The 71,053-nt window shown below is 43.6% G+C and overlaps 3 protein-coding genes and 2 pseudogenes across 3 annotated transcripts; 3 read left to right on the top strand and 2 right to left on the bottom strand.

The window, feature by feature from the left end:
• Nucleotides 1-3,992: 3,992 nt before the first annotated feature.
• Nucleotides 3,993-5,777, top strand: LOC129006962 (coiled-coil-helix-coiled-coil-helix domain-containing protein 2-like). The gene has a single exon (XM_054437333.2). It carries the CDS (start codon nt 4,891-4,893, stop codon nt 5,311-5,313), a length of 423 nt encoding a protein of 140 aa, XP_054293308.1. The 5' UTR covers nt 3,993-4,890; the 3' UTR covers nt 5,314-5,777.
• A 2,265-nt stretch (nt 5,778-8,042) lies between these two features.
• Nucleotides 8,043-8,086, bottom strand: LOC129023546 (U7 small nuclear RNA; annotated as a pseudogene).
• A 268-nt stretch (nt 8,087-8,354) lies between these two features.
• On the bottom strand, nt 8,355-8,422 carry LOC129023552 (U7 small nuclear RNA; annotated as a pseudogene).
• Nucleotides 8,423-18,720: 10,298 nt separating this feature from the next.
• Nucleotides 18,721-69,486, top strand: DDI2 (DNA damage inducible 1 homolog 2). The gene is made up of 10 exons (XM_054437292.2): nt 18,721-19,118; nt 28,045-28,174; nt 31,687-31,923; nt 33,780-33,906; nt 38,734-38,861; nt 43,961-44,089; nt 50,148-50,251; nt 52,131-52,320; nt 57,008-57,070; nt 60,270-69,486. Exons 1-9 carry the CDS (start codon nt 18,981-18,983, stop codon nt 57,022-57,024), a joined length of 1,200 nt encoding a protein of 399 aa, XP_054293267.1. The 5' UTR covers nt 18,721-18,980; the 3' UTR covers nt 57,025-57,070; nt 60,270-69,486.
• Nucleotides 60,302-69,486, top strand: RSC1A1 (regulator of solute carriers 1). The gene has a single exon (XM_063659355.1). The coding sequence runs from the start codon at nt 60,302-60,304 to the stop codon at nt 62,156-62,158; it is 1,857 nt and encodes a 618-aa protein (XP_063515425.1). The 3' UTR covers nt 62,159-69,486.
• Nucleotides 69,487-71,053: the final 1,567 nt, after the last annotated feature.

Genomic DNA, 71,053 nt, shown 5'->3' with positions numbered 1-71,053 from the left:
CTGATCTGACTGGAGACAGAACTCAGGCAGTAATGCTCGCTCGCCTGCCACTCACCTCCTGCTGTGCGGCCCGGCTCCTAACAGACCACCAACTGGTACTAGTCCGCGGCCTGGAGACTGGGACCCCTGGTTTAGAAGGAATAGTGCCTACTCCTATGATCCAGATTGGAAAAACTCATAATGTGTGGGGCATTGGAAAGAGTACTTATGAAGGTCTTGCCTCAGGGGAATAATTAGCCCTAGAGTTGACATTGCTCTGGTCCTGCCTAACAAATCTCTTTTTTTTTGAGACGCAGTCTCACTCTGTTGTCCAGGCTGGAGTGCAGTGGCATGATGTCCGCTCACTGCAACCTCCACCTCTGGGGTTCAAACGATTCTCCTGCCTCAGCCTCCCGAGTAGCTGGGATTACAAGCATGTGCCTCCACGCCCAGCTCATTTTGTATTTTTAGTAGAGATGGGGTTTCTCCAGGTTGGTCAGGCTGGTCTTGAACTCCCAACCTCAGGTGATTCGCCTGCCTTGGCCTCCCAAAGTGCTGGGATTACCGGCGTAAGCCACAACGCCCAGCAGTTAAAGACTTTCTAACAACAAAAAGCTTAATACTTTTTTTTTTTTTTTTTTTGAGATAGAGTCTCTCTGTCGCTCAGGCTGGAGTTCGGTGGCGCAATCTCGGCTCACTGCAACATCTGCCGCCCAGGTTCATGTGATTCTCCTGCCTCAGCCTCCCGAGTAGCTAGGATTACAGGTGCCTGCCACTGCGCCCAGCTAATTTTTGTCGTTTTTATTAGAGATGGGGTTTCACCATCTTGGCCAGGCTGTTCTTGAACTCCTGACCTCGTGATCCACCTGCCTTGACCACCCAAAGTGCTGGGATTACAGGCGTGAGCTACTGCGCCGCCGGATACTTTTTTTTTTTTTTGAGATGGAGTTTTGCTCTTGTCGCCCAGGCTGGAGTGCAGTGGTGCCATCTTGGCTCACTGCAAACTCCACCTCATGGGTTCAAGCAATTCTCCTGCCTCACCCTCCCGAACAGTTGGGATTACAGGCGCCCGCCACCATGCCCGGCTAGTTTTTGTATTTTTAGTAGAGATGGGGGTTTCACCATGTTGGCCAGGCTGGTCTCAAACTCCTGACTTCAGGTGATCCACCCGCCTCGGCCTCCCAAGTGCTGGGATTACAGGCACGAGCTATCACACGCGGCCAGCTTGATACTTTTAAGCCCATTATTTCCAATATTGTGAATTATCAGATTGTCAAGTAATAAAATAAGCAAAATGAATCCTTAATAAAAATTCTATCTTGGCAACGCTATTTGTCATTTCCATCCTATGACTTTCTCTTCATATGTAACTGAAATTTCATAAATATTAAGAAATTGTTGTTTGGGCATAAGAATCAGATATGGAAAGGAGGCAATTGTGCTATTAACCGTGTCACTTAGGGCCACTGCTATTTGAGGCGTGCATCACACCAGCAGAATCATCTACACCTGGCAGCTTGTCAGAACTGCAGAAATTCTCAGGATCTGCTCCAGACCTAATGAATCAGAATATACAGTTTAACAAGATTCCTGGCCGGGCGCGGTGGCTCACGCCTGTAATCCCAGCACTCTGGGAGGCCGGGGGAATGGATCACGAGGTCAGGAGTTCAAGACCAGCCTGGCCAAGATGGTGAAACCCCGTCTCTACTAAAAATACAAAAATCAGCCAGGCGTGGTGGTGTGCACCTGAAATCCCAGCTACTCAGGAGGCTGAGGCAGGAGAATTGCTTGAACCCAGGGGGCAGAGGTTGCAGTGAGCCAAGATCGCACCACTGCACTCCAGCGTGGGTGACAGAGTGAGACTCCATCTTAAAAAAAAAAAAAAAAAAAAAAAAAGATTCCTAAGTGGTTACTACACACATTTGAGAAGCACTGGCCCTCTCCATGCAATACATTGAGGAAATACAGTCACATGTCACACAATCTTTAGTCAACAACAGACTGCATATAAGAGTGGTCCCATCAGATTACAATATTGTATTTTTATTGTACCTTTTCTATGTTTAGATACAAAAATATCAACCATTGTGTTACAATTGCCTCCAGTATACAGTACAATAACATGCTGTAGAGATTTGTAGCCTAGGAGCAGTAGGCTGTATCATACAGCCTAGGTGTGTAGTAGGCTATACTATCTAGGTTTGCGTAAGTACACTCTATGGGCAGGGCTCAGTGGCTTATGCCTGTAATTCCAACACTTTAGAAGGCCAAGGCAGGAAGACTGCTTGAGCCCAGGAGTTGGAGACCAGACTGGGCAACAGAGGGAGAAACCCTGTCTATACAAAAAAATTTAAAATTAGCCAGCTGTGGGTCTAGACATGGTAGCTCACGCCTGTAATCCCAGCACTTTGAGGGGCTGAGGCAGATGGATTGCTTGAGACCAGGAGTTCGAGACTAGCCTGAGAAACATAGCAAGACCCTTTCTTTATAAAAAGAAAATTAAAATATACAAAAATATATAATTTAATTTTAAAAAATTAGCCTGGCATGGTCATGCAGGCCTGCAGTCCCAGCTACTCAGGAGGCTGAGGCAGAAGGATCACAGCAGATCGAGGTTGCAGCGAGCTGTGATGGCACCACTGCACTGCAGCCTGAGCGACACAGCAAGACCCTGTCTCAGAAACAAAACAAAACAAACAAAAAAACTCTATGATATTCCAATGATAGAGTCACCTAAGATGCATTTCTCATATCTCTGTTAAACAATGCATGACTGTAATTTCTCCAGTCATGTTTCCTTATGTCTGAAAAAAAAGGGCACTGAAACCTGTTTGTTCACTTTAGTTCACAGGCTGATTAGAAAAGTAAGTAAAAGCCAATCCAAATATAAATTAAATACACGTGAAATACCAAACCCTCTAATAAACAGCGAGCTACATACAAGTCCCAGACACTCCACGACCATTTCTAGATTGAAAATCCTAGGCCAGGCGCAGTGGCTCACACCTATAATTCCAGCACTTTGGGAGGCCGAGGCGGGTGGATCACGAGGTCAGGAGTTCAAGACCAGCCTGGCCAAGATGGTGAAACCCCCGTCTCTACTAAAAAAAAAAAAAAAAAAAAAAAATTAGCTAGGCGTGGTGGTGGGCGCCTGTAATCCCAGCTACTGGGAGACTGAGGCAGGAGAATTGCTTGAACCCAGGAGGCGGAGGTTGCAGTGAGCCGAGACCGCGCCACTACACTCCAACCTGGGCGACAGAGCGAGACTCCATTTAAAAAAAAAAAAAAGAATATTTAAGTCTTTTCACTTCTGGGAATACACACATATATACACACACACACACACACATATATATCTAATCGAAACACGTCACCTTTCACTCAACAGCTATTAAAGACACAAACCATTTCGGGTAAGCAGACTCCTACAGTGTCCCTACTGCACATTTCTCCTCGGTGGCCAAAGCAACAAAACCTGAACTAAGCCACAAGGTAGCTGTAGGAAGCTCTATGCCTGGGACCACTACAGGCAGGCACTAGTTTCCCTGTCCAACACTGCCCGAAATGGAGCCGGGCCCGGTTCTCCTGAGCCGAGCAGGCCAAAGCAGGGAGCCCGTGAGTGGACCGGGCATAGCCAGAGCGACGCCGCAGCACCCCAGCCGCAGGGTCAGCCCCAAAAGCAGCAGGGCCCGCTTGATCGCGGATGCCGGGACGCCCTCGTGCAAGCCTCGAAGGGGTACTGCCACCCCGAACATTCGCCAGAACGAAAGCGGCAGCCAGTAGCCCTCGCAGGTGCTGGAGGGATCCAAGCGCTTGAGCCGAGTCCGAAACTCGCACAGCAACCTCACGAGGATAAACTCCAGCAACCAGAATCGGGTTGGCGTCGCCTAGCAACCAGGAGCCAAACGCGCGGACGCCAGGCATTGGTCTGCACTTGTCACGTGAGCCAGCGCCGCTGCCCAGTGGGAGATTACGCCGCAGGCACGTGATGCGCGCAACCGCCCTTTGGCAGAGCTTTTCGCGAAGGCAGTTGTGGCGCTGGGCGCGGAGGCGAGGTATTCCCGGGGTTTCCGCCCTATCCTTTTACAAAGTCCTGGCTTTGGCTGGTGCGACCAAAGAGAGGAAACCGGCGCTTGAGACTTGTATGGGCTGGCTATGGTGAAGCAGTGAAACGGTGCAGAATTGTGTCAATGAGGCTAGTTCAGTTGTGCAAGAGCATTTCCTCAAAGTAAGACAGAAGCTTTTAGTTACGTCAACACCTGCAAATGTTAGGCTGGCCAGAAATTTCCTGACAAATAATGGGTGAAGGTCGGGCGCGTGGTCGCTCATGCCTGTAATCTCAGCGCTTTGGGATCACTCGAGGTCAGGAGTTCGAAACCAGCTTGGTCAACATGGCGAAACCCCATCTCTACTGAAAGTACAAAAATTAGCCGGGTGTGGTGGCGCACGTCTGTAATCCCAGCTACTCTGGAGGCTGAGGCAGGACAATCGCTTGAACCCAGGAGGCGGAGGTTGCAGTGAGCCGAGATCACGCCACTCAAAAGAAAAGAAACGAAACTTTGCTGGTGATGACCATGTGGTGATGAAAGTGAGCGTTTTGGAGCACAGCAAGGTGACTCCCCATGTAATTAGTATAGGCAGAGAGTTTGTGCTTTAAAGGTTAGAAATAAATGTTTTCGGAGTGGTGGCGCATGCCTGTAATCCCAGGACTTTGAAAGGCTGAGCCAGGCGGATCACCTGAGGTCAGGAGTTCGAGACCAGCTTGGCCAACATGGTGAAACCCGTCTCTATTAAAGATACAAAAATTAGCCAGGCAGAAGAAGTCGCTTAGCTCTTCGTTGGTTGTCACACGTCCGGAGGCCGAGCCGTCGCCTACCTAGGATACCTGGAAGCCGAAGCCACACCTCCCGCATGGCCCCTCCGGCCAGCCGGGCCCCTCAGATGAGAGCTGCACTCAGGCCAGCACCAGTCGCTCAGCCACCAGCAGCGGCACCCCCATCTGCAGTTGGCTCTTCTGCTGCTGTGCCCCGGCAGCCAGGTCTGATGGCCCAGATGGCAACCACTGCAGCTGACGTGGCTGTGGGCTCTGCTGTGGGGCACACACTGGGTCATGCCATTACTGGGGGCTTCAGTGGAGGAAGTAATGCTGAGCCTGCGAGGCCTCTCATCACTTACCAGGATCCTCAGGGAACCCAGCCGGCACAGCAGCAGCAGCCTTGCTTCTATGAGATCAAACAGTTTCTGGAGTGTGCCCAGAAGCAGGGTGACATCAAGCTCTGTGAGGGTTTCAGTGAGATGCTGAAACAGTGCCGACTTGCAAACGGATTGGCCTAATCAAGAAGTTCAACCTGGAGAGATGGAAAATCAGCTCTGATAACTAAGTTAATTTAGTATAAAAATAGAATTGATAGTGAGGGTATAAAGTGTAACCATCAGTTAAACTTCTGTCATTCCTAGCTTCCTTGCTTCAGAATTGAAATGGAAGAGGGGGTGTTCCTACTCTGTAGAATCTGGGACTGAGCAAATGTTTGTGTGGCCTCCTTAAACTAGCTGTTATGATTTTATTCTTTGTGAGTTAATTAGAATAAAGTCATTTTCTTCCAAAAAAAAAAATTAGCCAGGCATGGTGGAGCATGCCTGTAATCCCAGCTACTAGGGAGTCCGAGGCAGGAGAATCGCTTGAACCTGGGAGGCAGAGGTTTCAATGAGCCGAGATCGTGCCACTGCACTCCAGCCTGGGCAACAGAATGAGACTCCGTCTCAAAAAAATCAACAAATAATAAATATTTTCACTCCACAACTGTCTTCCAATTTGGAGAGTCTGCCATTTACTAGCTATGTGAACTCGTGTACATTAATTAAAATCCCCATGCCTCAGTTTCTTTATCCATGAAATGGGAATGATGACTAACAGTTCCTATCTCTGAGGACTTCTAGAAGGATGAAGTGAAGTCTTACGTGTAGCAATATAAACTGGTGGTGAGGACTGAGCTTGAGTCAGATTACCTGCTTTGAATCGTTGTGCTGTCATGTACTGCTTGTGTATCCTTAGGCAAGAGACTGTCCCTCCTCTATCCTTCAGTTTCATCTGTAAAATGGAGATAATACCTCCTAGGATTTCTGTGAGAATTAAGTGACTCAATACACATAAAGTGCTTAGAAGAGTGTCCGGCACCAAGTCAACATTCAGGAAATGTTAGCAATCATTTGGAAAGTGCTTGACACAGAGCGTTGATCAATAAATGGGACCTATTCTTCTTGGTAGCACTGCTGGTCTAGAGCAGGATTCTGGGTTCTGAGCTCTCCCTGCTCTCAACCTCCACTCCACCCCATCCTGACTTAAAATTAAGGACTGGAAATATCTCTAGCCATTTATGGTCACAGGTAATGGAGGTTCAAAGTGTGTCTCATAGAGTGATGAGAAAAGTAGGAGTCTACACTCTGAGCCAGATCCCAAGAGGCTATTGAGCAGAGTCCAAAAGGGGTGAGGCCCAAGAGGAAAGCAGCTGAGGGGCAAAGAGCTGTGGGAACTGCTACAGAAGTGATTCTCTTAAGAGAGGCAGGGGGTGGTGGGGAGAGTTCAGTGAGCAGAACTATGAGCAGGCGGGTCTGCCACATAAGCTTGTTGGATCTAGGTGGGAGGGTGTTGTAAAATATCCTAAATCCAACCCTAACCCATTCCAAGGAGTTGAATCTTGGATCTGAATCCTAGTACAACACAGAGTACATCTTGGATACGGGGATTTATTGATCATGTATCATTTCTTGGGTTTACTTTCCCTCAACTCAGAAGTCATTCCTCCCTCTCCCTCATTCTCCAGGTCCAACCCATTGGCAAGTCCTGTTGACTTTTCAAAGTATCTCTCTAATCCACCTGCTTCTCTGTCTTTTGTCGCCACCTTTCTAGCCCCATAAACATTTTTGTGTTTCTCCTTTTGCCCAGTACAACCCATTCTCCACTCAGCAGCCAGTGTGAACTTTTCAAAACTAATTTTTAACAACTTTATTGAGATTAAATCACGTATCACAAAATCACCCATTTAAAATGTACAATTCAGCCGGCACGGTGGCTCATACCTGTAAACCCAGCACTTTGGGAGGCCAAGGCGGATGGATCACCTGGGGTCGGGAGTTCAAGACCAGCCGAACCAACATGGAGAAACCCTCTCTCTACTAAAAAATAGAAAAGTAGCCGGGCATGGTGGCACATGCCTGTAATCCCAGCTACTAGGGAGCCTGAGGCAGGAGAATCGCTTGAACCCAGGAGGCGGAGGTTGCAGTGAGCCGAGATCGGGCCACTGCACTCTAGCCTGGGCAACAGAGCGAGACTCTGTCTCAAAAAATAAATAAAATGTACAATTCCATGGTTTTTGGTATATTCACAGGTGTGTGTAACAAACACCACAAATCAATTTTAGAACATTTTCATCACTCCAAAAAGATATTCTATACCCATTAGCAGTCACTTCCCATATACTGCCATCCCCCGATTCTCCACAAGCCCTAGGCAACCACTAATAAACTTTGTCTGCCAGGTGCGGTGGCTCACACCTGTAATCCCAGCACTTTGGGAGGCCGAAGCAGGTGGATCACCTGAGGTCAGGAGTTCGAGACCAACCTGGCCAACATGGTGAAACCCCTTCTCTACTAAAAATACAAAAAATTAGTCAGGTGCGGTGGCGGGCGCCAGTAGTCCCAGCTACTCAGGAGGCTGAGGCAGGAGAATGGCGTGAACCCGGGAGGTGGAGCTTGCAGTGAGCCGAGATCGCGCCACTGCACTCCAGCCTGGGCAAAAAAAGCAACACCCCATCGCAAAAAAAAAAAAAAAAAAAAAATTACCTGGGCGTGGTGGCAGGTTTTATTTTTTTTTCCTCAAAAATAAATAAATAAAAAATAAATAAATAAATAAAATAAACTTTGTCTCTTATGGATTGCCTTTTCTGGATATTTCATATAAATGAACTCATACAGTATATATCTCTTGTTACTGGTTCCTTTAAATTAGCATAACATTTTCATGGTTAATCTACATTGTAGTATATATCAATACTTCTTATTTTAAAAGGGGCTTTCCAGTGAAGACCAGAAAACCTGCTAGACAAATTCTTTTTTTTTTTTTTTTTTTTGAGATGGGGGTCTCACTCTGTCACCCAGGCTTAAGTGCAGTAGCACGATCTTGGCTCACTGCAACCTCTGCCCACCGAGTTCAAGCGATTCTCCTGCCTCAGCCTCCCGAGTAGTTGGGATTACGTGCACCTGACACTGCACCCGGCTAATTTTTTTGTATTTTTAATGGAGATGGGGTTTCACCGTCTTGGCCAGGCTGGTCTTGAACTCCTGACCTTGTGATCAACCCACCTCGGCCTCCCAAAGTGCTGGGATTACAGGCGTGAGCCACCGTGCCCGGCCCTGCTAGACAAATTCTAAAAGAACTGTAGCACTAATACTTCTTTTTCGGTTGCCAAATAATATTCTTTTATATGGATATACCACATTTTATGTATCCATTCATCAGTTGATGGATACTTGTTTCTACTTTTTGGCTATTATGACTAATGCTGCTATGAACATTTGTGTACAAGTTTTTGTGTGGATGTATATTTTTATTTTTCTTGGGTATATTTTTTGGGGTAGAATTTCTGGATCATTTGGTAACTCTTTGTCTAAGTTTGTTTGCTTGTTTATCTGTTTTTTAAGACAGGGTCTTGCTCTGTTGCCCAGGCTGGAGTGCAGTGGTGCAAGCTCGGCTCCCTGCAAACTCCACCTCCCAGGTTCAAGCAATTCTCCTGCCTCAGCCTCCCAAGTAGCTGGGACTACAGGCGTGTGCCACAACACCCAGCTAATTTTTGTACTTTTAGTAGAAACAGGGTTTCACCATGTTTGCCAGGGTGGTCTTGAACTCCTGACCTCAAGTGATCCACCTGCTTCGGCCTCCCAAAGTGCTGATATTACAGGCGTGAGCCACTGCGCCTGGCCCCCACACCTTTTTTTTTTTTTAAGAAATGGGGTCCCACAATGTTAACCAGGCTGGTTCCAACTCCTGGGCTCAAGTGATCCTCCCACCTCAGTCTCACAGTGCTGGGATTATAGGCATGTGCCACTGTGCCTATCCTGTATGTCTAACTTTTTGAGGAACTGCCAAACTTTTTTCCAAAGTGGCTGCACCATTTTACATTCCGCCAGCAGTCTATTAGGGGTTCCTATTTCTCCACATCCTCATCACCACTTGTTATCATCTGCCCTTTTTTTTTTTTTTTTTGAGTATCTTTTTGGACAGAGTCTCCCTCTGTCCCCCAGGCTGGAGTGCAATGGCACATTCTTGGCACACTGCAACCTCCACCTCCAGGGTTCAAGCGATTATCCTGCCTCAGCCTCCAGAATAGCTGGAGTTATAGGCACATGTCACTACAGCCGGCTAATTTTTATTTTTTTATTTTCATTTTTTTTGAGATGGAGTCTCACTCTGTCGCCCAGGCTGGAGTGCAATGGCGCAATCTCGGCTCACTGCAACATCCACCTCTTGGGTTCAAGCGGTTCTCCTGCCTCAGCCTCCCAAGTAGCTGGGATTACAGGCACACACCACCATGCCCAGCTAATTTTTATATTTTTAGTAGAGATGGGATTTCACCATGTTAGTCAGGCTGGTCTCGAACTCCTGACCTCGGGATCCACCCGCCTCGGCCTCCCAAAGTACTGGGATTACAGATGTGAGCCACTGCACCCGGCCTAATTTTTATATTTTTAGTAGAGATGGGGTTTCACCGTGTTGGCCAGACTGCCCTTGAACTCCTGGCTTCAAGTGATTTGCCTGCCTTGGCCTCCCAAAGTGCTGGGATTATAGGTATGAGCCACCACGCCCAACTCTGTCTTTTTTATTATAGCCATCCTAGTGAGCATAAAGTGGTATCTCATTTTGGTTTTACTTTGTATTTTTGTTTTATTATGCTTATAGTTTCTGTAGGTCAGAAATTCAAAGGGAATACGGTGGAGACAGCTCCATGATGTCTGAAGCCTCATCTGGAAAGACTCATAAGTTGGAGATGATTCAACATCTAGGGGTTGAAGTCTTCTGAAAGTGTCTTCACTTCTGTGCTTGGTGGGTTTTCCCACTAATCAGCTTTCCTCTCAGCTGAGCAGCTTTCTGGAACAACCACGCGTATTTTCTCCATGCGGTCTCACCGTGTGGTGTAGTTTGGGCTTCCTCACAGCATGGCTGCTGGGTTCCAAGAGCAAGCGTTCCAAGAGAAAAATGGAGAAGCTGTATTGACTTTTTTTTCAGCCATTGATTTATTTTTATTTGCAGTTTGTATTCAATACAAATCAATTTCATAACAAGTTACTATGAATCAAAGCATAAACACACAAATATACAATCCAAAATAGATATACAGCATTTCGGCATGGAGCAAAAGGGAGTGTTCATTCACACACACAGTGGAGTGGATTCAGATCTGTTCCATCTGCTGTTCCCGTGTAGGTTTCTAAAGATGGGGAAAAAAAGACTACTGTGGCCATACTAGATGCTGGAACACCTAAGCATCAGTGTGTGACCTTGTGAACAAAGGACTTCAGGGAGTGTCTATTTTTAAAAAGGTTTTTATGTGTCAAGATAGTTGTAAACATTTTTATTACAGAATCAAGCCTACTTTACGGTTTAGGACCAGGTTCTAACTATCTAAAAATATTGACACAACAAAATGTGTTTCAAACAGGGCATGATGGCTCATGTCTGTAATCCCAGCACATTAGGAGATGAGGTAAGAGGATTGCTTGAGCCTAGGAGTTCAAGAACAGCTTGGGAACATAGAAAGACCCCTATTTCTACAAAAAGATAAAAATTCGCTGGGAATGGTGGCACACACATGTAGTGCCAGCTACTTGGGAGGCTGAGGCAGGAGGATTGCTTTAGTCCAGGAGGTTGAGGCTGCAGTGAACTCTAGCCTGGGTAACAGGGTGAGACCATGTCTCTTGGAAAAAAAAGGCCCCAGCCGGGTGCGGTGGCTCATGCCTGTAATCCCAGCACTTTGGGAGGCTGAGGTGGGCAGATCATGAGGTCAGGAGTTCAAGACCATCCTGGCCAATGTGGTGAAATGCCATCTCTACAAAAAATACAAAAATTAGCCAGGTGTGGTGTTGTGCACCTGTAATCCCAGCTACTCGGGAGGCTGAGGCAGGAGAATCACTTGAACCTGGGAGGCGGAGGTTGCAGTGAGCCAAGATCACACCATTGGCACTCCAGCCTGGGCGTCAGAGTAAGACTCTGTCTCAAAAAAAAAAAAAAAAAAGTCCCAAAATGTGTTTTAAATGCAGCTATTCTGATCCACAGTTGTTGTTTGCAAAAAGCATTTACAGAAAAAGAGTATATAGCCTGTGCACGGTGGCTCAGGCCTGTAATCCCAGCACTTTGGGAGGCTGAGGCAGGCGGATCACCTGAGGTTGGGAGTTTAAGACCAGCCTGACCAACATGGAGAAACTCCATCTTTACTAAAAATACAAAATTAGCCAAGCGTGGTGGCACATGCCTGTAATCCCAGCTACTCAGGAGGCTGAGGCAGGAGAATCACTTGAACCTGGGAGGCGGAGGTTGTGGTGAGCCAAGATCGCGCCATTGCACTCCAGCCTGGGCAGCAAGAGTGGAAATCCATCTCAAAAAAAGAAAAAGAAAAAGAAAAGAGTATAAAAGTTTTTGTGACTTTAATGCAAGTTAACTTTCAGTCTTTACTTTCCAAATACTTGATATACAGTTTTTGGCTCCTTTAAATTTTTGCCCTTTTAATTTCAAGGTTTACAATTTTACCTTCAAAACAGATCTTTTTTTGTTTTTTGAGATGGAGTCTCACTGTGTCTCCCAGGCTGGACAGCAATAGCATGATCTCGGCTCACTGCAACCTCTGGCTCTAAGGTTCAAGCAATTCTCGTATCTCAGCCCCCAAGTAGCTGGGATTACAGGCGCACCACCATGCCCAGCTAATTTTTGTATTTTTAGTACACACAGGGTTTCATCTTGTTGGTCAGGCTGGTCTCAAACTCCTGACCTCAAGTGATCCGCCCGCCTCAGCCTCCCAAAGTGCTGGGATTACAGGGGTGAGCCACCGCACCCAGCCCCTTAATGAATCTGGTGTCCTTGTTGAACGGAAATAGGTGAAATGAAATGCCTACCATTTGACTCTCTAAGGATAAACAAGAGTTATTGATGATGCTTGGACTTGGGGGTAGATTGCAGTCTATCATTGCCCTGGCACATATCAATTACTACATAAAAGTTAAAATGCAATGTCAAATCCAAATCCTCAGAGGAAAAAGAATTCAGTTATCAAAAGAACAGTGATAGCCTAACAATGTAAAACTTAATATATTGGCATTAAATTAGTACTGCTGAAACAATACATTGAGGATTTATAGAATGATGGAAGCTTTTTTTTTTTTTTTTTTTTGAGACAGAGTCTCACTCCGTCTTCCAGGCTGGAGTGCAGTGGTGCGATCTCAGCTCACTGCAACCTCCACCCTCCAAGTTCACACGATTCTCCTGCCTCAGCCTCCCGAGTAGGTGGAATTACAGACGCTTGCCACCGTGCCCGGCTAATTTTTTGTATTTTTAGTAGAGATGGGGTTTCACGATCTTGGCCAGGCTGGTCTTGAACTCCTGACCTTGTGATCCACCCGCCTTGGCCTCCCGAAGTGCTGGGATTACAGGTATGAGCCACTGCACCCAGCCAATGGAAGCTTTTTTAAACTTTAAGACAGGATCTTGCTCTGTCACCTAGGCTGGAGTGCCATGATAATGGCTTACTGCAGCCTTGACCTCCAGGGCTCAAGCGATCATCCCACTTCAGCCTCTGGAGTAGCTGGGACCACAGGTGTGTGACACCATGCCCATCTCTTTTTTTAAATTTTTGCGCCAGGCACGGTGGCTTACACCTGTAATCCCAGTACTTTGGGAGGACGAGACAGATGGATCACCTGAGGTCAGGAGTTTGAAACCAGCCTGGCCAACATGGTAAAACCCCATCTCTACTAAAAATACAAAAATTAGCTAGGCATGGTGGCATGCTCCTGTAGTCCCAGCTACTCAGGAGGCTGAAGCAAGAGAATGGCTTGAACTTGGGAGGCGGAGATTGCAGTGAGCTGAGATCGTGCCACTGCACTCCAGTCTGGGGGCAAGAGTGAAACTCTGTCTCAAAAAAACAAAAAAAGAGATTGTATCCAGGTGCAGTGGCTCATGCCCGTAATCCCAGCACTTTGGGAGGCCCAGTGGGTAGATCACCTGAGGTCAGGAGTTTACGACCCACCTGGCCTACATGGTGAAACCCCGTCTCCACTAAAAATACAAAAATTAGCCAGGTGTGGTGGTGGGTGCCTGTAATCCCAGCTACTCGGGAGGCTGAGGCACAAGAATCACTTGAACCTGGGAGGCAGAGGTTGCAGTGAGCTGAGATCGCGCCACTGCACTGCAGCCTGGATGGCAGAGCGAGACTGCATCTTAGAAAAGAAAAACAAAAAATAAAAATTAGCGGGGCATGGTGGTGCAGGCCTGTAATCCCAGCAACTTGGGAGGCTGAGGCAGGAGAATCACTTGAGCCAGGGAAGTGGAGGTTGCAGCAAGCTGAGCTTGCGCCACTGCACTCCAGCCTGGGCAACAGAACAAGACTCCATCTCAATAAATAAATAAATAAATAAAATTAAAATAAAATTTTTTTGTAGAGATGGGGTCTCACCCTGTTGCCCAGGGTGGTCTTGAACTCCTAGGCTCAATCGATCCTCCTGCTGTGGCCTCCCAAAGTGCTGGGATTACAGGTATGAGCCACCCCCACTCCTGCCAATGGAAACCTTTTATTTTACTGGTTTTACTGCCGTATAGACTTAATGAACCAAATGAAAACTGAATCTCCACTCCACATTACATCTTTATTTCCAGACAAGATAAAATCTATTCTTTATTATTATTATTATTATTTATTACCCAAGTTTTGTCTCAGGATCTACTATTCTTATTTTCAAGGTAGTTTTAAGTGTCCACATTTCTTAAGCCACATTCAAGAAATAATGTCTTCAATTTCGGATGTTGCCTCTCTTCATCTTGTACATGACTGAAGGGGGTGGGTCGCCCCTTCACAGCTGTGGGTGTTTCTCGTTGGGTGGAACGAGAGACTTGGAAAAGGAAAAGACACAAAGTGAAGAGAAAGAAATAAGGGGACCCAGGGGACCAGCGTTCAGCAGATGGAGGATCCCACTGGCTTCTGAGTTCCCTTAGTATTTATTGATTACTTATCGGTGTTTTTTAGAGAGGGGGATGTGTCATGGTCACAAGACAATAGTGGGGAGAGGGTCAGCAGACAAACACGTGAACAAAGGCCTTTGCATCATAGACAAGGTAAAGAATCAAGTGCTGTGCTTTAGAAATGCATAGACATAAACATTTCAATGCTTTGTTAAGCAGTACTGCCGCCCACATGTCTCACCTCCAGCCCTAAGGCAGTTTTTCCCTATCTCAGTAGATGGTACGTACAATCGGGTTTTATACCGAGACATTCCATTGCCCAGGGAGAGGCAGGAGACAGATGCCTTTGTCTTGTCTCAACTGCAAGAGGTATGCCTTCCTCTTATACTAATCCTCCTCAGCACAGACCCTTTATGGGTGTCAGGCTGGGGGACGGTCAGGTCTTTCCCTTCCCACGAGGCCATATTTCAGACTATCACATGGGGAGAAACCTTGGACAATACCTGGCTTTCCTAGGCAGAGGTCCCTGCGGCCTTCCGCAGTTTTTGTGTCCCTGGGTACTTGAGATTAGGGAGTGGTGATGACTCTTAAGGAGCATGCTGCCTTCAAGCATTTGTTTAACAAAGCACATCTTGCACAACCCTTAATCCATTTAACCTTGAGTTTGACACAGCACATGTTTTAGAGAGCACGGGGTTGGGGGTAAGGTCACAGATTAACAGCATCTCAAGGCGGAAGAATTTTTCTTAATACAGAGCAAAATGGAGTCTCTTATGTCTACTTCTTTCTATACAGACATATTAACAATCTGATCTCTCTTGCTTTTCCCCACACATGACATTTAAGCAGATTTAATATTGGCATCCATCATCTAGTCAAACCCTTCACATGTTCTTCAAAGCAATTAAACCTTTTCTTTCTTTTTTTTTCTTTCTTTCTTTTTTCTCAACCTTTTCTTTCTTTCTTTCTTTTTTTTTTTTGAGATAGAGTCTCACTCTGTCGCCCAGGCTGGAGTGCAATGGTGCGATCTCAGCTCACTGCACCCTCTGCCTCCCGGGTTCAAGCGACTCTCCTGTCTCAGCCTCCTGAGTATCTGGGATTACAGGCAGACACCACCACGTCTGGCTAATTTTTGTATTTTTAGTAGAGACGGAGTTTCACCATGTTCATCAGGCTTGTCTTAAACTCCTGACCTTGTGATCCGCCTGCCTCAGCCTCCCAAAGTGCTGGGATTACAGATGTGAGCCACTGCGCCTGTTCTTTTTTTTTTTTTTTTTGAGACAGAGTTTTGCTCTTGTTGCCCAGGCTGGAGTGCAATGGGGCAATCTCGGCTCACTGCAACCTCTGCCTCCCAGGTTCAACCAATTCTCCTGCCTCAGCCTCCCAAGTAGCTGGGATTACAGGCATCCGCCATCACATCTGGGTAAGTTTTCTGTATTTTTAGTAGAGACGGGGTTTCACCATGTTGGCCAGGCTGGTCTGGAACTCCTGACCTCAGGTGATCCACCTGCCTCGACCTCTCAATGTGTTGGGATTACAGGCATGAGCCACCGCACCTGGCCAGGTTCTCAACCTTTTCTGTATCAGTAAAAGAAGGTGTGAAATTAATAGATTTGATGAAGACCCGCTTTTTTTCTTGCCACACTGGACTCCTAGATGCCATTTGGAATGGGTTTAGAAGACACGAAGTATACATGTTTCTTAACAGTAGAAATATAGAAGAGAAAGCAAGACCATGAGGAGACTGGCAGTTGACTGCAGGGCACAGCCAACTGCCTTGGTGGTGGCATTAGCTGGGTTTGGGGCAGACAAGGTACCCTGGGAGGAGTTACTTGAAAACATTACAATAGTTTGATTTGAATAAATCTGCATGAGTAGGAGCAGTGCCAGAAGCAGCAGCCCCAGCCTGAGCCTGTCCACCATTGCTCTGTCCCCTCCATTGGTGTCTGGCATATATTGCTGGATGCTGGGTGAGAACTGCTGGCTCCAGGTGGACACAGGCAAGACCTAGCCTTAAAAATCACACAAAGTGGCTGGGTGCGATGGCTCACATCTGTAATCCCAGCACTTTGGGAGGCCAAGGTGGGAGGATCACTTGAGGCCAGGATTTGGAGATTAGCCTGGTCAACATAGCAAGGACTCATCCCTATTTTTTTAATTAAAAATAATGTAAAATTATAATAAAAATGAAATCAAGCCTGGGCAACATAGCAAGATCTCATCTCTACCAAAAAGAAATTAGCTGCACGTGGTGGTGCACACCTGTAGTTCCAGCTGCTGGGGAGGTTGAGCTGGAGGGATCACTTGAGCCCTGGACATTGAGGCTGCAGTGAGCCATGATCATGCCACTGCACTCCAGCCTGGGTGACAGAGCCAGACCCTGTCTTGAAAAAAAAAAAAAAAGGAAATTACATAATGTCACTTATGCCAGAGTTAGTCTGCCGAGCCATGATTCAAAGGGAGGGACATTCACCCCACTTCTTAATGGGAGGGTTGTCACAGTCACGTTGTAGGAAGAGCATATAGGATGGGAGGCACTGTCATGGTCATCTTTGGAGAACAAAATCTGCCAGACCTGGGAACCTGAGCACCACTAAACCAAATATAACAATTAATCAATGATTCCAGCCTCAACTGATTCCTTGATACCACCACTGGGCAATCCTAGAACATTTCTCAGCTAAACTTGCTTCAATTTGCAATGGTTATTTCAAACATTCACTGTAGAAGGCACTGTGTATGTCTTTCCTAATACCCATTCCCAGCCCCCCTTTTCCCTATTTATGTCCTTTAGGCAAAGCTAAATACTTGCGTTCCTAGCCTCTCTCGCATCTATGTGACACAATTCTGTCCAGTGAGATGTAAGCAAAAATGTGCACAGGGACTTCTGGGCAAGCTTTTTCCTTGAATAGGAAAATGATGCATGGAGTGGAGGCAGCCAGCCATATATTGCAACCCTCAGGAAAAGGTCAAAATAATTACAGAAGTATTGGCCCTGATTTCAGTGAGCCACTCAACCAATGCTGTTGCTACCTCCAGGCCTTCTCTCCTGTGAGAAAATAAACCCTTGTTTGTTTAAGCCACTGATAGTCAAGCTTTCTGTTGCTGGTAGGGGATATAAGCATTCTCACTCCCCTGTGCCTCTACTTTCTCTTTTTTTTTTTTTTTTTTTGAGACAGAGTCTTGCTCTGTCTCCCAGGCTAGAGTGCAGTGGCCTGATCTCGGCTCACTACGACCTCCGCCTCCCGGGTTCAAGCGATCCTCCTGCCTCAGCCTCCCGAGTAGCTGGGACTATAGGTGTCCGCCACCATGCCCGGCTAATTTTTGTATTTTTAGTAGAGACAGGGTTTGCCCGGATAATTTTTGTATTTTTAGTAGAGACAGGGTTTGCCCGGCTAATTTTTGTATTTTTAGTAGAGACGGGGTTTCACCATATTGGCCAGGCTGGTCTCGAACTCCTGACCTTGTGATCCGCCCGCCTCGGCCTCCCAAAGTGCTGGGATTACAGGCGTGAGCCACTGCGCCCGGCTCCTCTAATTTCTCTTTGTAAAAGCCTTCAGCTGCTAATTCTCCCTTTCCTGCCAACAGCCTACTTACTACCTACTTACCTGCACCCACAGCCATCTTATTTGCTCCTTCTCTCCTGTTAAAATGGAAAAGGGCTCCCTACCATGGAGCGGGGAGTGGGAGTAAATGAAAAGATGCTAATCTGGCATCCATTACAAGTTCATCTTTTAGTTTTGGTTTTCTTACTCATCCGCACGTTAGTTCTGGGCCTCTACCACTCATCAGCTATGTGCCTTAAAAACAGGCCATTAAAATAGCAAATATTTATTGAGTAGATTCTAAGCTGTGCCCAAAAAGGCACTGCGCTAGGTGGTAGGAGTTGCTAGGGCTAGGAAACAGACATAGTCCAAGTAGAGAGAAAATTATTTACAAGACAAGGGCATGGAGCCTTGGAGGAACTGAGCTATGTGGCTGGGAGGGCAGAGAATGTGGGAAGAGCTAGGGAGAAGGGGCTGGGGAGGTAGGCGTGGGCCACAGCCAACTGGCTTCTATAGACTAGGGAGGGTAATGATTTTGGTTTCAATCCTAAATCACTAAGACAGGAAGTGAATTACTCTCTCGGAGCCTCAATTTCTACCTCGAAAAATGTTTTATTACTAACTCCTGTACTAGATTGAGAATTACGGAGAAGGATTTATCTTTTTATTCATTTCCGCATCGCCAGCGCCCGACACATGGTAGGCGCTTAATCAATGCCTGTTCGGTGAATAAATAAGACTGGGGACTCCTCCACAGACCTCTGTCATTAGAGTCAGCAGAGATTTCCTTCTCCGCGTTCCTTTCCTCCCCTCCCCTTTTCTCGCCCTTCCTCCCTCTCCTCTTCCACGCCCCCTTCCCACTCCTCCCCCTCCTATCCTCTCCTGGCTTCTTCCTCCCCTTCCCGGCCCTGCCCCCCGCTGCGCTGCGAAGGCGGGGAAGGCGAGGCGGGCTTTACGGCAGCCGCGTTGCGGCGGGGCGGGGCGCCGGGCGGCCGGCGCGCTTGGCGGCAGCCGTGGGAGGCAGGCCGGCAGGCAGACGGACTCGCAGGCGGGTGGCGGCGGCCGTGCTTGCTAGTGAGGGCGGGAGGGAGTGACTCACTGAGCGTGTGTGAGGGAGGGAGCGAGCGAGCGAGCAGCCCGCGCCGTCCTCCCGCAGCACCAGCCAGGCCACGCCGCCGCCTCTTCCCCTGCGCCCCGCGCCCAGGCCGGGCCGAGCCGAGCCGGGTCGGGCCCGGGCCATGCTGCTCACCGTGTACTGTGTGCGGAGGGACCTCTCCGAGGTGACCTTTTCCCTCCAGGTCGACGCCGACTTCGAGCTGCACAACTTCCGCGCGCTGTGCGAGCTCGAGTCTGGCATCCCCGCAGCCGAGAGCCAGGTACGCCGGGCAGCGAGCCGGGCCTGCCCCGGAGCTAAGCCCTCCCCGCCTCGGGGCCCCACTCCCTCCCTTTGCTACTGGTGAAGAATTGGGGGCTGGGGGGAGCAGGGATAGCCATTCTCAGGTCACCCCCGCATCCGGAAAGGAGCTGGAGAGCTGGCATCGGTAGCTGCCCTCACACACCCCGAGCGTGGGGTGGGGTACGAGGAGAGGGAGCGGAGAACCTGACCGCAGACGCACCCACTGCAGCGTGAGGGGCGCGTGGACTGTTGAGCAGCGCTAACCCTCCCCACCTTTGGCTCTTTGGCTCTTTCCTCTTTCTAATCCCGAGTGTAGGATATCGTCGTGGACCTCAGAAGCAGCCCTGGGTTTGCTAGGATTCATACATCCTGCAAACCAGAAATATCAGTTTGGATCACTGTGGTAGATAGATGTTTCTCTGCTTTTTTTTTTTTTTTTTTTTTAGAGAGGGTTTCTGCTTAAATATACGCAGTTTACCTTTAAATGCACAGATTTGCACTTCCGGTGAAAGAAAAAGTTTAAGACTTGCACTGCCTCATTTTGGGGTCTTTGGAAATGCTCTTTACCCACCACATGCGTTTCTGGTTAAATTCTTTTGAAAAACAGTACCTATTGGTTCAACTCAAGCTGTTTGTTTCTTTCGGTTCTACCCTGGTAGTAAGCTAGAAGGCCCTTTTTCTTTCAGGTCACAGTTCAGAGTTTGGGTCAGTTCAAAGCTCAATCCTTTAAAAGGATATTTGCTTGGAAACGGCCTAGTATCAGTGTTGTTTGGTGGTTTCATTTCCCTACTCAGCTTGCTGGAAAGAAGTTCAGCCTCTCATATTTTAACTAAGCAAAGTAATTCTCAAAATGCTTTGGGGCTGCCCCTAGTCTTTATCAAGCAGAATTGGTGACAATAACGCTGTAAACTTTACACTAAAACACTTAGATCGTGACTTAATAAATTTAGCCTGGAGGAAATAGTCTAAACATTAAGAAAATTATAGAGGTCTCCCAAGGCTCCATCAAGTAAATCTTGATTTTCTACTGCAGTTATGAAATAGTTTACAAAACGATTGCCCAACTACAGCTTGTTCTGCTGTCTTATGGTAAACACGTGTCAATACTTTGTTCAGAAGTATGATTCCTTTACACAATGTGAACTTTAGAACCTTGGCATAAAGCTGTTCAGAAAGAATTTAAAAAGTTAATCCACAAAAGCTCAGGAACCAGTTCTGTCAGTGAATGCCTCATGTGGAGAACTAGGAAAAGACTGTTTAAATAGAGAAAATCAACTCTTCAATTTTTTTTTTTTTCTTTTTTTGTTTTTGTTTTTGAGACGGAGTCTTGCTCTGTTGCCCATGCTGGAGTGCAGTGGTGCGATCTCGGCTCACTGCAACCCCAGCCTCCCGGGTTCAAGCGATTCTCCTGCCTCAGCCTCCTGAGTTGCTGGGACTACGGGCACGCGCCACCACGCCCGGCTAATTTTTGTATTTTTTTTTTTTAGTAGAGACGGGGTTTCACCATGTTGGCCAGGCTGATTTCAAACTCCTGACCTCAAGTGATCTGCCCGCCTCGGCCTCCCAAAATACTGGGATTACAGGTGTGAGCCACCGTGCCCGGACAACTCTTCAATTTTTGATAGTGGCTTTTTCTTTTCTTTTTTTCTTTTTTTTTTTTTTTTTTTTTTTTTTTTGAGACGGAGCCTCTCTCTGTCGCTCAGGCTGGAGTGCAGTGGCGCGATCTCGGCTCACTGCAAGCTCCGCCTCCCGGGTTCACGCCATTCTCCTGCCTCAGCCTCCCGAGTAGCTGGGACTAAAGGCGCCCGCCACCGCGCCCGACTAATTTTTTGTATTTTTAGTAGAGAAGGGGTTTCACCGTGTTAGCCAGGATGGTCTCGATCTGACCTCGTGATCTGCCCGCCTCGGCCTCCCAAAGTGCTGGGATTACAGGTGTGAGCCACCGTGCCCAGCCCGATAGTGGCTTTTTCAGTTGTTTTTTCCTCTAGCTGTTATATTACCCTGGTTATGATCACCGGCTGGTAGGGAAAATAAATTAAAATGTAAATTGGTTTTGTTGTTAGGGCTTGGGAAAAGACAGGTTGAGGTTGTTTCCATTCCTACGCTTTTTGTGATGGCTGAAACAAGAAATTTAAGTCAAAGGTATACCTGACACCCCCTTTAATTGACTTAAATTTCTTGTTACAGCCATCACAAAAGACGATTTATTGTGTGGTCAGCCAGACATTGCCCTCTGCCAGTTGGGAAAGTTAGGAATACCTTAGTAATTGAACGTAGGCTAACTCCAAATTATTTCTTGTTCATTACGTCAATGTTTCGGCATTTACTTCCTTCCCAAGCCAAATTAGCATATAGAAACTTGGGCTCCAACTGGTGTTAAGCCTGTATTAGATAGCCATAAACAGCTCTTGTTTTTCCAGTCTGTTCTGTTGGCTCCATTGTAACCTGACAACACAGTATCTATTTTAAGGTGTCTGGTGGTCGGTTGTCTTTCACTTGTTTGCCCATCAGGCAGGAACAAGATCCACCCTAGACACTTGAGTCATTTCCTGTCATCAAATCATAATAGTAAACATCATTATAGTTTTTACCCATAAATATATCATGTTTACTTACTTGAGTGTCCCCCCCCATTACCTCCCAGGGTTCTCTTATATTACTCATCTTCCCTTCCTTTCCTAGACTGTTTAACTCCTCCTCTTGTTTACCTTCTCCATTCCCATTCCTTCACCTCTCATTTCTGACTCCATTTCTTCAAGGAAATATATATATTTTTATGTTCCTGGCTATTTTTTCCTGCCACTATGTGTCCACACCACTGGTGTCCAAACTTTCATTCATGTATCCCTATCAGTAAAATGTTTCAGATTATGCTCCTGTTATGTATATAATACATTATATACATGAACTGATACGTTGTATGCATTATATATGGCCACATGTGCATATAATACACATAACGTGCATTATATGCATATATAATACATTATCTATAAAGTAACATTGTACATACACAAAATGGAACTTAAGGAAGGACGAACTAAAATAAATGGAAATGAAAATTCTAATATTTTCAGTTTCTTCCTCCACCCTTAAGGAATTGTCTTGCATGGCTGCCCTACATTGGTGATCACTGGTTTAGAATTCAGTCTTTCACCTGAGTGTCAATTGCGCATAAGCATATAGTTGGAAAAGGTGTTAATTTTTAACAGTCTGATTATAGTAGTTATAATGCAGTTATAGTAGTTATAATGCAGTGATAACAAATTTAGAACAAGCCATCTCTACTTGTACATGTGATTAAAGCTGGGCGTGTTTGGTCTCTTAATAGAAGTGTGGGCTTGGAAGCCAGTCATGGCTCTGTTTGATGCTTTGATGCAGACTTGCCTGGGTGAACTTCAAACAGTTATCAGAACTTAGCTTCACTTTAAATTAATGTCTTCATATTTTTGAAACATCATGATAATTTACCTCTGTAGATGGCATATGGAAAAAGTAGGCACAACATATAAGGACCCTCAAATGAAAGGCAAATAATAGCAGTAATTGTATGATCTTGGAAATGCACACAGCATGATTTGTGGTTTGTAAACCACTATTTTATCGTCTATGTGTTTGTTTTTTTGAGACAGGGTCTTGCTCTGTCACCTAGGCAGTAGTGCACTCAGGGGTCACACTGTATGTAGCCTCAATCTCCTGGGCTCAAGTGATCCTCTCACCTCAGCCTCGTAAGTAGCTGGGACTACAGGTGTATGCTACCACATCTAATTTTTTTATTTGCTTTAGAGATGGGGGTTTCACTATGTTGGCCAGGCTGGTCTCAAACTCCTGACCTCAGATGATCCGCCTGCCTTGGCCTCCCAAAGTGCTGGGATTACAGGCATGAGCCACCACACCTGGCCCCAAATTGATAATTTTAAAGGCTACATAATATACCATCATATAGATGTGTTGTAATTTATTTAGCAGTCTCCCTTTTGTTGAGCATAATACTGGGGAAAATTGGAAGCAGTTATAAGTAACATGCCATGAACATCCACATACTTAAGACTGTAGCCTCCATTTCTGTTTTCTCAGGATGAATTCTTAGATATGCAGTTGCCAGATCAAAGGCATAAAGTCTTTGAAAGGTTTTTAGTAAATTTAGATTATACAAGTCAAATTGGCTATTACATGGGGTAGTATATGTAGATAACTTGGTAGATATTGGGTATTTGATTAATGGTAATACTATTATGAAGCCAGTCAGATGTAATTCCAAGTGTTTTGTGGCCGGTTTATGGTCCTTATTTTATCTTTATTCTTTATGTTTTAGAGATGGGATCTTGCTCTCGCCCAGGCTGGAATGCAGTGTTGCAATCACAGCTCACTGTATCCTCAACATCTTGGGGTCAAGGGATCCTCCCAGGTAGCAGCGACTTTTTTTTTTTTTTGAGACTAGGTCTTGCCAGTGCTAGGCTTGAACTCCTAACCTCAAGCAGTTCTCCCGCCTCTGCCTCCCAGAGTGTTGGGATTACAGGTGTGAGCCACTGCACCTGGCCTACCAGTTTATGTTCTGTAATGCTAGAAATTTATTGTTAAGCTTTTTGTTAATAGAAGGCTCTCATTCAGAGACCAGAAAACACCTGACCTCATGCTTAAAAGTTCTGGAGTTTTATTAATTAGTCTATTGTTAAATGTTGATTAAGATTATAATTCAGTCTCTGGGGTGCCTCCTCTGGAGTAAGTACCAGCAGTTGTGCCAGTTTTGCTGATTAAGACTCATAGCTGTATACATTTTCTTGTTGTATGTTCTTATAACTGGCAAAACTTGAATTTTGGGCTTTGTAGCTGTTGAGTTGGGTAACATGAATGGTGGAAAGATCGAGAATGCCGGCAGCAGATCGCCTTTTGTTTTGATTGGTAGAGATTTGAAGCCATGTCTAATAGATACTGAATGTTCGGTTGGAAGATCACATGGATTTATTTTGGGACTTTTGCTGCAAAATAATTGTCTTTCTTGGACTCTTAAGCCTATTTAAACAAAAAGAAATCAGTTCTTTGTGGCAATTACAATTTTAGCTAAGCTTTAGTTGATCTCATTTATGTCCTTAGACTAAAATGGAGCACAGCTGCTGCTTCGTCAGTGTGAGGAACGTGTGCTCCTCACCCAGGTTCTTCAGTCTAGTGTTTCCAGGAAATTGGCACTGAAGCAACATTTCATATTTCATAGACATGCTCAATGTGGTGGTTATCTAGATTTTACATTTTTATTGTTAGATCATGCTGCGTTCCTTTAAAAAATGATATTGTCTGCTGAGGAAATATTGTGGCAACCAAGCAGTGATGGAGTGAAGTATGGCATCTGTGAAGTGGGAGTCAGAGCGGGCATTTGGTGGTGTTTCTTCATGTCCAGGACATGGGGATGCTTTGAGCAGTGGACAGTATTTTGATCCTCCTGGTGGATAGAGTCTCTTAGTGGCAATGGATGGCTTAGTAGTACTTGTTAAAATCACCCAGCTAATTCACCAGGCCACTTTGGGGTTATGTTTAGGAAAGCTGTATATGATACTACCCGAATAATGGGCTTTGAAATCAGACAGTTGCAATTGCAGTTTTCTTCTTCTTTTTTTTTTTTTTTTTTTTTTTTTTAAGAGACAAGATCTTATTCTGTTGCCGAGGCTGGAGTGCAGTGGTACAATCATAACTCACTGCAACCTCGAACTCCTGGGCTCAGGTGATCCTCCTGCTTCAGTCTCCCAAATAGTTGAGACTACAGGCATATGCTACCATGTCTGGCTAATTATTATTATTAGTAGTAGTAGTAGTAGTATTTTAGAGGTGGGTTCTTGCTGTATTGCCCAGGCTGGCTTTGCATTCCTGGCCTCAAATGATCTTCCTACTTAATCCTCCCAAAGTTTTGGAATTAAGGCATGAGCCACGGCACCCGGCCTGCATAGGATCATTTTGATTCTCCTGAGTTTGATTCCTCCTTGTAAATAAATAAATTTTCTCTTATAAATACAGTTAGTGGCTGGGTGCAGTGACTCACGTCTGTAATCCCAGCACTTTGGGAGGCCAAGGCGGGCGGATCACAAGGTTAGGAGATCGAGACCATACTGGCTAACGTGGTGAAACCCCGTCTCTACAAAAAATACAAAAAAAAAAAATTAGCTGGTCGTGGTGGCAGTGCCTGTAGTCCCAGCTACTCAGGAGGCTGAGGCAGGAGAACCCGGGAGGCGGAGCTTGCAGTGAGCTGAGATCCCACCACTGCACCCCAGCCTGGGCGACAGAGCGAGACTCCATCTCAAAAAAAAATAAATAAATAAATACCGTTAAAATGTGCCTCTGCTCCCAGGAGACTGTTCATGTATCTCTAAATATACTGATAGTTGAATCTCTGAAACTGGAAAATTAAAGAGTAGATTGTTGACAGTGGCTTCGCAGTGTTGATGCTATGCTGTAAGAGCCTGCCTACCTGCCATTTCTCTTGGCATGCCTCTTTTTTCTTGTTGCACACCTCAACCTGTGACGCTCATCACTTCTGGGTTATGTGTTTTTTCCAGGCAGTCTCACAAGTTATAATATGACTCTCAGTTGTTTTGCCGAAAATCTGTGTTGATGCTGATGTGCTTTTACTGTGAAATTTGTGTTTAAATAAGGGTGTGTGAATGGGATGATGGGAGTGACAGTTGCAGTCTATTGAAATGTGGTTCTTTTTTTGTTTTTGTTTTTTAAGAGACAGGGTCTTACTCTGTTGCCCCAGGCTGGAGTGCAGTGGTGCAACCGCAGCTCACTACAGCCTGGACCTCCTGGGCTCAAGCAATCCTCCTGCCTCAGACTCCTAAGTAGCTGAGACTACAGTCACATGCTACCATGGCTGGCTATTAAAAATTTTTTTTTTTTTTTTAGATATGCAGTCTCACTATGTTGCCCAGGCTGGTCTCAAACTCCAGGGCTTAACCCATTTGTGCTTAGCGTTCCAATGGAGCGCTAAGCTTCTGGGAGTTATATCCTGCCGCTCAAGGTCATTGCTAAGGTATGATTTTTTCACAAAAAAAAATTTGCAACCTCTGGCCTAAATGGGTTAAGCGACGCTCCCACCTCAGCCTCCCCAAGTGCTAGGATTACAGGCATGAGCCATCATACCAGATCTGAAATGTGTTTTAACTCGGCGAGTTGAGCCTTAAGAACTTAATAGTATTTTTTTCAAGTTATGCATAAAACTTATATAATTAGGCCTACAAATTTGCTCATATTCAGAAGAATTTGATTTTGGTAGGAACTCATTTTCCTGTTCTGTTCCTCATGTCTATAAATTCTGAGAGCAGATATGGCATAATGACTTTTTTTCCAGTTTAAATGCTGTGTTTTCAGTTTTTATTTCAGGTAACCTTACTATGAAAGCTGTAAGAAAACATAGAATGATAATGTTAGCGGAGAGAACTGGAAGGGACAGCTGTAATGATGATCTAGCCCACCTGCTTGCTTGACACATGGGAAGGGTGAGGCCTGGACTTGCTGAGTGTCATGCCCCTCTCAGGGAGTTACTGGCAAGGATAGAACTCATGTTCCTCAGTTCGCATGTGGCCTGGTGAAAAATCATTAGGAGGAAAACCTTTCAAAGCCTGAGTTTATTCTGAATGCCTTTCTGGAGTATGTAATAATGCAGGGCAGATTTTATGTTTTTTCATGATAAAATTATAGTGTACCTTTGTTCTTTCTACCTGCAACACATTATTTCATCTATTTGTGCTCTCAGGTTTTCTTCAGTTTGATTACACATCATAAAATATTATTTTTTATTAGTAGTACATTCCTAATTCTTTTTTCCACTTGTGTTTAGTTGTTATTTTCTTAGTTTCACTTTATTTTCCAGTCTCCCCCCTCCCCCCACCCCACCAAGATGGAATCTTGCTTGCCCAGGCTAGAGTGCAGTGGTGCGATCTCAGCCCTGCAACCTTCGCCTCCCAGGTTTAAGCAATTCTCCTGCCACAGCCTCTGGAGTAGCTGGGATTACAGGCACGTGCCACCACACTGGGCTAATTTTTGTCTTTTTAGTAGAGACGGAGTTTCACCATGTTGGCCAGGCTGTTCTTGAACCCCTGACCTCATGATCCACCCGCCTTGGCCTCCCAAAGTGCTGGGATTACAGGCGTGAGCCAGCGTGCCCGGCCCAGAGTGATAAAACTTTGGGGATGGTAGAAGAGAAGGAAGAATGCAGTGCAGGAAGGATGGTATTTGGGACCCTTTTGCCAGTGTACAAGATTATTTCAAAGTGCACACTTTATTTAATAGTACTGTAGTTAGTTAGCATACCCAGAATAAATCATTCCCTTTTCCTCCCTGCTAAAAATTAAATCTAAAATTATATCCATTTCCATAAATTCATTCATTCTTTAGTTCAACAAATATTTGAGCATCAGTTATATAACGGGCCCTGTTCTAAGCATTTATGATCTCGTGAATGAAACAAAGTCTTTGTCCTCAAATAGTTTACATTTAATGGAGCAGAAAGGACAATAAGTAAATATATATTGTGTTAGTTGACAGTACCTTTTAAATAACATTAGGGAAGAACTCTAAAGAGTAATGTTTGATCAGAGACGTAAAAGGAAAAAAATGAGTGGAAAAAGAACATTCCTCAGGTAGAGAAAACAAGAGAAACAGCCCTGAAGGGGAAGTTGATCCCTGTTGTTTGAGGAACAGCAGTCATAGTGAAAGGCAAGTCAGGAGAGCCAGGGGCCACATTGTTTGGTCCTGGTAGGTGACGGGAAGGACTGTGGGTTTTGTTCTGGATGTGGTGGGAGTCCACTGGAGGGTTTGAAAGAAGTGTGACATCTGATTCAGGGGAAAACTGGTCCTTCTGCTTTGCGCTTTGTTACTTCTCAGTGCTTTATACTGTTGTATATCTTTTCTTGTTGTAGATCGTCTATGCTGAAAGACCTCTCACAGACAACCACAGATCATTGGCTTCTTATGGCTTGAAAGATGGGGACGTTGTGATTTTACGACAGAAGGAGAATGCAGACCCTCGACCTCCAGTGCAGTTCCCAAGTAAGACATCTGGTGGTTGAGCATCCCCCAGCACAACCATCAGCAGGTAGCAGAGCATAGCGCCTCAGAGTTTTGGATTTGCTTTGGATTCAGACTACAGAATACAGATCCTGACTCTGCCTTTTCCCTGCCATGTAACCTTGAACAAGTATTTTAACGTCTCTAAATTGGTTTCCTCTTCTATAAGATAGGTGCCATAATTAACCCCAACTCCTAAAGCTGACGTGAGGCTAATGCATGTAAAATCTTAGCACATAGCAAGCCCTCAATAAATGTTAGCTTCTGTTATCAGTGATAATTATACAGTAATCTTTATCCTTGGGAAGGACTTGAAAGAATACATAAGCCTATGATTTTGCTACTTTGTGTCTGTCCTTCAGTGGCCAGCCTTTCTGGAGCATTTTATAGCCAGCCAGGCACTTGGAGCTGCATTTCACATGATCTCATAACTTGGTTGTGGGGGGATTTCATACTAATTTGCATAATAATTTATAATTATGAAGCTCAGATTTTAAATGCTGTCTTTAAAGTTACATAGCTATTATGTGAGGGCACAGGAATTAAAATTTGATGCTTTTTCCATTATGCTGAACTTGATAAACATTAAGCAGCTTGACCACCAAGTTGTGGTTCTTTCCCACCAGCTGTGTGAATCACATACAAAGAAACGTTTATCTATCTTTGATGCTCCTTTTATAATAGATGTTTATAGTCTGAAATCTGTGCATTGGGATTTAGTAGGTTCTATGTCACTGAAATAATATGCAGAATTGTGTGGATGTGAACGTGTGTGTGCACTGGATAGAGAGAAGGTCATAGCTTTGTTCAGATACTTGAAGTGGCTCATGATCCACAAAATGTTTATAAGGTCTTAATGTGAAACAGCTTGGTGAAATGTGTGGTTTTTTTCCATTCACTGCCATATTCAGATAGATTTTCTTAAATAGTGTTTAGCCTGTAGGTCACGAGTTTTAAAGTTTATGGTGACAGATGCTGGCAGAGTCTGGGTGATGACAGACTGACTGCAGTTTTAACCACAGTGTTTCCATTCAGCCTGAAACTGGAGCTTACTGAGACCATCAAGGACCAGCTCCACCAGATCTGGAAGACATTAGTCCCTTGGGGCCACAGTTAAACTTTAGAAAGAAGTTAAAACTTCTTTCTGAAGAAGTTAAACGTATTTAAACAACTGTGACAATCAGTAAAAACCACATCTTCCTTTGGTTAATTTGATGAGATTGTTAATTCCGGAATTCTTTTTTTTTTTCTCCTCTGTATTGTTGCTTATGGACAAGAGAGCCAACAGGTTGGGGCGGGAGTGATCTGGTCTATTAAGTAAACATGTTTTTGAGAATTATTCTGAAGTGAATGGACTCTCAAGATAATGTATAACAGGAGTGGAGATAAAATTTCTTGACCTGCAAAGAGGGCCCACCCATATATGTTTTTCTGGCTGGTATAGATTTACTACTTCACAGAGATCATCCTCTTCACTTCACCATTTCCTTGGTTGGGAGTTGAAGAAAGTGGCTAGTTGAACCCCTGCTAAAGGGTAGAAATGTTACATCATGAGTTTAAGCATTCTCTTTTTCTATCTGAGGTCCAAAAAGGCTTCAGGATAGTCCCAGACTTGAGACAAGTTTGTTTGTTTTTTGATTTTTTAGTTTATATAAAATCCTTAATAGTGCAAGGATTGTGCTGTAATTCCGATCACTGTGGAATTGCTTAGTGTACTGTCATTTATAACATTAAGCACAATTATCTTTAAGAAAAGTATTCAGTTGTTCAGACAAGTTTGACCATCAGATATATTTTTTGGAGCTGAAGGAATGTCAGTTGACTCAGGCCTAGCCCCTCATTCTGGCTGTCCTTGTTTACTTTTCTCTTCTTCAATTTTCTTTTTTAAATAACAGTTTTATTGAGATGCAATTCATGCATTTAAATGATTTTTTTTACTATATTCATGAGTTGTGTAACCATCACCACAGTCCATTTTAGCATATTTTCATTACCTTAAAAAGAAATCCTGTACCCATTTATAGTCATTTCTCATTTCCCCCTAGGCTCCGCAACCTAGACAACTACAAGTCTACTTTCTGTCTCTATGTATTTACCTGTTTGGAACATTTCATATAAATGGGGTCATACAATATGTGAGTCCGTTGTGTAAGGATTAAAATTCCGTTTTATCTTCCTTTCATTTTAGTAAGGTCAGTTCCGCTTGGCATATAGAACCTGGGAGTTGTAGCTTCTAAACTGTGGTAGCTTTTGGTGTACTCAGCACTGAGAACCTATGCAAGTCCCTTTTCTTCTTTCTTTTCTATAAAATGATGACACTTTTTAGCTCCCCAAGGGCATGAGAAGAGTTAGCAGAGATGCACAGATTAAAGTATAAATTCGGAGAACTATTAAGAACTTCCCTGAGCCAATACGTTTAGCACTGACTTGCAGAATTTAGCATCTAATATTTATGCTGCTCACTTGACATATATAATATCCTTTGATCCGGCCGGGCGCAGTGGCTCACATTTATAATCCCAGCACTCTGGGAGGCCAAGGTGGGTGGATCACCTGAGGTCAGGATTTCGAGACCAGCCTGGCCAATATGGTGAAATCCCATCTCTACTAAAAATACAAAAATTAGCTGGGCGTAGTGGCACACGCCTGTAATCCCAGCTACTCGGGAGGCTGAGGCAGGTGAATCACTTGAACCCAGGAGGCAGAGGTTGCAGTGAGGCAAGATCGTGCCATTGCACTCCAGTCTGGGCAACAAGGCAAGACTCCGTCTCAAAAAAAAAAAAAAATTCTTTAATCCAAGCGCCAAGGCTGTTTGAACCATATGTCAGACCAGAGTAGGATTTTTCTCAAGAACAACATCCAGACTTATGCAATTATATTTATTGAAACTAGCTTTAATTTTTTTTTTTTTTTTTTTTGAGACAAAGTTTCGCCCTTGTTGCCTGGGCTGGAGTGCAATGGCACCATCTCGGCTCACTGCAACCTCCACCTCCTGGGTTCAGGTGATTCTCCTGCCTCAGCCTCCTGAGTAGGTGGGATTACAGGCAACCGTGACCACGCCCGGCTAATTTTTGTATATTTAGTAGAGACGGAGTTTCACCATGTTGACCAGGCTGGTCTTGAACTTCTGACCTCAGGTGATCCAGCCACCTTGACCTCCCAAAGTGCTGGGATTACAGGTGTGAGCCACCATGCCTGGCCACTTTAATTATTTAAAAACATAAATTAAAAACCTGATGTCTATTGTGAGATATTTTATAAGCTAAAAATTTGGGCTTACTACCATCACCTTCCCCCTATTTTTCTTCTTCTATCAATTCACTATCAGCCTGCAGGCTTTATATTCAGAGTCAGCATGAGAAAGAACAAGGTTAAAGTCTACAGTTACCTTTGCTGCTGTCACGTACCATGTATGAGCAAGTGTTCTGCTGTTTCCTTCAAGTGCTTGTTTTTGTAGAGTAATTTGAGTAAACTGAATTGATTTTCCCCAACAGACTTACCCCGAATAGATTTCAGTAGTATAGCTGTGCCTGGCACATCAAGTCCCCGGCAGCGCCAGCCACCAGGAACACAGCAGTCCCACTCATCTCCTGGAGAAATAACTTCATCTCCTCAGGGCTTGGACAATCCAGCCTTGCTCCGAGATATGTTGCTGGCCAACCCCCATGAGCTGTCCTTGCTGAAGGAACGCAATCCACCCCTGGCAGAAGCTCTGCTCAGTGGAGACCTTGGTAAGCTTATAAATTTGGAAGGCTGTTAGGCTGGCCTGAGGCGAAGAAGCTGTGTCATAGCAAATGTGAAGAGACTCAAGCAACACTGTGTCACATGATTTATTGAACATACCAGTTTTCTCTCTGTGAGAGGTAAATTAGTGCTAAAGTCAAAAGCTGAGTTAATTGGAAACAGCAATAGAGTTTTAGAAGTGAAATCCATCTAGGCCACCCCCCTCGGTTTACTTTTTGTTTTCCTCATTGTTTTTGGCAGCACATAACCTAGGTACTGATTTTTTTTTTTATTTTTATTTTTTGAGACGGAGTCTTGCTCTTTCGCCAGGCTGGAGTGTAGTGGCATGATCAGTGTCCCAAGTAGCTGGGACTACAGGCGTGCACCACCACACCTGGCTAATTTTTGTATTATTAGTAGAGATCGGGTTTCACCATATTGGCCAGGCTGGTCTCAAACTCCTGACCCCGTGATCCACCCATCTCGGCCTCCCAAATTACTGAGATTACAGGCGTGAGCCATCACTCCCAGCTCATGTTAGGCTTTTCACTCAACTTAATGCTTTTTAGATCCATCTGTATTGTGTGCATTAGTAGTTCAGATAACCATTGTCATAATACCTTTTAATCTCTTATATCAGCATATCTAATCACCAAAGACAGTGATGATGGGGCATTTAAGTTTGCACACTTAAATGTACCACCATTTAAGAAATTGCAAAATAGGCCGGGCGCAGTGGATCACCTGAGGTCAGGAGTTCAAGACCAGCCTGGCCAACGTGGTGAAACCCCATCTCTACTAAAAATACAAAAAATAGCTGGACATGGTGGCAGGCACCTGTAATCCCAGCTACTTGGGTGGCTGAGGCAGGAGAATCACTTGAACCCGGGAGGTGGAGGTTGTAGTGAGCCAAGATTGCACCATTGCACCCCAGCCTGGGCAACAAGAGCGAAACTCCATCTCAAAAAAAAAAGAAAGAAATTGCAAAATAGGTTCTTGTTGTAACATACATCTTATAGCAAGCAGTGTTTTCTCTACTAATTTTCCTGCCTATTCATCAGAACACACACAAAATATAGGTAGACTAAAAATAGTTTATACTTAATTTATCTGGCTTAAGGCAGGGCATGTTATAAAGGAAATGAAACTAGAAGAGGAAAAGGAGGTTATATAATGCTGTATTTTGTTTCTAGGTAATAGGATAATGAGAACAATGGGGAAGGGAGGAGTGGGGACATTCATCTGCCACATGGTCACTCCCCACCATTTTAAATTGGAAAGTCATTACCTCTGAGTAGAAACAATATGATAGATAATTTCTTATAAAAGATTTTTGCAAATACTTTAAAAAAAAAACAAAAAACAAAAAACAGGGTCTCACCATGTCACCCAGGCTGGAGTGTGTGGTGCGATCACAGCTCACTGCAGCCTCGACCTCCTGGGCTCAGGCCATCTCCCCACCCTTGAACCCCCATCCAACAGTAGTTGGGACTACAGGCACGCACCACCACGCCCAACTAATTTTTATATTTTTTGTAGAGACAAGGTCTTGCTATGTTGCTGAGGCTCGTCTCGAGCTCCTAGGCTCAAACGGTCCTCCTACCTCAGCCTCCCAAAGTGTCGAGATTATAGGCATGAGCTACCACACCCAGCCACAAATACTTTCTTTACACTGAATTTAAATGATGAAATAGCCTTGACTCAGAGAATAGAAAGTAAATGTAATTGCTCATTTCAAATAAGCTTTAGGCATCCTCTCTGCATCTCTTGCAGTTGTAGTTTGAGAAATTGTTTGGTGTGGAAAAGTACTGATAAAGGTTGAAAATATAGTGGTATTTAAGATTTTTCTCCCTTATTTTTGTAGAGAAATTTTCTAGAGTCCTGGTGGAGCAGCAGCAGGACCGAGCCCGGAGAGAGCAAGAAAGGATTCGTCTGTTTTCTGCTGATCCCTTTGACCTTGAAGCTCAGGCAAAGATAGAAGAAGATATAAGGTAATGACCTGTTCATCTAAAGAACAAGACTTAGAGACTTCAGATTTCCCAAACTGCAGGTTATCTGACATTAGTTGGGCATCTGCTTAGAGGTAGCTTCTGTTGTGCAGTTGAGATAGTAACCTCAGTCTTTTAGGTTAGTCTCTCCTCTTTCATTTTCTATGCATTTCGATTCGACATGACAAAGATATAGGTGCTTAGTTTAATGACTTTCTTTGTAAAATTTTAAGGAAGACTCCCTGACTAGCAGACAGAGCATCATAACACAGCTCTAGATAAATGACCCCCGGACTGAGCAGAAACTACCATCTGGTGACACCACAAGGCTGGTTGCATATTACATGGGCTGATTTGACTCTCTTTCTTTAGACATATTGTATAAGTCCTGATTAAATCCAGGGCTTAAATATGATTGGATTAGAGAGGGCTCTGCGCCAATGGAACATTGGTAGTCCTAAGTCTGTTTTCCTGCTGCATTTCTTGTACTGGCCTCAGTGGATAAACTGAATGCTGGACATGTTTCCAGCTCTCAGTTTCTGTAATGCAGTGGTTCTCACCTGGGGCTATAGTAAAATCACATGAGAAGCTTTTAAAAATGCAGATGCTTGGGCTCTTCTCCCAAATCTGATGAATCAGAATTGTCAGGCATGGAGCTCAAGCAAGGACAGTGGCGCTGTTCCGGCCTCAGTCACACTGATAGTCACAAGCAAGATTCTGTTCAGTCGTTCTCTGAAAAAAAGGACAGCTGCTTTTCCTGCCTCAAGTCAGTTTTTGTTGCTAATTGTGAAGAACTTAGTATAACGAAGAAGAAGATAACAGCAACAATACTTACTACGCTTAGACTACTTAGCCTTTTAGGGACCGTGTCATCATTTCGGTTTCAGTTATTTAAATGAAGCCTAACTTGGTCATTGTATTACACTATCAACTTAGAAATCAAATCATGCTTTTTTAAACTTCTTATTCTTTTTATCTTTTTTTTTTTTTTTTTTTTTTTTTGAGACAAGGTCTCACTCTGTCACCCAGGCTGGAGTGCAGTGGCACAATCACAGTTGACTGCAGCCTGGACCTCCCCGAGACTGAGGTGTTCTCACCTTAGCCTCCCAAATAGCTGGGAATACAGGCATCTGCCATCACGCCCAGCTAATTTTTTCATTTTTTGTAGAGACAGGATTTCACTGTGTTGCGCAGGCTGGTCTTGAACTCCTGAGCTCATGCAATCCATGTGCCTCGGCCTCCCAAAGTGCTAGGATTATAGGCATGAGCCACTGCACATAGCCCTTCCTTCTTCTTCTTTTTTCTTTTTAATTTTTTCTTTTTTTTGAGACAGCGTTTCGCCATGTTGGCCAGGCTAGTCTCAAACTCCTGACCTCAATTGATCTCCTACCTCAGCCTCTCAAAGTGCTGGGATTACAAGTGTGAGCACTATGTCCTGCCTCTTACTCTTCTTACTAAATTTGAAATCAGAAATACAGGCTAGTCCTGGTGGCTCCTGCCTGTAATCCCAACACTTTGCTTGAAGCCAGGAGTTTGAGATCAGCCTGGGCAGCAAAGTGAGACTCTGTCTTTACAAAAAATAAAATAAATAAGCCAGGTGTGGTGGCATGCACCTGCAGTCCCAGCTACTCAGGAGGCTGAGGCAGGAAGATCACTTGAGCCCAGTAGTTGGAGGCTGCAGTAAGCTATGATTGTACCACTGCATTCCAACCTGGGCAAGAGAGTGAGACCCCCATCTTAGGAAAAAAAAAAGCAATATAATTGTACACTAGAATTAATTGACAGCCATAAGTCATTACGAAACTCCGTCTCAAAAAAATAAATAAGAATAGAAGTGAAATAGAGAGTGTCCATATGGCTCATGTTTCTTTCTAGGGCTTGAGTGAAGGAAATAGGGTGACACATCTATTCTCTTCCCCACCCCAGGCCTAAGACGGAGTCTTGCTCTGTCGCCCAGGCCTGAGTGCAGTGGCCCCATCTCGGCTCATTGCAGCCTCCACCTCCCAAGTTCAAGCAATTCTCCTGCCTCAGCCTTCTGAGTAGCTGGGATTACAGGCATGCACCACCACACCCGGCTATTTTGGTATTTTTAGTAAAGATGGAGTTTCACCATCTTGGCCAGGCTGTTCTCAAACTCCTGACCTCAGGTGATCCACCCTCCTCGTCCTCCCAAAGGGCTGGAATTACAGGTGTGAGCCACTGTGTCTGGCCGCATCCATTCTTTGAAAGGTGAAAACCTTGTACCTCTGAAGAGACTCTCTACATATGGACCCCAGAAAAGCCAAAGTAGCTGGTGTTATTGCAGAGGATTTTTTGTTGAAACTCCTTTGGGTTGGAGTCCATGCAAGATGAAGTATACAATTAATTTTAGGTTATTTCTATGTTTAATAATGTGCAATAGCATAAAACCTGTGTAATTATATAAAATGTCTATTAAAGTTTCATTTGGCTTGCTACACCAGTGATTACACAGGGTATGTGAACACTGAGGTTCGATAGTTTTCATATTTGCCTAAAGGAAGGTGCCTTTGACTTTCTGAGTTTAAATTCTGTTGCAAAATGACTGATAAAGCCATCGGTTCACTTGAGCTAGATTATTATTATGAAAAGAACAGAAACTGTAGTTACAGCAGGAGTCAGCAGAGTTTTTTTTGTTTATTTATTTTGAGACAGGGCCTCCGACGTTTAGGCTGGAGTGTGGTGGCACGATCATGGCTCATAGCCTCAACTTCTTAGGCTCAAGTGATCCTCCCCCATCAGCCTCCTGAGTAGCTGGGTCTATAGGCACACCACCATACCTGGCTAATTTTTCTTGTATTTTGTAGAGACGAGGTTTCACCGTGTTGCCCAGTCGTGTCTTGAAGTCCTGGGCTCGAGTGATCTGTCCAGCTCCCAGAGTGCTTGGATTATGGGTGTGAGCCACCACGCTTGGCGTGAGGTTTATTTTTTGTTTGTTTGTTTGTTGAAGAGACAGGGTCAGCACCATAAAACAGGGCAAAAAAAAAAAAAAAGTGTCTTGCTCTGTCATCTAGGCTGGAGTGCAGTGGTGCCATCCTAGCTCACTGCAGCCTCAGCCTCCCAGGACCAAGCAATCTCTTGCCTCAGTCTCCTGAATAGCTGGGACTACAGGCTTGTGCTACCATGCCCAGCTAATTATAGTGATAGGGTCTCACTGTGTTGCCCAGGCTGGTGTCAAACTCCTGGCCTCAAGTGATCCTCCTGCCTTGGCCTCCCAAAGTGCTGGTATTATAGGCATGAGCCGCTGTGCCAGGCCTTAGTGGACTTTCTATAAATGGGCAGATAGTAAATATTTTAGTCTTTGCAGACCATACAATCTGTGTTGCTCATGTTCAACTCCGCTGCTGCCATGTGAAAGCAGCCATAGACAGTAGGACAATATGTAAATGCACTGTATCACTGTGTTCCCATAAAACTTTTTTTGCCTAAACAGCAGGCTATGATTTACCAACCCTGGATTTACAGTGTAGGTTATCCCGAATCTTAGAACCTGTTCTGTTAGTGTCTCAGTCTTCAGGTAAGTTGCCCAGCCACTGACCTAGTTTCCATTAATGTTGGTAGTATTTGATAATGTTTTTAAAAGGAGATTGATTCATGCTGTTTTAAGGTAGTAGAAAGAAACTGGGAATAAACATGAGATGTTGGAGTAAGCAAGAACTCCTTTTTGTTGCTTTTCTCATGTAAGAATTAGAGTTGTGTTGATTTTTTTGTTTTCTTTTCCTTCCTTTTGCTGGGGAGAGATAGGGTTTCACCATGTTGCCCAGGCTGGTCTGAAACTCCTGATCTCAAACTCCTGAGCTCAAGGGATCCACCTATTTTGGCCTTCCAAAGAAAGTGCTGGGACTACAGGTGTGAGCCACTGCACCTGGCATGTTGATTTTTTTTTTTTTTTTTTTGGTGTCTCACTCTGTCTCCCAGGCTGGAGTATAGTGGTGCGATCTCAGCTCACTGCAACCTCCGCCTCGCGGGTTCAAGCAATTCTACTGCCTCAGCCTCCTGAGTAGCTGGGATTACAGGTGAATGCCACCACGCCCGGCTAGTTTTTCTATTATTAGTAGAGATGGGGTTTCACCATGTTGGCCAGACTGGTCTTGAACTCCTGACCCCCGGTGATCCACCTGCTTTGGCCTCCCAAAGTGTTGGGATTACAGGCATGAGCCACCGTGCGTGGCCAGCATGTTGAATTTTTAAACAAATTATTTCATGGATCAAATGAACTATGAAACACATGTAGTTTTAAGCGATGGATGCAATTTTTTTGTAGCATAAGCTGTTATATGAGCACTGTATACTAGATGCTTTGTACCTCTTGGCAACCTAGGTAACAATTATCCTTAGTGTACAGGTTAGAAAACCCAGCCCTGGAGATGAAGCAGCAGGTGCAGCACAAGAAGTTGAAATATTTGTGTTTTCTGTTTGTGAACTTTTTGTAATGTTCTGGGCTTAGGAAATGTATTCAGATACCCAGTAAATCCTCAGTTAAAATTGGAACATTCCCGAAATTCTAACATTCTGCCAGAAAAATGCGGTTGTAACCCTTGCTCTCCAGTTTCTTATTTCTGAGCATATAAAGGCAGCTCAGTGTCTTACATAGGGTAATTTTTATGCCTTTAGATTTTCTGCCAGCTGTTTATCTTACTGCCTCTTAGGAAATGATCTCTTGCCCCATATAGCACCAATTTTTCTATGACTCGGCTGCTGTGCTTGGGGCAAAAGATATGTACAAATCTGTTTTTTAATATTATGACTTTGAAACTAATTTCTCTCCATGGAATTAATGCTTTCAGTGTCCCTGGTCTTGTTCTGTTACAGGCAACAGAACATTGAGGAAAACATGACAATAGCTATGGAAGAGGCTCCGGAAAGTTTTGGCCAAGTAGTGATGCTTTATATTAACTGCAAAGTGAATGGACATCCTGTGAAAGCCTTTGTTGACTCAGGTGACGTCTCTGTCTTTTATTTCTTGGTCTCCCCTCCAACATCTTTACCTGACACGGGAGAAGGGGAGGCTCAAGCATCCGTTCAGATGGCTGTACTTTTTTCTTTTTTCTTTTTTTTTTTTTTGAGACAGAGTCTTGCTCTGTCACCCAGGCCAAAGTGCAGTGGCGTGATCTTGGCTCACTGCAACCTCTGTCTCCTGGGTTCAAGTCATTCTCCAGCCCCGGCCTCCCGAGTAGCTGGGATTACAGGCGCCTACCACCACGCCCGGCTAATTTTTACATTTTTAGTAGAGATGGGGTTTCACCATGTTGGTCAGGCTGGTCTTGAACTCCTGACCTCAAGTGATCCACTGCGCCTGGCCCAGATGGCTGTAGGTCTTTAGGCTGCTAACTCACCAGCCTGGGACTTAACTGTTTCACTTGCCAGGCATTCTGTTGGTGTTAGGTTTCTTTCTTTAATCATTTCTTAACCAATTTTGTATTTTGTGGTGTCTCCTTTATCTTCCTAGCTCCCCTTATGTAGCATCCTGAATTTCTTGGATATTTCTGTAAAAAACTGGGAATACATAGGTTTAGAAGAAGGAGCTATAAAAGGAGTTGCGTAGGGTATAGGTCAAACACATTTCAGCCTGGCCTGTGCAACAGCACTTTGCCAAGATTTGGGAGCAGTGTAAAGCTGTCTGGGTATGGTTCTTACCCTTAAAGAACTTAACAACCAGGTAAGGAGACAGGGATTCTTCTGCTTGAGGGTTCAGTTAATTCACATACTAGTTGGCACCTTTTCTGTCAGTAACAACTGTTTGCTTTTTAATAAGACTACACCATGCAGCATTTTGTGGGTGTATGACTGAGTGGTCTCATACATCTTAATTCTGGGTGTCTCACTCAAGGCTGTAAGATAGGTGAGTTCCTAGAGTAAAAAAATTCCTTGCTCAAATAATATTTTCCCCCTTCGCTGTATATTTCTATATAAAAAGGAAAAAAAGTATTTTCTTTCATTTATTCATCTACACATTCCTGAGCACAGGCTGAGTTTCAGCTCTCTCTCTCTCATTTTTTAAAGAGAGGGTCTCTGTCACCCAGGCTAGAGTGCGGTGGTGCAGTCAGCTCACTTCAGCCTCCAACTCCTGGGCTCAGGTGATCCTCCAGCCTCAGCCTCTCAAGTAGCTGGAACTACAGGCATGTGCACCCATACCTGGCTGATTTTTTAACTTTTTGTAGAGACAGGGTTCCCCTGTATTGTGCAGGCTGATTGGGAACTCCTGGCCTCAACTCTCATTAAGAGTTTGTACCTTGAGACTGGGTGTAGTGGCTCATGCTTGTAATTCCAGCATTTTGGGAGGGTGAGATGGGAGAATTGCTTGAGCCCAGGAGTTTTGAGACCAGCCTAGGCAATATGGGGAAACCTCGCCTCTACAAAAAATACAAAAATTAGCCGGGTGTGGTGGTGCATACCTGTAGTCCCAGCTACTGGGGAGACTGAGGTGGGAAGATCACCTGAGCCTGTGGTGACAGCAGAGGTCAGGGCTGCAGTGAGCTATGATCATGCCACTGTGCCCCAGCTTGGGTGAGTGAGACCCTGCCTTCGGGGAAAAAAAAAAGGAGTTTGTATCTTGAGATACAGACATTCCTGGGAGAAGTAAATTTGCTGATTATTCAGTTTAAAAAATATCTGTTATGTGTAGGGCCTTGTGCTGAGTGCTTGGTGATAAGACTTAGTGACTGGAGCCTCAGAGGTCCCCTGTGTGAGTGACAGACAAACACATAGGAGACGCTAATAGAATACTCAGTGTGTATTGATTCCTTATTGTGTGCCAAGCACCATGCTAGGTGCTTAATATAATCATCTTACTCAATTTTATTTCATCCTCAGAACATTTCTATGTACTTTGTTCTACTATAATTCCTGTTTTATCCATAAGGAAACATAGATATAGAGAGGTCACATTCTCTACTCTGTCTTTTACACATAAGGAAACTTAGAGGGATCAAGTCACGCTTCCAGGTATACAGAGTTCGTGGGTGGTGGGCTTTGGATTCAGCCCCAGGTCCCCTTGATGCCAGAAATCTCAACCACTGTGCAAAAATCAGGTGAATGTTGGATGGCTGTAGAGACCACATTCTCACTCTGACCGAGGTGCTCAGGAGAGTCTTTCCAAAAGATAGCATTTGAGCTGAGGCTTTGGAAAATGCAGGAGAGCAGTGAAAGGGGCCCTTCTCATCCTGGGTTGCTTACTTTAATAACTTGCTTTTGTAAATTAAAGTTAAGGAGGAAGAAAAGAGAGAATTGCCTTTCCAAATTCCCTTTTCCTTCATTATTTCTGGGCCTTTTTGAATCTAACCTTTCTGAAATGCCAAGAACTTTTATTGCTTATAAAGTGTAGGGTACCTGTGAGTAATATGAGCAGGAAGTGTTGGAATTGAGTGAGAGGCGAGGTCATTGCAAAAGGGCAGTCAGTTAGGGAGGAAGTGGGTCTTGAGCTGGATCTTGAAGCATCGGTGGAATTCAGAAAAAAAAGCAGGGGAGGGAGCATTTTACAGGAGGGTCAAAGTGAGTGAATGGCAAAGGGGACATATTCCTCCTGCTGAAGCAGAGGGTTTAGAGTAGTTGGAATGTAAGGCTGGAAAGAAATGGTGGAGCCAGGATGGGGTGGGATCTGAAGCTGTGGTGATGGTGGTTTGAAACTAATCTCATAAGGAGTGGAAACCATTGAGGACTTTTAAGCAGATGAAGAAGTAAGTGATTTGAAAATGGTGCTATTGGCCCAGTGCAGTGGCTCAAACCTGTAATCCGAGCACTTTGGGAGGCTGAGGCGGGTAGATCACTTGAGGTCAGGAGTTCAAGACCAGCCTGGCCAACGTGGTGAAACCCCATATCTACTAAAAATACAAAATCAGCCAGGCATGATGGTGGCATGCCTGTAATCCCAGCTACTTAGGAGGCTGAGGCAGGACAATCGCCTGAACCCGGGAGGCAGAGATTGCAGTGGGCTGAGATCACACCACTGCACTCCAGCCTGGGCAACAGAGCAAAACTGTGTTTCCAAAAAAAAAAAAAAAAAAAAGTGATATTTTAGGAAAACTAAAGGTGGACACAAATCTGGAAAATTCTGTACCCCTAAGGGTCACAACAATATCCTTGCTTTAAATTACGCATCTACGGAGTGGTTTGGAAGCCAGAACAATTGTCCTCTTGTAAGGGAATGGCAGTGTAAGCCAGGCTGATCACTATGGTTAGAAGAAACAGCATCAGGACAGGCACAGTAGCTCAAACCTGTAATCCCAGCACTTTGGGAGGCCAAGGCGGGTGGATCACCTGAGGTCAGGAGTTCAAGACCAGCCTGGCCAACGTGGTGAAGCCCCATCTCTACTAAAAATACAAAAAATAGCCAGGCATGGTGGTACTTGCCTCTAATCCCAGCTACTTGGGAGGCTGAGACAGGAGAATCGCTTGAACCCAGGAGATGGAGCTTGCAGTGAGCCGAGATTGCGCCATTGAACTCCATCCTGGGCAACAAGAGTGAAACTCAGTCTCAAAAAAAAAAAAAAGAAGGAAGGGCATCAGAAATAGCAGAAATTGCGTAGACCTTATTTACAGGTTTGAGAAGAAAGAAGACTAGGAGAAGAGTCAAAAGTGAACAATGCCCGGGTTTTATGGCTGCGAGAAAATAATCCCATTGGCAAAGACAGAGAAATCCAAAGTGGGAATTATTTGGGGAGAAAGAGTTTTATGCCTGTTGGCTTTGACAGAAATGTCCAGTGCATAAGAATGTAGAACTAGAGTGTCAGGGAGAAATTAGGATTGTAAAGATTACAGAAGCGACTGTGTTCTACATAGGCCAGCCCGCCGTGTACATGTTTCTGGGAGAGAAAATAACCTAAGTGCCCTCATATTTAAAGGGAAGAGAGTCTAATTGTTGGAGCAGAGTATGGGAGTCCACTTCTAAATTTTGGAAGACTGCATGATTTATTAATAGTAGACTATAGCGTCCCAGTGTGGGGTTTTTGTTTTTAATTTTACTTTTTGAGCAGATAAAGTAGTAAATAACGTACTTACCTGCTTACATAGTGAGACAGGATATTACTATGTTGCCCTAGCTGGTTTCCCACTCCTTGGCTCAGGTGATCCTCCTGTCTTGGCCTCCTAAAGTACGATTACAGGCGTGAGTCACTACACCCAGCCCAAAATTTGATATAAAAACAACTTGATAGGGCCAGACACTGTGGCTCACACCTGTAATGCCAACACTTTGGGAAGCTGAGGTGGGCGGATCACTTGAGGTGAGGAGTTCCAGACCACCCTGGCCAGCGTGGTAAAACCCCATCTCTACTAAAAATACAAAAATTAGCTGGACGTGCCGGGCGCAGTGGCTCACGCCTGTAATCCCAGCACTTTGGGAGGCCGAGACAGGTGGATCACGAAGTCAGGAGATCGAGACCATCCTGGCTAACACGATGAAACCCCATCTCTACTAAAAATACGAAAAATTAGCCGGGCATGGTGGCGGGCGACTGTAGTCGCAGCTACTTGGGAGGCTGAGGCAGGAGAATGGTGTGAACCCAGGAGGCGGAGCTTGCAGTGAGCTGAGACTGCGTCACTGCGCTCCAGCCTGGGCGACAGAGCGAGACTGTCTCAACAAAAAAAAAAAAAAAAAAAAAAAAGCTAGACATGATGGCGCAAGCCTGTTAATCCCAGGTACTCAGGAGGCTGACGCGGGAGAATCGTTTGAAGCTAGGAGGTGACGGCTTAGAGATACTCGGTAAGAAGTGCAAAGTACTGCTAATTTAGCATTGCCATCTGTAAACACAGGACGTAACTGCTTTCTACTGGTGAAGTTTTAAAATGTCATTTAATTATTGCATCGCTACAGAATATTCTTCCCTCAGTGTCAAATTTTACATCGTGTTTCAGATTACAGAGTAGAACTGAAAGTTGAATTAGGCAGGGCAGGACACTTGCTAGGTAGAAATGATTTTATAGAGACAAAAGCCTTGGGGTGTGCTTGGTTTTTGCTTTGTTATTATTTAGGCGCTGTATTTTGAGTCTTCTCACAAAGTGGATTTTGTTTTTATTGTCTGATGTTTCTCTACTCCTCCAGGTGCCCAGATGACTATTATGAGCCAAGCTTGTGCAGAAAGGTGTAATATAATGAGACTGGTGGACCGTCGGTGGGCAGGGATTGCCAAAGGAGTGGGCACCCAGAAGATTATTGGAAGGGTACATCTAGGTGAGCAAAAGGCACTGGGGCTTGCTGTCTTTCTATAGGCTTATTTGTAGGTAGGGTAGTCGATTTTCAAGTTTTTAGAGGGTCTTTTGTTGTTCTTATTTTGTTGTTGTTGTTTTAAATGCCTTTTGTGTGGGTATGTCTGAGTTAGTAAGCTTAATTTCTAGAAGTTTTAAATCCTGTCTGTCAAAGTTATGTGTTTCTGCTGGTTACAAACAAGTAGTCTCCTCTACGTTTCTGTTTCCTGAAGAGATAATCCCTTTCCGTCATTTTAGCTGATTTATTTTGATACTTACCTCCATATTTCTAAATAACATGTTTATTTTGCTGTTTACTCATATGACTGTGTTTGAGAGCTGAGCCATCTAATTGAATGTGATTGCTTTTCTTTCATGGCTAGTATTATTTTCTCTTAGAATTAATAATTGTCCTGTTTTTCTTACTTGGTTTCTTGCGTAGTATTCATCCCAGACATTTCCTAATTATGTAAATCTCCTTTCAAGCACATCCAATAGCCTGTACATTTCATCCTATCAAAGACACTTCTTGAGCCTGGACTGGCAGTTTCAGGCCTGCTTCAGAGCTGCTGTTTTGGAATTTAACTTGACTGAGTCCTGCAGATTCCTTTCTCTTCTGTCTTGTGTTGGATTACATGAATCCCTTGTCTTCCTCTTTTGTATCTGCTCCTCAGTTTATTGGAGTGCATCATCCAGTAGCTTTCTTAGAAGAGGTGCATGGGAGTAAATTGAGACTAAGTATCAGACATGTCTTTTTTCCCTACATTCTACTGGTCTGCCTAGGTTGGAAATCATTTTCCTTCACAATTTTGAGGCATTACCCCTTAACCTTTTCACTGTCAGTGTTGCTGTAGTGAGGCTAGATTCTGTTCCGATTCTTGATCCTTTATGTGAAAGCTTTCTTTTTCTTTTCAGTATTTTTTTTTTTTTTTTTTTTTTGAGACGGAGTCTCTCTCTGTCGCCCAGGCTGGAGTGCAGTGGCACTATCTCAGCTCACTGCAAGCTCCACCTCCTGGGTTCACACCATTCTCCTGCCTCAGCCTCCCAAGTAGCTGGGACTACAGGCACCCGCCACTGCGCCCGGCTAATTTTTTGTATTTTTAGTAGAGACGGGGTTTCACTGTGTTAGCCAGAATGGTCTCCATCTCCTGACCTCGTGATCCGCCCGCCTCAGCCTCCCAAAATGCTGGGATTACAGGCGTGAGCCACCGCTCCCGGCCTCTTTTCTGTTTTTTTGAAACAGTCTTTGTTCTGTCGCCCAGGCTGGAGTGCAGTGGCACGATCTCAGCTCACTGCAACCTCCGCCTCCCCGGTTCAAGCGATTCTCCTGACTCAGCCTCCCTGAGTAGCTGGGATCACAAGCGCGCACCACCACACCTAGCTAATTTTTGTATTCTTAATAGAGACGGAGTTTTGCCATATTGGCCAGGATGATCTCTCTTAAATTCCTGGCCTCAAGTGATCCACCCACGAGGCCTCCCATAGTGCTGGGATTATGGTGTGAGCCACCGTGCCCAGCCTTCTTTTTCTTCTTTGAAGCTTGTAGATCTTCCCTTTGACCTCAGTGTTTTGAATTTTCACAATGCATGCTTGGGTGTGGATCTCTTCTCATATACTGTACTAGGTACTTGGTAACCTGTGCAGTCTAGACGCTCACATCCCTCCGTTCTGGGGACTTTCTCTGAATTATTTTGACGATGATTTTCTCCCCTCTGGAATGTCTGTTATTCAGGTAGGATAATCTCTCCTGGACTTGTCCTCTAGTTTTCTTCTCTTTTGTTTTTCTGTGGGATTTCTTCAACTTTGTCTTCCAGCCTTTGTGTTGGATTTTGTATTTGTTTGTATTTTACTTTAGATGGTTTTCATAAATGTCTTGTGATCCTTGACATCAGCTCACATTGAAGAGTGGGCCACTGGCTGGCCGCGATGGCTCACACCTATAATCCCAGTGCTTTAGGAGGCTCATGTGGGACGATGGCTTGAGGCCAGGAGTTTGAGACCAGCCTGGGCAACATAGGGAGAACTCGTCTCTACAAAAAATATTTTTAAATAGCCGGGTGTGGTGGCAAGTGCCGATAGTGCCAGCTACTCAAGAGGCTAAGGCAGGAGGATTGCTTGAGCCAGGGAGATAGAGGCTGCAGTGAGCTGTGTTCATACTCCTGTACTCCAGCTTGGATGACAGTGAGACCTCGTCTCAAAAAAAAAAAAAAAGAGTGGGCCACCAAAAGGCTTGTTTGGTAAATGACCTGGGTAGGCAGCCATGGCCCTTGTGGCCTTCACTGTAGGGTGGCTCTGAAAGTTGGGAGGGAGAAGAAGGTTCGCATCTCAGTTGGGTTTTATTTATTCCCCCTGGTTTTCAGTTAGATACTTGTTCTGTCCCTGTCTCCCTCCATGCTCACCTCTGTTAAGAGTGCCTCTGTTTCACCCTCTCCAGAAAATAAGCTCTAGTCTGCTACTGGGGTGAAGGGTCTCCTGGCCTAGCAGAGTGCGGGAGGGACACCCCAAGGGCTAACTGTGCCTCTGCAGCTTTCCCGCCAGCCTTGCTGCTTTGGGCCCATCTCTCCTCCTATCTGCAGAGGTATTTATGACCAGTTCCCATGCCCCATAGGAGTTCTGTGATGTCAGTTGGGTTGCTGCTCAGTTTTCCTCACTGTCATCTGCTTTTTAGCTCTAAAATTTTGTTCCTGTCGTCTCTACTATTATATTTGGCGTTAAAAATATATGCCTTAGGGCTGGGCACGGTGGCTCACGCCTGTAATCCCAGCACTTTGGGACGCCGAGGCAGGTGGATCACCTGAGGTCAGGAGTTTGAGACCAGCCTGGCCAACATGGTGAAACCCTGTCTCTACCGAAAATACAAAAATTAGCCCGACGTGGTGGCGGGTGCCTGTAATCCCAGCTATTCAGGAGGCTGAGGCAGGAGAATCGCTTGAACCTGGGAGGCAGAGGTTGCAGTAAGCCAAGGTTGTGCCATTTCACTCCAGCCTGGGCAACAAGAGTGAAACTCCATCTCAAAAGAAAAAAAAAATGTGTGCCTTAGACAAAACCCAAAAACCTTTTTTGTAATGTTTTAGGAGTAAATGTAGATAAATGCATGTGTTCAGTCCTTCATCTCTAATCAGAATTGTTTTTGTTTTCTTCTTTCATTATCCATTTAATAGATGCTTACTATAGAGAACTTCAAAAGTATAGAAATGTGAGATGAAGGAAAAAAAATCCCTTAAATTCCTGTAGTGAGAATCAACCACCAGTATCATTTGGGCATATCTCCTTCTGGTCTTTTTTCTGTACACTTTTTTATCTTACAAAAGGTGATTATTTCATGTTTAAAATTTTATATTCTGCTCTAAGAAAAAGTGAAACAACATTTTCCCAATGTCACCATAAATTTCAAAAGAATTATTTAAATAAATGATTAAATGTATAGCATTCTGTTGCAGGTTTAAGGATCAGCTTTTGGGTTGTTTCTTTTTTTCTTTTTCTTTTTCTTTTTTTTTTTTTGAAACAGAGTCTCACTCTGTTGCCCACACTGGAGTGCAGTGGCGTAATCTTGGCTCACTGCAACCTGTGCCTCCCAGGTTCAAACGATTCTCCTGCCTCAGCCTCCCGAATAGCTGGGATTACAGGCACCTGCTACCACACCGGGGTAATTTTTGGATTTTTAGTAGAGACAGGGTTTCATCATGTTGCCCAGGCTGGTCTCGAACTCCTGAACTCAAAGTGATTCGCCTGCCTCAGCCTTCCAAAGTGCTAGGATTACAGGCGTGAGCTGCTGCGCCTGGCTGGTGATGTTTCCTATTAGAACATGGCAGTATGGTTTTCTGCACATTTTGATTTTTTTCCCCCTAGTCAAGATTTCTATAAGTGAAACTACTGAATCAAAGTTACAGGTGCTTTAGGACTCTTGATATGTTGCTAACCTGTACCAATCTGGTTTATCCACCACTGAATGAATATTCATCTTAGTGTCCTATACTGTTAAGCAATATTTGTTTTCCCTCTTAAATTTACAAATAAGGTGGGTGTGGTGGCTCATGCCTGAAATCCCAGCACTTCGAGAGGCCAGGGTGGGCAGATTGCTTGAGCTCAGGAGTTTGAGACCAGCCTGGGGGCCATAGCGAAACCACATCTCTACTAAAACTACAAAAAATTAGCCGGTTGTCATGACGTACGCCTGTAGTCCCAGCTACTCAGGAGGCTGAGGTGAGAGGATCACTTGAACCCGGGAGGCAAAGGTTGCAGTGAGCCGAGATCATGCCAGTGTACTTCAGCCTGGACAATAGAGCAATACTCTTTTCCCAAAAAAAAATTTTTTTTTCCAAATAAAAGAGTGGTTTCTTATTGTAAGTTACTTTTTTTTCATTGCAAATGATAGTTTTTCTACAAATTTGCTCTTCCTTTCTTTTGAAATATGTATGTCTGTTTATTAGGGTCTTTGTGTTTCTCTTATTGATTTGTGTAGGATAAAGATAGTTCAACTACCTTACACTTTCCTAAACACAGTAGGACTGAGAGTTTTGCAGGAATACCATAAACTGGTTCCTTCAGGGGCTGAGTTCTCAGATTTTTGATGGCTTTAAGTGAGAAGATAATAGGAAGAGACAAAATAAGTACCAAGCTCTGTGGCCATCCTTGTGGATTTTACAACCGTGGCTATGATCAGCATGAAAAAACCCTTATAGCAATAGGGGAAACCTAAATAAAAGGAAAGCTTTACCGTGGATTAGAAGATTCAGTATGTTGGGGGTGGCAATTCTCCCACATTCATCCACAGAACCATTGAGATGCCATCAAAATCCGGATAGTTTTTTGTGAGACTGAATGTGCTCATTTTAAATTTGGCGTGGGCCCTATATTGTGAGAATGGACAAAATACTCTAGAACAACATTGCCTTCTAGATATCAAAGGACTGTCTAGAAGATATGAGTAGAAACAAACCCATGATTCTATGAACCTTGATCAATGAGAAGAAGTCTTACAGAGCAATGGGGAAATGTTAGGAAATGTTGCTGGGACAAGAGGTATCCATGGGGAGAAATGAATTAGAAATCGGACCCTACCCACACCACACAAGCGAATTCAGAGTAAACACCTGGATACAGGGGAGGGAGGATTGCTTGAGCCTAGGAGTTTGAGACCAGCCTGGGCAACATAGCAGACCCTGTCTCAAAAAAAAAAAAACCCTAAAACCTAGATGTGGAAAGGAAAATTAAAGATTTTAGAAGAAAATACACAATATCTTGTGTAAGGAAGGAGTTCTTTAAAAATAGGTCATCTGCTGGGTGTGGTGGCTCACTCCTGTAATCCCAGCACTTTGGGAGGCCAAGGCAGGGATGAGTGCCTGAGGCCAGAAGTTCAAGACCAGCCTGGTCAATATAGCGAGACTCAATCTCTACAAAAAGTTTTTGGCTGGGTGCAGTGGCTCACGCCTGTAATCCCAGCACGTTGGGAGGCCAAGGTGGGTGGATCACGTGAGGTCAGGAGTTCAAGACCAGCCTGGCTAACATGGTGAAACCCTGTGTCTACTAAAAATGTAAAAATTAGCTGGGCGTGGTGGCGCCCATTTGTAATCCCATCTACTTGGAAGGTTTAGGCAGAGAATCAGAGAACACAGGAGGCAGAAGTTGCGGTGAGCCGAGATCACGCCACTGCACTCCAGCCTGGGCAACAGAGCAAGACTGTCTCAAAAAATAGTAATGAAAAGAACTTTTCAGCTGGACACGGTGGCTCATGCCTGTAATCCCAGCACTTTGGGAGGCCGAGGTGGGTAGATAACCTGAGGCCGAGAGTTTGAGACCAGCCTGACCAACATGGCAAAACCCCGTCTCTACTAAAAATACCAAAATTAGCCAGGCGTGGTGGCACATGCCTGTAATCCCAGCTACTTGGGAGGCTGAGGCAAGAGAATCACTTAAACCCGGAAGGCAGAGGTTGCCGTGAGCCAGGATTGTGCCATTGCACTCCAGCCTGGGCAACAAGAGCAAAATTCCATCTCTCTTTTGAAGTATGTAACAATAACCTTTTCTCTTCATGTGCTTTTTAGCTCAGGTTCAGATTGAAGGAGATTTTTTGCCATGTTCCTTCTCTATACTTGAGGAACAGCCCATGGACATGCTTCTGGGACTGGACATGCTTAAACGGCACCAGGTAATTAAGAGCTTCACTTACTTTTTTTTGCATCTGCTTTTTGTAATATGGTTATTATCACATTATTTCTATTGGTTACATATACTGGAAAACTAAGAAATAACGACTTTTCAAACCTGGAAATGTCCTTAAATTATGTTGCTAGACAAAGGTTGAAATGATGTGTCAATATAGATAGAATCTGTTTTTGTGAAATCTCTCTGCGAATCTGTTAAATCTTGCCAAGTGTTTTGAGATTGTAAAGGACAGTTTGGTTCCCTTGTATAATTTTCAGATTCTGGTTAGATCCTGATTAGTAGTTTTTTGATGACCTGATTTAAAAGTGTGAGTCAAGTAAGTCTTTAGCATTCTCTGATGCTGATCAAACAGTACTTGGGAAGAAGACCTTCAAGGTTAAGGAAGGTATATGTTGGGAGTGAAAGTGTTTATTTAGTACAGGGTGCATAATTAATATATTAATTTGTGTTGATATTTATCTTTCTGCTCTAAAGCACAATAGTTTAAGATATACTGCTGTCATTGAAGAAGCAGTTAGTCCACTGAGTATTTAGACGAGATTAGGCGTGTTCAGGGTGGTATGGCTGTAGACCCCACTGGGTACTTCACATTTTTCACAGTAGGGTTTTGTATCCAGTCAACCTGCCAGGTGCAGTGGTGCATGCCTGTAATTCCAGCATTTTGGGAGGCCAAGGAGGGAGGATTGCTTGAGGCCAGAATGAGTTTGAGACCAGTCTGGGTGACTTAGTGAGACCCTGTCTGTACAAAAAATACAAAAATTAGCTAGGCGTGGTGGTACATTAGCTACTCATGAGGCTGAGGCAAGAGGATCCCTTGCGACCAGGCTGCAGTGAGTCAAGATTGTGCCACTACACTTCAGCCCAGGTAACAGAGCAAAATCACATCTCAAAAAACAAAATTGAGTTAAAAACAATTGAAAATACAGCTAATCAGTATTTTTATGTCACTATTTTAAAATATTTCTGTAAAAGTAGATGCATCATATTGATAATAAGACACAGCATTCTATTTATTTATTTATTTATTTTGAGACGGAGTCTTGCTCGTTTGCCCAGGCTGGAGTGCAGTGGCGCAATCTTGGCTCACTGCAAGCTTCGCCTCCTGGGTTCACGCCATTCTCCTGCCTCAGCCTCCCGAGTAGCTGGGACTACAGGCACCTGCCACCACGCCCGGCTAATTTTTGTATTTTTAATAGAGAGGGGGTTTCACCTTGTTAGCCAGGTTGGTGTCTTATCTCCTGACCTCGTGATCCGCCCACCTCAGCCTCCCAAAGTGCTAGGATTACAGGCGTGAGCCACCACACCCGGCTCACAGCATTCTAAATAGAACGAATGAATGAATGAATGTATGTATCAATAAAACCTTGTCACTGCCTTTCATTAGTTTTTTAGTCATGGTATAGACCAGCATTCTCCAACTTTATAGATGTAAATCATATATGTGCACAACTGTCTATTAAGTAGTTATAAAATACACAAAAACTGAAGTTAGCATTAGCATGGAGTAAAGAATACTGTGGAGATTGCCTTGCGTGGCACGATCTTGGCTCACTGCAACCTCCGCCTCCCAGGTTCAAGTGATTCTCCTGCCTCAGCCTTCAAGTACCTGGGATTACAGGCATGTGCCACCACACCTGGCTAATTTTTGTATTTTTAGTGGAGACAGGATTTCACCATGTTGGCCAGGCTGGTCTAGAACTCCTGACCTCAGGTGATCTGCCCTCCTCAGCCTCCCAAAGTGCTGGGATTACAGGCATGAGCCACCGTGCCTGGCCATTTGTGATTGGAGTTTTAAATTAAGGATCATAATTTTTCTGCATGGTGTTTTATCTGCTATTATTCTTTGGTTTCTTTCTTCTAAGTGTTCCATTGACCTGAAGAAAAATGTACTCGTGATCGGCACCACAGGCTCCCAGACCACCTTTCTTCCTGAGGGAGAGCTACCAGAGTGTGCCCGGTTGGCATATGGGGCTGGAAGAGAGGATGTACGGCCAGAGGAGATTGCAGACCAAGAATTAGCAGAAGCCCTTCAAAAATCAGCAGAGGATGCAGGTATTTGGAATGGCTGAACTCTTCAATACTTGTTATTAATGGGTAAGCCTGGGAAGTGTGGGCTTCAGAAGGGGTAGGAACCTTTCCAGTTTTTAATCAGTCCCATGGTCCAGTAGTAGATGTGTTCATTATTTGTCTTCTTAACCTCCTCCTTTGATCTTCCTTTTTTTTTTTTTTTTTTTTGGAGACATTGTCTCACTCTGTCACCCAGGTTGGAGTGCAGTGTGCAGTGTGACATGATTGTAGTTCACTGCATCCTCGACTTCCTGGGCTCAAGCAATCCTCTCACCTCAGCCTCCTGAGTAGCTGGGACTACACCTGGCTAATTTTTTTATTTTTAGCAGAGATAGGGTCTTGCTGTGTTGTCCAGGCCTATCTCCAACTCCTGGGCTCAAGCAGTCCTCCTGCCTTGGCCTTCCAAAGTGCTGGGATTACAGGTGTGAGCTACCATATCCAAACCCATCTGTTAATACAATAATGAAAAAGTCTGTATTCTGGCCCGGCATGGTGGCTCACGCCTGTTAATCCCAGCACTTTGGGAGGCTCCGGTGGGCGGATCACCTGAGGTCAGGAGTTTGAGACCAGCCTGGTCATGGTGAAACCCCATCTCTACTAAAAATATAAAAATTGGCCAGGCACGGTGGCTCACGCCTGTAATCCCAGCACTTTGGGAGGCTGAGGCAGGTGGATCATGAGGTCAGGCGATCGAGACCATCCTGGCTAACACGGTGAAACCCCGTCTCTACTAAATATACAAAAAATTAGCCAGGCGTAGTGGTGGGCGCCTGTATTCCCAGCTACTCAGGAGGCTGAGGCAGGAGAATGACATAAACCGAGGGGGTAGAGCTTGCAGCGAGCTGAGATCGTGCCACTGCACTCCAGCCTGGGTGACAGAGCGAGACCATCTCAAAAAAAATAATAATAAAAATTAAAAAATTAGCAGTGTGCGGTGGCACACCCCTGTAACCCCAGCTACTTGGGAGGCTGAGGCAGGAGAATCGCTTGAACTTGGGAGGCGGAGGTTGCAGTGAGCCACGATGGTACCACTGCACTCCAGCCTGGGCAACAGAGTGAGACACTATCTCATAAAAAAGAGAAACATTCTGTATTTTAGTATTTCAACAGATTAAGAACAGCTCAGTCCATTGCTGTGTTCAAGATAGATTGGGGTTATTTTGCTTAGACACATTTTAGAAGCTTCCTAAATTTTTTTAGGAAGTTTTTTTTGTATGTTTTTGTTTTTGTGATTTTCCTAAAGAAAATTTTGACAGTAAGCAGATGTTAACTTTTGAGTCCAGCAGTATTTCCCTATTTCTTTCCTTTTCTTAGGACTTTTATTTTTTTTATTTTATTTTATTTTATTTATATAGACAGGGTCTTGCTCTGTTGCCCAGGCTGGAGTGCAGTGGCGCAGCCATGGCTCACTGCAGCCTCAGCCTCAGTCTCACAGGCTCAAGCAGATCCTCTCGCCTCCGCCTCCCAAAGTATTACAGGCATGAGCCACCATGCCTCTTAGGCCTGGTTTATTTTGAAAGGTATCATTGCTACTGTGTGTAAGCAGCCCTAACTTCACCAAAGACAGAAGAACCAACAAAAAGAAGTACAAATTTTTATTTACTTAATTAAAAAAAAATTTTTTTTTGAGACAGGGTCTCACTCTATCACCCAGGCTGATCCTCCCATCTCCCCTTCCTGACTAGCTATGACTACAGGTGCCTGCCACCATGTCCAGCTAATTTCTTTATTTTTTGTAGAGATGAGGTTTTGCCACGTTGCCCAGGCTGGTCTTGAACTCCTGGGCTCAAGCAATCCACCCGCCTCAGCCTCTCAAAATGACAGGATTATAGGAGCGAGACACCATGCCTGACCAGCATAATTGAACGTTACTGAAAATGCAGTGTTATGGTCTGAGATTACAGTATTGTCATCAGGCCATATTAGCACTGTATATATTGAAATCATGCTACCTAATACTTTTTTCTAAGTCTCAGTTATTTAGCTTGTTTAAATGTAATGATGGAGCTGAGTTTTCTAGGTAGAATGGGGTAACACAGTTTTGCTGAAATCCCCCATTTATTATAGAACGGTGACTCTGGGATGTATTTTCTAGAAGCTGAATAGAATTTACTTTTGAGTTTGGGTTATTTTACAGTCTTGTGCTGGAATTATTCATCAGTATGACTAGTATCACACATTGCTTTTTCTAGTACAGTAAATTATTAAGAGTTACAAGTTCAGGGAATAGCTTTATCCTAAAGACGAAAGTGGTAAGAGTTTTAAAAACAACCAGGCAGCTTTTGCCACTGTTTTACTGGAGAACATTCAGATTTCTGTCATTGAGCTTTAGAATGGGTGTGGGTGGCTGATGGAGTTTTCCAGGTTGACTTTGTTCAGAATCAACTCCATCACCTTTTGGCTTAGTTTTATGTATAAAGTACAGTTTGAGTCGGTGTGGTGGCTTATGCCTGTGATCCCAGTACTTTGATAGGCCAAGGCAGGAGGAGCACTTGAGCCTGGGAATTTGAAACCAGCCTGGGCAACATAGTGAGTCTCTGTTTCTACAAGAAATTTAAAAAAAAAAATTAGCCAGCCATGGTGGCATGCCTATAGTCTCAGCTGCTTGAGAGGCTGAGATGGGAGGATCACCTAAGCCCAGGAGGTTAAGGCTGCTGTGAGCCATCATCGTTGCCACTGCACTCCAGCCTGGGTGACAGAGTGAGACCTTGTGTCCAAAAAAAAAGAAAAAACAGAATTGACTCCCATCACTTTTTGGCTCAAGTTTTTATATTAAGTACAGTTTTGGTTGTAACTTAAGTATTTTGTAGGAAGGGGGGAGTTTTGAACAACCAGACAGAGACTAACTTAATGGTTTTAATCTTACCTGCAAGGTAAGCTTGAATGAGTTTGACGTAGCTCCTTACAAGGTTTTGCATTTGGGGTGTAATTTATCATCTTAGTCGTGATGCTGTGTGTTAATATGAGGATATATTATCATTTTATGAAATGTCTTTTTTTTTTTTTCCTTTTAACCTCCACAGTCTTGGTGCCATTATTTAAGAAACATTAGCTGATAATAGCAGTGTTTTCTAACCTACTAATAACAGTTACCCTTTTTTGGTAATTACCTTATTTTAATAAAAGTTTGGAAGATTAAAACAGATACACATATGTCTCCAGGCTTAGTGAAGGGGATGTACCAACTTTAAAGAATTAAAAGGAAATGGCTTTTTACCTAAATAACCTTTTGTTGCTGGTAGTATAGCTTGTGCTAATTTTTGTAATGTTTAAGTAATGAAATAATTCTACATATCAGGTCCTTTTTATTTACAACGTCGACTTCCTAATATCATCCGAATAAATACTCTGGACATAGTAGGTGAAAGTATTTTGTTAACAACTTCTTTCTGGCCAAGCATGGTGGCTCACGTCTGTAGTCCCAACACTTTGGGAGGCTGAGGTGGGGAGATCACTTGAACCTACGGATTTGACACCAGCCTGGGCAGCATGGCAAAACACTGTCTCTTAAAAAAAAAAAATCACGGCTGGACACAGTGACTCACGCCTGTAATCCCAACACTTTGGGAGGCCGAGGCGGGTGGATCACCTGAGGTCAGAAATTTGAGACCAGCCTGGCTCACATGGTGAAACCTCATCTCTACTAAAAATACAAAAATTAGCCAGGCATGGTTGTGGGCGCCTGTAATCCCAGCTACTCGGGAGGCTGAGGTGGGAGAATTGCTTGAAGCCGAGAAGCAGAGGTTGCAGTGAGCCAAGATGGCGCCACTGGGCTCCAGCCTGGGCGACAGAGTGAGACTCCTTCTCAAAAAAAAAAAAAAAAGAAAAAAAATTAGCCAGGCATGGTGGCATGCACCTATGGTCCAGCCACTCGGGAGGATGAGGTAGAAAGATCACCTGATGCTGGGGAGGTCAAGGCTACAGTGAGTTGTGGTTGCACCACTGCACTCCAGCCTAGGCAACAGTGAGACACTGTCTCAAAAAAACAAAAAGAGCTTATTTTTTAAATACTTTATATATAAACTCTATATTAAAATGTTAAAAAAAAAAAAACATGTTTTTGATAGTAGGAATGGGGTTTCACTATGTTGCCCCAGCTGATTTTGAACTCCTGACCTCAAGTGATCCTCCCTCCTGGACCTCCCAAAGTGTTGGGACTGCAGGCCAGAGTCACTGTGTTCAGCTTGATGTATTATTTAAAAACTGATGAAAAGATAAAGAAGATAAGCTAGGATAGAATTTAATTAGGTGGTTTGTTTTCCTCTAAAATTGAATCTCAGCTGAGAAAGAAATTTGGAAAGGGACTGTTAGATATGTTCACTCACCTTTACTCCATAAGATTTTTTTAATCATCTAATTCGATCAGGTGGATCTGCTTTCTTCACCTGTCTCACATTTGCCCATGAATTCTCTGTGTGTAGAAACGTAAAATTAATCTCTTTACAAGATCTATTAAAAATCTGTTGAAATTAACAGATTGCTGTGTGTATTGTGAGAGAATGGAAGCAACCAACAAATATTTTGGATGTCCAAACTACAGAAACATCCCCCAACTTGGAATCTACCAGTTCCTGATTTTAAAGATGGCAAAAGAACGGAAACTATAACCCTGCATGCTGTGTGGTTTGCATTGTTAACCCAAGTTTGCTTGTCTGTTTCCTAATTCACACAGAGCGTCAGAAGCCATGATGCATGTAGTGTGTGTGTACTGCAGCTGGAGTGGGCCCCAGACCAGGTATTTATAGACACCATGTTAAGCCTTCCATCCAGTTGTCATCTGTGATCTGAAAGTCTGTATCTGCAGCAGTTTGGGAAGTTAGCATTTGTCATTCACCATTTCACCTTGTTCAATCTGGTTACAACTAGCCTATATGCATTTGTATTTTGGCATGCATACATGGATATGTTACATAAACTCCTGTTTAAAAATGTATTCATTATTAGAACCATCCAACAGGGAGAAAATCCCAGTTAAAACAGTGTCTGTTATATCTACCCCATCTTGGCTACTATAAATATCACATCAAGAATATTGGCCTCACAACACTTTGTTGTTGGAGATAACTATGCTTTCATGGGTTTCATAAGTGCCTTTCCTCTGAAAAACTGAAAGCTGTTCTTTTACATTACTGCATACAACTACCTGGAGTTATAGAGGGTTAGAAATTTTAATTTTGTTGAAGAAGAAATGGAAACTTAGGCCAGGGGACTTGTTAAGGGTGACTCTGTGAACAACAGGAGCTAAGGCTTTGCTTTTCCTTCTGTCTCTGGCCTGACAGATTTTCAGGAAGCACTCTGCTTCCATTTCCTCTGATGTAAATATGGTAAACATCAGCTCGAGTACATTGGCTGACTTACTAAGAGGAGGAAAGATGGTCTTTTAAACCAGCATCATAAGACTTTGTAGGAGTTTGCAGGCTGGTTGGAATTAGATACATAGCATTTAGTTTCTCTTCTTTCTTTCCTTTTTCTTTTCCTTGTAAGGATAGGTTAAAAGCAGGCATGGTTTAATTATTATTAATATCCACTGTCCTCATCCTCTTCTCCTGCCATTCTGTAAACTGACCTAGTCCTCTCCTACGTTTAGGACTTAGGCTAGTGAAACTGACCTTCTCAGCTACAGGAGGACTATATGCTACTTTTTTAGTACAAAATTCATTGAGGGTGTGTTCACCTTGACCCCACTTGTTTATAACTAACACACAAATACCAGAAGGCCCTTACATACCTCTTTATGTTGCTTACATGGATATTTCACTACAATGCATTGTTTCTGTTAACATTAGTTCAAAATTCAACCTCTTCCAGAGTCAGCCTTAGTTTTAAATAAAACTAATAACTGTTAGACATCTGGTGGTATGAAAATAAAAAAACTAATAACTGTGTTTCTAGACTCTAATGGGTATAGCCTAAACTGAGATAAGTGCAGTTTTCCTTTTTACTCCTAAAGTGTAAGTAAGGTAAGATTGTTTCATGGGAAGTCAATAGCTTCCTGAAACAATGCTTTGTCTTCTCATGCTGTTAACCAGTAGTTTATTAGAATGATTTAAAGCCATTTGAATATAACTGCTTTGCTTCTTTTTAAGATCAAGCCCTCTTGTTGGATGTTAACATTTAGTACTGAGCATTTGAGTTGCATCTGTCCTGATAATAGTTTGTATTTTGAAGTCATTTTTGTTACTGGCCTTTTTATTTTTATTATTATTATTTTTTTTATTTTGACTGAGTTTCACTCTGTCACCCAGGCTGGAGTGCAGTGGTGCAGTCTTGGCTCACTGCAACCTCTCCCTCCTGAGTTCAAGCAATTCTCCCACCTCAGCCTCCCTAAAGCTGGGATTACAGGCACCCACCACCACGCCTGGCTAATTTTTGTATTTTTAGTAGAGATGAGGTTTCACCATGTTGGCCAGGCTGGTCTCGAACTCCTGACCTCAGGTGATCCACCTGCCTCAGCCTCCCAAAGTGCTGGGATTACAGGCATGAGCCACTGTGCCCAGCCCTTTTTGATTTTTAATTAAAGATCTTACAATGGTTGGGCGCAGTGGCTCTTGCATGTAATCCCAGCACTTTGGGAGGCTGAGTCAGGCGGATCACCTCAGGTCAGGAGTTTGAGACCACTCTGACCAACGTGGAGAAACCTCATCTCTACTAAAAATATAAAATTAGTTGGGTGTGTGGCGCATGCATGTAATCCCAGCTACTCTGAGGCAGGAGAATCGCTTGAACCCGGGAGGCGGAGGTTGCGGTGAGCTGAGATGGCGCCATTGCACTCCTGCCTGGGCAACAAGAGCGAAACACAGTCTTTAAAAAAAAAAAAAAAATATATATATATATATATATATATATATTCTTACACGTAACATGCATAGAGGTTAATTTTTAACTGGATCAGTGGCAAAAGAAGAGCTGGAAGTGATGTTTAATGATATCATTATGATGCTTACACTGAGCTAGTGTTTTAGATTGCCATCTTGTTTGGGTGGTCTAATGTAGCAATGAATCTAAATAGTCATTGCCTGTTGAAAAACTATTAATGGACCATCTCCCTCCACATTCCCCTTTCTTTAAAACACTTAAGTATTCTTAACTTAGTTGCACACTATTAATGTGATAAAAACTTATAAGCCTTTTAAGTTTAAAGTTGTATTATTTGGTAGGATGATGATTGTGATTTAATCTGCTGATCGTTAGTTTACTTTTGTTCTCTGAGTCAGATGCTCACCCAGTTTTACCATAATTTTTGGAAAGCTTGGCTAGAAATAAAATAGAACATTTGCTTCTCTGTCCCCAAGCATTATGTTATTTCTTATTTCTCTTTATAATTCCCTCTCTGTCCAGGTATACCTGGTTTTAGACTTCTCATTTGTAACCTCAGTGTTCACATTTGAAACAAGAAAAGTGCATTAGCATGAGAATCATTCTGGTGCAAAGATTCTCACAATTTGTAATATCCTTAAGAATCACCCAAGGAGCTTATTGAAAATGCACATTCCTGGATTTACTCTCAAGTATGGTACTCCAGGGTCTGCATACTTCACAAGTATCCCTGGTGGTTTTAGGGCAAGTGGTGAAAAAAATACACTTGGAGAAACTATTCTAGAGTTGTAGACTAGACTAGGGAATAAAGAAACATAAATATCCGTCATTCCTGAGCACTAACCCCGCCATTATGTGAATGCATATTAATGGGTACTTAATCACATTGAATTACAGTATGCAGGTTTTATTAAGAACATGTCTACCTATTATTCTGATGCTGTGAATGTCTACCACAATGAGAAAGTAATTTTAAAATCATTTCTATTTGTATAAGAGAAACCCGAGTTTGAGGACCTTATTTTATTCTACGCTGTTTAGATTTGTATCCTCTGGTAATTTAGTGGCATTAGTTACCTGCTAATTAATCTTTTTCCTTTCCCCTGTGTTCCATATAGAGAAAAGTGGTAAAGAATCTACCTCACTGGGAATGCCATCATTACCAACTTCAGATGGGTTTAACCATCCCGCCCGTTCTTCAGGACAGAGTCCTGATGTTGGTAATCCTATGAGTCTTGCTCGCTCCGTCTCTGCTTCAGTCTGCCCTATCAAGCCCAGTGACTCAGATCGCATTGAACCTAAAGCTGTGAAGGCTTTGAAGGCTTCAGCTGAATTCCAGATAAACTCTGAAAAGAAAGGACATCTTTCTTTACAAGATCTTTCTGATCATGCTTCTTCAGCAGACCATGCTCCAACAGACCAGAGTCCAGCCATGCCTATGCAGAATTCATCCGAAGAAACAACTGTTGCAGGTAATCTGGAGAAATCTGCTGAAAGAAGCACCCAGGGCCTCAAATTTCATCTCCATACAAGACAGGAAGCTAGTTTATCTGTCACATCTACTAGGATGCATGAATCACAGATGTTTCTAGGTGAAAAGGATTGGCTTCCAGAAAATCAGAACCTGAGTCAAGTGAGTGACCCTCAGCAGCACGAAGAACCAGGGAATGAACAGTATGAAGTTGCACAACAAAAAGCTTCACATGACCAAGAATATCTTTGTAACATAGGGGACCTTGAGCTTCCTGAAGAAAGTCAACAGAATCAACACAAAATTGTTGATTTGGAAGCTACGATGAAAGGAAATGGGCTCCCACAGAATGTGGATCTTCCAAGTACGAAGAAAAGTATTCCATCTTCAGAATGCAGTGGCTGCTCAAATTCAGAAACATTTATGGAAATAGATATAGCTGAACAGTCCCTAGTTACTGTGCTTAATTCAACAGGCAAGCAGAATGCCAATGTCAAGAACATTGGTGCATTGGATCTCACTTTAGATAATCCCTTGATGGAAGTAGAAACATCAAAATGTAACCTTTCATCTGAAATTTTGGATGATTCCATTTCCACTCAGGATTTACAGCCCCCAGAAACTAATGTTGAAATATCTGGAACAAATAAAGAGTATGGCCATTACTCCTCCTCTCCAAGTCTCTGTGGCAGTTGTCAGCCCTCTGTGGAATCAGCAGAAGAATCTTGCCCATCTATAACGGCAGCCTTGAAAGAACTTCATGAACTTTTGGTTGTTAGCAGTAAACCAGCTTCAGAAAATACATCTGAAGAAGTAATCTGTCAATCAGAAACCATAGCTGAGGGCCAAACCAGTATTAAAGACCTTTCTGAAAGATGGACCCAAAATGAGCATCTTACCCAGAATAAGCAGTGTCCACAAGTCTCCTTTCATCAGGCCATATCTATATCAGTGGAGACAGAAAAATTAACAGGTACTTCATATGACACTGGAATAGAAGCTGTAGAAAATGTAAACTTCAGGAGTCTAGGTGATGGCCTGTCAACCGAAAAGGAAGGTGTCCCCAAATCTAGGGAATCCATAAATAAGAACAGTTCTGTCACTGTAACCTCAGCTAAAACATCTAATCAGTTACACTGCACCTTAGGTGTAGAAATTTCACCCAAACTTTTAGCAGGTGAGGAGGATGCACTCAATCAGACTTCTGAGCAAACTAAGTCTTTGTCATCCAATTTCATATTGGTTAAAGACTTAGGTCAGGGCATACAGAATTCGGTAACAGACAGGCCTGAAACCAGAGAAAATGTCTGTCCTGATGCTTCGAGGCCGTTACTTGAATATGAACCACCTACCAGCCATCCATCATCAAGTCCTGCCATTCTTCCACCATTGATTTTTCCTGCCGCAGATATTGACCGGATTCTCCGTGCTGGCTTTACTTTGCAGGAAGCTCTTGGAGCTTTGCATCGAGTTGGTGGGAATGCAGACCTTGCACTTCTTGTTTTGCTCGCAAAAAACATCGTAGTTCCTACATGACTATGGGAAAGTGGGCTAGACCGTTCTCCATTCCCTTTAAACAAAAGAAAGCTCTCTCTATATACACGTACACATACACACTCACCACATATACAGTATATATAGAAACCTGCAAGCAGAATGTTGAGCCAGATTTTTTTTAAAGATTTTTTTCGGCCAAAGTAATTTATGATCTCTTGTCTGATGAATTTGTCTATCCTACTTGTTAAAATTTAGGCCTTTTTTAATGTATTGGCAGTATGTGCATACAAAAGCTTTTTATTCTCATTCAGATGTATCCTGGAATAAAATGGATGGTTTTGTGTATAGCATACTGTTTTAGAATAAGAGTAAATGCTTTGAAAAGCAGAAGCCATGAGAAATCCCACTACCCATCCAGCTAAAAACAGATGAACTCTCCACACTGTGACTGTGTGTCTGTGCTGATGGCAAGGTATGGTTTGCTGACTCAGTTGTCAATTTAGAAACTTTTGACCACATAGTTTGGTGTTTGGAATTCTACCCAGTGCTCTGTGTATCATGATTCATTAATTATAACAGGAAATTGGAGAATAATTGAATATCTTATCGTAGAGTGGTATGTTTTTATTTGTGTGCTTAGGATTTGACATTTTAATAGGGCGAGCAGGAGGGTTTCAATCTTGGGCTACTTTGTGCATCGCAGGCTGCTGCATGGATTGCCATGAATCCTTATTACATTGGATGGGATATTGTGGGCGAGTTACAATGCGAGTGAAACATGGTGCTACCCAGATTTTTAAAAGAACAGAACAACCATAATTCCATTTGCAGATGTCAAGAACTGTGAGGGAAAAATAATGGCCTAAACACTGGAATTTGCTAGAGTTTGGGTTTGCTAGCATCTCACTGATAACACCTCAACCCTTAATGACTAATGGTGGACTTAAGTTCAGGAATGGATTGATTGCCAGCAGCTTATTTCCTTTGTAGACTCTTCTGCCAGGAAGTTCTTCAAACGCTCAGTGTGAGCTGTGATCTGAGTGAAATACTAAGTGTGATAACCTTATCACTGGTTAATCTTGGTGCTTGGAATGGTCAGTGTATTTGGAGAGTGTCCTTTGTGGCAGCGGAAATAGTAATTACAGTTTCTGACTTAAGTGGCCTTGGTAGAGTTTTCCATCCTTTTCTTTCCTCAGGAGTTTCTTTTTTAAGCAAAATTCATCTTATTTGTGTTTACTATGTCAAGTTAGAGTGGGGCATAATATATAGATGTATTTATTGTGGCCTTTTTTTATATAAGGACTAGCCCTTGGAAATCATTGTCCTGTGGGCCCCACTGTGCAATAATCCTACTGGATAGGTTTTAGATAATTCTTTCCTGGCAAACTCCTCTTTTGGGTACCTAGCAGGAATCTGAAATCTTGGTTTTATTGAAAAGAATTTTGAGATTCATAATTTCTGATTCTAGATTATAGCTTGTAACATGTTTGAAACAGAAGCTTCGAAAGAGTGATTTCTCAACTTAGTGTTAAATGATTTTGTCTGAAGTCTGACTCTTTGTGAGCTTGTTCGTTTCATCAAATTTTAAGTCATTGAGCACAATCAAAATGGAGGCTCATATCTCAGGAGTTTTTGAAATTTTAATTTAGGGGCACTTAGAGACATTTTTTTCTACCCCATCCAAGTTCTTTCTTTCCTTTTGCTATGATGTTTGTATGTATGTTATAAGACTTTAGGTGACGGGATGGTGTGTCACGTAGATTCATCATGATCCTTTATGTAGTTAGGAAATGGTTGACAGAAGGAGTTGTAGTTTACTGCTTTTCAGAGGGCGCTAAGAACAACAGGTCAGCCAGGTTGTCTTTAAGATGTTCTTTTAGACAGCTGCACATCGTAGACCCTTTCACCTGCCCTACACCAAAGATGTACGATGCACTAGGAAACTGCCCATAGGATTTCTGTCAACTGACTTAAAGCTGTGATTGTAATTAAAGAGTTGGTGCTATGATTGATGCAGAATCTAGTAGCAATGCAATGGGACCCTGTATTTGCTTTATGGGTGGTGGTTTGGGAATGTATTCTAAGCTTATAAATCTTTGGAACCATGGGGTGGGAAGGGTGGGGGAACTTACTGATGACAATAGACTCCCTCCTAAAGGGCCTTCCGTGTAAGCAGAACGAACCTTGGCACACAATTCAGTGTGGAGATTTGGGAAACAGTTCCAAGTGGAATATATAATATCAGTCGGGAAAAGATTTCATTAGGATAGCTTTTTGTGTATGTATATGTATATTTATTTTTAGGAATAGATCTATAGTTGTACACGAATTCCTGTTAGGAATACTTTGAATGAGCTTAACCCACTTGCCAAATATCCTTGTCCCTTCCATCATTTTATTTTTGAGATGGGGTCTTGCAGTGTTGCCCAGGCTGGACTCAAACTCTGGGGCTCAATCATCCTTCTGAGTAGCTGGGACTACATAAAGCCCAAAGTATAATTGCTTTTGATTTTTAAAATCTTCTTGCCCATCATTTTTATAAAAATTAAGCTGTTTTGCCAACACGGTGAAACCTCGTCTCTACTAAAAATACAAAAAATTAGCTGGGCATGGTGGCATACGCCTGTAATCCCAGCTACTTGGGAGACTGAGGCAGGATAATTGCTTGAACCTGGGAGATGGGGGTTGCAGTGAGCGTAGATTGCGCCACTGCACTCCAGCGTCGGCAGCAGAGCAAGACTTTGTCTCACCAAAAAAAAAAAAAAAACCTATTGACACTATTAATATTTTGGATGACTTAAATGTAGCAGCTCTAGAATGCAAAGGGTATATTAAGGAGCATTACAGTAGTGAACCTTCATTTGTCAGCTTTTATTCAGTTAAGAGCTCCAGAAATGCAGAAATTATGGGTTAACTTCTAAGAATACCATCAAATCCTTGTGAATTCCGGTTACCAAGAGTAATAACCAGTAATGGGCACCTTTACTGGACAGCTCCTTTACCATAACCAATAGTGGGCAGTTCTGCAGTCAGCACTTAACTGCAAGGGTGGTCTTTGTTTCTTCACCAGAGAGAGATTTTCCTGTGTAATTTGTGCCATTTCCCTGAAGTTGGTTCTTGAGCGGAAAGATGTGCTTGGTAACCAGACAGCAGCTTTACATAGGTTATAGATTTTGCTCATTGATGCTGTTAAGAATTATTTCCACTCATACCTGTTCAGGGCTCCAGACAGCCAATAGCCTTCATCCCACAGTTTGGGCTTCAGCTATTAACACATACAGATAACCAGTTGCAGCTGGGCACGGTGGCTCACGCCTGTAATCCCAAAACTTTGGGAGGCCAAGGCGGGTGGATCACCTGAGGGCAGGAGTTTGAGACAGGCCTGGCCAACATGGTGAAAGTCCGTCTCTACTAAAAATACAAAAATTAGCCGGGCATGGTGGCGCATGCCTGTAATTCCAGCTACTCGGGAGGCTGAGGCAGGATAATCACTTAAACCTGGGAGGCGCAGGTTGTGGTGAGCAGAGATCACGCCATTGCACTCCAGCCTGGGCAACAAGAGCAAAACTCTTGTCTCAAAAAAAAAAAAAAAAGTAACCAGTTGCTTGGCAAAGGAAGCTGGAGAGATGGCGAGTGTATGTGTTAAAACTCTTCTGCCTTGCAGCCCATATCTTCTAGAGCTCCCTGTCTTTATATGTACTAAAGGGAGACACAACCCTATGTGTTTTTTCCCAAAGCATGTCTCTAGCAAGAGAGTACATAGAAATGGAATATGAGGCTTTGTGTCACTGATTTTATGATAACCAGTTAATGTGGAATCTGCTGGTTGTCTTACTACAGCTTTCTATCTCCGGTGAAAGCCATAAAAATTTAGGTTAACTTTTAAGCTCATGTCTATATATATATGTGTAAGCTAGCATATACATATGGTGATTGACAAATATAGTTAATTTTATATAGATTTAAAAGCAAGCAATTTTTATATCTACCGACGTACTCTTCTCTTATGGTGGCTTTTATCCCACCACATATATAAATATATATATATATAGCAAACAGCCTTGCAAATCATCGGCCAGAAAAGCTGCAGGGCATTGCAATGGCCTTTTCCTACCTGTTTGCCACCTGTGGTGAGGGTGAGCAGGATGATTGAACTGCTGCATATTTCAAACCTGTTATCACTGGCAGTGTGTCCCAAGAGAAGCTAACCAGATTATGCATTCTACTGTTCTCTAGCACAAATACTCACCAAAAAGCCAAATTTCCCCTTTGGATTTGGTGACTTAGTGTAGTCTGTGGCTGACCTAGAAAGACACAGAGTTATCAAGAGTTTCCCTTCCTAGAAGATGAATGTTACCTTTTGTGTTTAGGAGGTAGAGAAAATAAAAATAGCTTTTTTTTTCTAGAATTGCTAATTCCTCTTAACAACAAAGTAAATTCAAAGCCTGTCCTTGAGAACTGGAAATGTAAAATCATGGTTCAAGTTTTATACCTTAGTGATTCCTCAGTAGGTGTTACTAGGAGTTCGCTGAATGAACTTAGGAGTGAACCTTCGATGTGCTTGATTTTCTTTTGTGCCTTAGTTTCTCTGAATAGCAGAGGCATCAAATTTTGGTGGGGAATGAGAGGAGTATTAGGGGAAGGTTTGAAAATAGCTCTCCTGGAGATGGAGGGCACACAGAGTGGTCCTCAGGCTCACCTTGACTGAGTTGATTCACAATTATCCTGCATCAGACCATTAGATTTCTTTAGTGCTATGATTATAATAGGGATTTTTGCATCACCAAAAACAGTTTTTAGATGTTTATGTTCTTTGTTTTACTATCAGTGTTGTGCTGGTTAAGGGAGAGAAAAGTTCAAGAAAATCTTAGATATTTGAAAGGAAATTGGTACTCTTGAAGGCTATGCAACATGAGTCTTTGAACAAGAATTCCTTGCTACTTTGATTCATTCATCAAATACTGAGTGCCTATGTGTCAGGCACAGGTGAACTCTGGGGATTCAGGGGTAACTAAAACAGATTGGAACCCTGCCCTTGTGAAGCTTTCAGTGTAGAAGGGAGACGTGAAACAAATTTTAGCTTCAAAAGCAACATCTATTTTTGCCTGTTGCATGCATTTATTTTAAAAGTCATATTAGAGTTACTTGGTTCCGCTTCAGAGCAGACTGGGAAAATCAGGCTTACAATGGAATCAGATGCTGTGGGCCTAAAACAGCTCTTTAAAAATCTATTTTTTTAGGCCAGGTGCGGTGGCTCACACCTGTAATCCCAGCACTTTGGGTGGCCAAGGTGGGTGGATATGAGGTCAGGAGGTCGAGACTAGCCTGGCCAATATGGTGAAACCTTACCTCTACTAAAAATAAAAAATTAGCTGGGCATGGTGGCACATGCCTGTAGTCCCAGCTACTTGGGAAACTGAGGCAGAAGAATCGCTTGAACCTGGGAGGCAGAGGTTGCAGTGAGCCGAGATCACGCCACTGTACTCCATCCTGGGCAAGAGTGAGACACTGTCTCAAAAAAAAAAAAAAAAAAAAAAAATTTTTTTTTTAAATGGAATCAGAGAAACCAACAAAAAATGTAACATGTATAAATGCCTGAGGAGATCAGTTATTGAGAAATCCATTTACAATGCTGGAGGAGAGGGGATGGCCAGGAAAGAAGTGCAACAAATAAATGGAAGATGACCCTAAAAATGCACCAGTGACAGTCAGTCCATCCATCAGACCACCTCACATGCAGGGTAGAGACATGGAGTGTGCTGCAAGCATCCTCCTCGCATCCCTTTGTGAGCACGGCTGCTCCGGAATACTGACCATCTGGGCTAGCACGACTTAGCAGAGGGTTCTGCAGGATGTGCTATTTTAAAGCAGCTGGGTGCAACTTGTGAAAACGGGAATCTAGAGCAGAACATGTAACCAGCGATGGCTGGGATTGGCGGACAGGATTGACAGGAGTATTTGAGGCTCTACCAGGCCTGTCTACAGGACAGCTTCATCAAAGGGACGTTTTTTAACCTGTTATTTTAAATGCCACATATATGTTGTAATCCTGAAGCATACAGGTAGAATTTCTGGATCGTAACTACTAGTGACTTCTGAGGTTTATAGTTAGAAAATGTTCTCAAAGGTTTATCAGTTATGTATTGATGATTGGTAATCTAGATCCTCTGGAGGCTGTAGAACGTGAAAGGATACAGCCGAGCTGACAAGTTTTAGGGCACTATCTTCTGGAATGAAATCTGCCAAGAAAATGGTTCAAGGGCATGGAGGTTAGAGAATGTTTCTTTTACCTAAAAACGTTAAGCCAGCTATGGAAGATTGGGGTCGTGGGGGCATGAAATACAAAATTATGATAATTTATACAGAACTAGGTCTCTATGTTCTGCAAGAAGGTTTTCATTAGCTAATTTGGGGAGGGGGGCATGCTGCAGTATTTTTTTTCCTAGGAACATGCATTTCTGATGGGAAGTTATTTTGTTTACAAGAGTTGGTTTTACATACAACCCTGAATGAATGTGTCTGTGGCCTAAAAATGGTAGACCTGTATTTCCTTCCAGAGGCAGGCTGATTCATTTCCTGATTCCTTCTGTCTGAGATTACCTGATGCTGACCAGACTTATTTTTCCTTTCCTGAATCTTCACAGCTGAGTTTATGCCACCCATCCAAGACCTTCTCATTTGAATGACTAGATTTCCATTCTATCCCCGATCATCTTTTGAAATAGTTCTAGTGATAAACTCAGAGAAATTCAATATATTGATTGAACTTTATTTTTTCGCTTTGTATCTACAACAAAAATTGATTTGTTCATTTTTATTCCAAATCTCATCTTCATGGCAAGTTGGGCTAATAGACTTTGCACTCAAGAAAGGTTTGTTTACCAGTTTTATAGCCATGTTTGGCAAATCTTAGCAAATAGAAACCCCGTCCTTTCTTTTCCTTCTTTATATGTTCTTGCAGTTACTCTTGTATTGCAAGATTTTCTGACTTTAAGCTTTGAGACTACTGCATCTTAGAAGAAGAACTAGGCTGACTGGCAAAAAATCTTGCCGGTGGCCCTGTCACTCCCATGATGCTTTGGTTTTGAGAGTTGGGAAAACTCTGAGAACTTAAGGGAACCAAACTCAGGAATCCCAAAATTGGTGGCATTGTGCCATTTGTTTAGGGGCTGAACATAGGACCCGTCTGAAACTGAGTGAGCTAGATGCATTTGGGTTTGAATTTTTGTCACATACTGAAATGTAAGTCAGCCCTAAATAATCAAAACACTTTATTTTATTTTTCTTTTTTTTAATAGGAACTTTCTGAAGAAAAAGTGGTGTGTAAAACATTTGATATTTAAGACAATAAAGTTTTTATCATAAGACTTCTGTTTGATCAATTTCTTTTAAATTGAGGTGGTTACTTCAGTTAGACAAGGTGGTGTCCTTGTCTCTTATCTCCCTACTCCTTTAAATAGCTTATACCCAGACATTGTAATTTATGGTGTGTACCTGAACCCCAGAAGAAGTGGGCCTCTCAAAGCCATTAACTTCCAGATTAGTACTGCGGGAGGACAGGTCCCTGCTGATGTAAAAGATGTGCATTTTGGGCCAGGCACGATGGCTCACACCTGTATTCCCAGCACTTTGGGAGGCCGAGATGGGCGGATCACTTCAAGACCAGCCTGGCCACCATGGCGAATCTCCATCTCTACTAAAAATGAAAAAGCTGGGCGTGGTGGCATGCACCTGTGGTCCCCACTACTCAGGAGGCTGAGGTGAGAGGATTGTTTGAGTCCAGGAAGCGGAGGTTGCAGTGAGCTGAGATGCCACCGCACTCCAGCCTGGGCAACAGCAAGACCCTGTCTCAATTATAATAATAGCAATGGAGTATGGTGGCCAAGACTAGACTCTAGAGCTAGGCTGATTGGGTTTGAGCTTTGCCACTTACTGGTTTATATGACTGGGTAAGTTACCTAACCTTTCTGTGCTTGAGTTTCCTCACCTGTTAAATGGGGACCATCAGAGAGATTATGGGGCTTAAATGAGTTAATCATATGAAGTACTTAGAATACCTGGCACAAAGTAAATGCTCATGAGATGTGAGCTGGTATTCATTATGTCACTCAAGGGATTTGAGGATGCTACATGGAATTTCCAGAAGTCAAGTGCTTTGTCTAACAGACTGATGTGGGGGAAGGGCTTTGCCCCATGTTGGTTCCAGGCTACCAGGATTCTGCCTTTTTCAACATGTGGGTTCCAAGATTGCCTTGGACGTCAGCATCCAGCTGGCACACCAGGGAAAGGGGTGTTATGTACCAGGCCTGGAAGTGGTGTGCATGACTTCTCTGCCCACATTCACTGGCTGGAACTCAGTCACATGGCCATGCCAGAAGCAAGGGGGCCTGTGAAATAGATGTTCAGGCAGATGAGGGGTACAGCTAGTTGGTTGGCTAAGCAGTCCTCCAATGTTGACTTAGAGACAACACATACCTTTTCACCAAAGATGACGACCCCAAATCCCACCCACGCAATCCATTGACCTCAACGTCCACAGTTCCCTCATGCCATGTCTTTCAGGTCTTGATTGTGGCCCCTTAAGGTCTAGCAAACTCTGAACTTGGAGATGTTATCTGTTTCTACCCCATACACTGTGATAGAGCTGGGATAGAATAACTGTAGTAGCAGATCTCAGTTGGAAAAGGAAATGGGAAATGGAGCTGTCATTGGCCCCAACAATTAGAAAATCATGCGGAACAGGCTGGGCACGGTGGCTCACGCCTATAATCCCAGCACTTCTGGAGGCCAAGATGGACGTATCATGAGGTCAGGAGATCAAGACCATCCTGGCCAACATGGCAAAACCCCATCTCTACTAAAAATACAAAAACTAGCTGGGCGTGGTGGAGTGTGCCTGTAATTCCAGCTACTCGGGAGGCTGAGGCAGGAGAA

The sequence above is a fragment of the Pongo pygmaeus genome, chromosome 1 (genome assembly GCF_028885625.2).
Source record: "Pongo pygmaeus isolate AG05252 chromosome 1, NHGRI_mPonPyg2-v2.0_pri, whole genome shotgun sequence".
Lineage (NCBI taxonomy): Eukaryota > Metazoa > Chordata > Mammalia > Primates > Hominidae > Pongo > Pongo pygmaeus.
The sequence above is the reverse complement of the archived record's forward strand: the minus strand, read 5'-3'. Positions and strand labels throughout refer to the sequence as shown.

Excerpts from the sequence above, each read along its gene's own strand:
- RSC1A1 (XM_063659355.1), top strand. The coding sequence starts at position 60,302 with ATGCCATCATTACCAACTTCAGATGGGTTTAACCATCCCGCCCGTTCT.
- DDI2 (XM_054437292.2), top strand. The coding sequence starts at position 18,981 with ATGCTGCTCACCGTGTACTGTGTGCGGAGGGACCTCTCCGAGGTGACC. Across the intron at positions 28,175-31,686 it reads ACCTCCAGTGCAGTTCCCAA|ACTTACCCCGAATAGATTTC; the intron begins GTAAGACATCTG and ends TTTCCCCAACAG. Across the intron at positions 33,907-38,733 it reads AAGATAGAAGAAGATATAAG|GCAACAGAACATTGAGGAAA; the intron begins GTAATGACCTGT and ends GTTCTGTTACAG.
- LOC129006962 (XM_054437333.2), top strand. The coding sequence starts at position 4,891 with ATGGCCCCTCCGGCCAGCCGGGCCCCTCAGATGAGAGCTGCACTCAGG.